The sequence below is a fragment of the Oryctolagus cuniculus genome, chromosome 11, assembly GCF_051225735.1.
Source record: "Oryctolagus cuniculus isolate XC-2025 breed Fujian yellow rabbit chromosome 11, ASM5122573v1, whole genome shotgun sequence".
Classification (NCBI taxonomy): domain Eukaryota; kingdom Metazoa; phylum Chordata; class Mammalia; order Lagomorpha; family Leporidae; genus Oryctolagus; species Oryctolagus cuniculus.
In genome coordinates, this window is record NC_142877.1 from 50,047,464 (window position 1) to 50,119,552 (window position 72,089).

At 41.0% G+C, this 72,089-nt stretch overlaps 2 protein-coding genes across 7 annotated transcripts; both read left to right on the forward strand.

Annotated features, from left to right (window-relative positions):
• Positions 1 to 2,612: 2,612 nt before the first annotated feature.
• On the forward strand, positions 2,613 to 43,891 carry ORYCUNV1R1606 (vomeronasal 1 receptor oryCunV1R1606). 6 transcript variants are annotated; one of them, XM_089306804.1, is made up of 5 exons: positions 2,613 to 2,946; positions 9,601 to 9,788; positions 12,292 to 12,392; positions 14,817 to 15,261; positions 43,730 to 43,891. In XM_089306804.1, exons 1-5 carry the CDS (start codon positions 2,889 to 2,891, stop codon positions 43,754 to 43,756), a joined length of 819 nt encoding a protein of 272 aa, XP_089162930.1. In that variant the 5' UTR covers positions 2,613 to 2,888; the 3' UTR covers positions 43,757 to 43,891. The 6 variants fall into 6 exon arrangements, with proteins under 6 accessions (XP_089162930.1, XP_089162932.1, XP_089162931.1 ...); XM_089306806.1 differs by lacking the exon at positions 43,730 to 43,891 and having other exon boundaries at positions 14,817 to 14,927; positions 15,109 to 15,220; XM_089306805.1 differs by lacking the exon at positions 43,730 to 43,891 and having other exon boundaries at positions 14,817 to 14,927; positions 15,125 to 15,220.
• Positions 43,892 to 49,464: 5,573 nt separating this feature from the next.
• ORYCUNV1R1534 (vomeronasal 1 receptor oryCunV1R1534) lies at positions 49,465 to 50,379 on the forward strand. The gene has a single exon (NM_001167223.1). It carries the CDS (start codon positions 49,465 to 49,467, stop codon positions 50,377 to 50,379), a length of 915 nt encoding a protein of 304 aa, NP_001160695.1.
• Positions 50,380 to 72,089: the final 21,710 nt, after the last annotated feature.

Genomic DNA, 72,089 nt, shown 5'->3' on the forward strand with positions numbered 1-72,089 from the left:
TCTCTCTCCGGTATTTTCCCACTTCTTCCCGTTTCTTCCCTCCTAGGTTTCCTATCCGAGTCATGGCACCATTTGCTGCTCCTCCGCACGCGGAGGAGCCGCACCAGACCGGACACTTGTTGTTCCCCTTTTTTACAAGTCTTTTCTATAGTAAAGTAAGAATAAGCAAACAGCGAACTCCCAAAGCAAGAATGAGTAGAGAGAAATGAGAAAGAACAAAGCAACGAACTTCCCCGCGAACTCTCCAACGCACCCTCTAACCAACCCACACCACCATGCCGTCTCTCTCCTCCTATATAGTCCTCTCCACCAATCCGTGCTCTGCTACCCACACGCTGAGCACGCTGCTCTCCTCCATTCAGGAGCAGGATCAGCTCCCGCAGTTTGTCAAGTTGGTGAGAGGCAGCTGTGTAGAAGTTTACTCCTCCCCAGCGCTATATCGTGGGAGAGCAGATGCATAGAATAAATCTTAATTCCAGTAACTTAGCCTAGTCTCAGTTGCTCCCCACATAACCCCACTGTCTGTGTGAGTGTGTGTGTGTGTATGTGTGTGCGCGTGCGCGTGGCCCAGTGCAAGCGAACCTCTGGGTCTTCTCGCACGTGGAGTCAAAGAGCCAGCCTGCTAGCTTTTGCTACGTGGCACAAGGCAATGATGGGATCAAGAGGCCAGTGGAGCGGACCAGCCAAGATGCCGTCTCATCGCCTTGCCTGGAGTCCTTATCAGCCTGCTGCCAGACCTGACCCTGAAGCCAGACCAGGCCTCTCAGCAGGGGACCTCTCCAACTTCTCGCCTGGCCATCCGCCTGGGAACTTTGAGCCTACTGCCCAGAGTGACAGCCTTCCCACAACTTCCTGCCTGTAAGTGACTGATCTGAGATCCGTCTCTGCTGAGACATGGAGCTCTGAACCTTGAACACTGACACTCTTTTTCGTGACTGTGATACGAGCCTTGAAAACGCAGCTTTTACAAATAGTGTTAGTCATGTGTAATATAATATAACTATGCTTTGACCCTATGCAAGGTATATGTAAATAATGCTGGAGACCTTGATGTACATATACTATTATGATTAGATTGCCCTTAAAATTACTTTAACACTGTATACTGTGATCTATGGATTAATGAATAAGTTCAAGTAGTATAATTGATATTCAGTCCTCTAGTCATTAAGGAAATAGTGTTACTCTGATAGTTAAGTATTATAGTAAGTTAAGTAGATGATAAGTAGCTATGTTAAGCTAAGTGATTCAGTAAGTGTTAAGTTAGCTATAAGTTATGATAAGTGATATTATTGACATTGATAGTGATATTGATGTGTGTTAAGTAATTATGTTAAGTTAGGTGATTAAGCTAAGTAGTTATGTTAAGCTAAATAGCTAAGTAGTTAAGTCATGATTAAGTAGTAATGTTAAGTTTATTGATAAGTGTATTTAATAGTATAGATTGATAAGTATATTGATACTGATAAGTGTATTGACCCCAATGAGCATGCTGATGAGTAGTGTGATATAAAACCCCTGGTGTGTCCCTGGTGTGTGAATAATAAAATTGGAAAAGACAGTCTTGTGTCCTGGTGTTCCTTTCTTCCCTGTGACTGACAAGTCATACGTCGCACTTGCTACTGTCGAGCTGCGTGACAGTAGGCATTCATGACATGTTTTCATAAGCCATTTGTTTTAGCAGAAACTGAGCAACTTTCTTATTATCAACTTGACATTCAATAACTTTTTGTTACTTAACTATAAAGGACATACAACTTTTCATGGGTGTAGAGGATACTGCCTAAGTGTTCTCAGAGGGACCACAGTCCCCTAGTTAGAGCATTACTGCAGTTCTGTCTCTGCCTATGCAGGCTGGGTAAGGGCACAGCCTCCCAACAGAATGCAGTGGCAGAAGGCAGCAGGGTGGGTAATCTGTAACTAATGGTGAGTATTGGTTTCAGGAACTCAAGATTGTAAATAAGATTCTGGATCCTTGTATTGCATGATAGGGATCAGCTTGCTATTCCTAGTCCTGGAACAGGGTTTGGTCTTTCCTGTTCATTGGTGGGCTTTGGTTAATGTATTGCTGTGCCTTCGTGCTTGCCAGCTTGTAGAATTGTACCCTCTAATAAAAAGTTCTGGCTGAGAGTGGTATGCTTTTCTGATGGAGGCCCCATGTTTTGTCTCTTCATTTGAAAAATAAAGTGGTGTTAGGTAGGAAGTCAGATATGAGCTTATGTGTGTGTGTGACAAAGGCCTAAAGACATCTATGTCCAGCATCTGCATCTGCATCTCAAAGTCATCCTGATAACGTTTCAAGGGCAGCCCAGTATTTGCATCCTGCCCTGCCCCCTTCTACCTGATAACCTGCCAGGTGGGGGTCCCTCCCCTTCTGCCTGACAATCTTCCACAGTCTCCCAGATGCAGCCCAGTATTTTCATTTCAAATACCCTGCTCTCGATCCTGGGTTAGGACAGCAGCAGCTAGACTTCCTCCTGTCTGAAACCTTCAGGGGAAAACTCAGATAGGAACTTCTTAATATTACATCCATAAAATCCTTTGTTTCAGGAGATGTGTGAAGACAAAGACCCATCTCCTTAAACCCCCTCCCCGCCCCCCCCCCCCAACCGGACTGTGCGCTCAGCCCTCTGCTCTGCTGAGCTGCCCACCTGGCCTGCCCAGGTGTAATCTCTCTACTCAACCATGTAACCCCGCTCTCTCCCAGTCTGAACGACTGGGCTCTGTCTGGAGAGGAGCCCATCCGTTCTTGCCCTAATAAACCTTGCTATTTTACTTTCCACTACTCTGTCTCACACCTGAATTCTTTCTTGCGCGAAGACAAGAACCCTGCCATTCTCTGGTAACAGTGGCACCTGAACAAGGACCCTTGGCACAGTGAGCAAGGGATGGCTCACCACACCCAGCAAAGGTTACAGACATGTCATTCATCTCTTCAAGATCCCGGTGAGTCACTGGGATGGGGGAATTGCCTATTCCAGGAGCAACAAAAGCATAGAGCAGAATTGTATTATTTGTTAAAACAGGAGGGATACTCCACCCTCAAAAAGATCATTAGGAAATTACTTCAGGAAATAGATAGATGTTGCCCTGCATATCTTGATGTAGGTAACTTGAAAGTGACAGATTGGGAGAAAATAGTCCAAAAAAATTTCATCAGGAGCCACAGGCTCCCATTCCTGTGTTTCATGGATGGTTTTGTTGTAGTGATGATATCAGTCATATTTTAAGCCCAGTGATACCTCTTCCTGGCCGGGAGACTGTTATGCCCGGTTCAGTCATCCCCAAAGACCACCAAGGAGCCGATACCGCTGTAAAGCATATGAGAGCTTTATTGCAGGTCCGGGCCTGGTCTCTCAATCAACACCAACACAGCGGGTCTGAATTGAGAGCCCCGACCCTTCAGTTAACAGGGTTTTTATAGGGTTTTCAGAGATATTTTATACATCATGGTACCATTTAGCAAATTATCTCATCCCGTGGGAAATTCAAAGGACATCTCCTAGAATTGATTAGTGCATCCACTGGCGGGAATGGACCTACTAAAGGTGGTTGGATGGCTTTGGGGTTGATGCCTTTTGAATTGATTGGCCGAAGCATAGGGTCCGAGCTGCTGGGGTGTACGTGCTGAACTGCAGAGTCTCAGGTAGCTATCAATCACCTTATCTGCCCTGGGAAGACACCAGTAACTCTAGGTATTTCTCTGTTATCTGTTAATCGGCTGTTGCTAGGAGAGTTTATCACAAGGGGAGTTTATTTATTTACTTTTAGGAGCTTCTGGCTCAGGGTTCAGGGCCTGGTCAGGCCCAAGTTACAAGATGGAAGCCTAAAATAGTTGCACCTTGATCCAGGCTCAGGTTTCACAAGACTTGTCCATCAGCTCCAATGGTTGCTGGTGAAGAAAAAACTAAATCCTTGGAACTAATCTAACTAAAAAACTGATCCTTTCCATGGAAGAGCCCCTTGCCTGATCTACCCTTCTGGGCATGTTAAAAGAGCAAGGAGACTTGCTGTTGGCAGCCTTTCCTCTCCATTGCCCCCAAAATAATGAGGCCCCTCATCATGAATCTGCCATATAATACGTTTAAAGAATTTAAAAAAAGAGCCTTAATGAGTATGGCATGCAAAGTTCTTATACTGTAGGATTGTTGGAGACTATTGGAGGAAGTCTTCAGATGATGTCCTGGGAATGGCAAACTTTAATAAAGGTGCTTGTAACTCCAACACCGTATACAGTGTGGACAGAAGAGTACTGAGATCTTGCTCATGCCCAAGCCATGGGAAATTTGACTCAAAATATACTCAATAGAGCTAATCAACTATTAGGAGAAGGAGCTTTCGCTGATCCAAATTAACAAGTTAATTACCCCCAAGGGAAGCACACAAATTTCTTATATGGTTCTAAAAGCCTAGAAAAAGATACCTGATGCCTGTGATCCACCCACCTCTTTCTCTGCAATAAAACAAGGGCCTACTGGAAAATATTTCCTTTATTGATAAATTACAAAAAGCTATTGGGTAACAAGTAGAGCATCAAGAAGCTGCTCAGGTATTGTTGCGACAATTGGCTTTTTTTTATTTTTATGTATTTTTTATTTTTTTATTTTTATTATTTAAAAAATTTTTTTTTGACAGGCAGAGTGGACAGTGAGAGAGAGAGACAGAGAGAAAGGTCTTCCTTTGCCATTGGTTCACCCTCCAATGGCCGCCGTGGCCAGCGCGCTGCGGCTGGCGCACCGCGCTGATCCGATAGCAGGAGCCAGGAGCCAGGTGCTTTTCCTGGTCTCCCATGGGGTGCAGGGCCCAAGCACCTGGGCCATCCTCCACTGCACTCCCTGGCCACAGCAGAGAGCTGGCCTGGAAGAGGGGCAACCGGGACAGAATCCGGCGCCCTGACTGGGACTAGAACCTGGTGTGCCGGCGCCGTTAGGTGGAGGATTAGCCTAGTGAGCTGCGGTGCCGGCCGACAATTGGCTTTTGAAAATGCTAATCAGGATTGTAAGGATGTGTTAAAGGCTGTTGGTAATAAACCTGAAACTTATAAAACCAATCTGCTGGCTGTGGCTCTTAAAGGTCCTGTTAAAAATGTTTTTGTTGTTATGATCCTCGAGGCCAATGCCTCATTGCTCACATTTGCCATTATAGTCTTCTTATTCCCATTCCTATTTGGGGTCAAGATTTACTACAACAAATTCAAGCTACTATTCATATAATAGGTTCCTACACCAAATCAACCCATGCCTGCACACAGCTGCCTTTAACCTGGTTGCCTGGGGAGCCAATAGGGGTTAAACAATGGCCCCTTCCTAAAGAAAGGTTACTGGAGGTGGAGACCCTAGTTCAAGAACAAGTGCAAATAGGTCATATGTTACTTACTACCAAATCTTGCCCTACACTTGCCCAATTGCTTTTGCCTCAGCCTTTAACCTTGGTACAATTACAACAGTATTAGGTCACCTTACTTGGGCTCATCCTTATTTAGGTTAACTATCCAACATTTATAACCACTTTTTGTAACCTTGAAGGGAAAAACACATTCAGCAGATACCACTAAGATTTCTCCTAAAATTCAACAACCTCTAGTACATATTAATCAGACCTTGTGGCAGAATTTTGTTAATCACATTCCTCATAATGCCCCTTTACAACTAGCTGTTTTTCCCACTCCTATTAACCCTACTCAAGTATTGCTTGCAAAGTTTTCTGAAAATATTTACATTGTTGAAGGGCTTTATTTACTTCCCACCCCTTCCTGTGACTTCTATACTTACCCACAGGCTGTTGCAGATTTAATTGCCAAAGGATGTCACCAATCTCTTACCTTGATTGGGCTTGATTTGGTTACTGTTTACCTGCCTTTTTCTAAACAGGAACATGAAAATCTGTTACAACAATTTCAACTTATTTATCAAGTTGAATGCATTGATTATGTAAGATATCTTTCTTATAATCTTCCTAGGGATCCTCAATTAACTTTTTACGGTGTTGACATCTTCCTTTGTTGCATGATTACTAAAGTATCCATAGTACAAGCTCTTACTATTTTTTCAGATGGATCTTCTACAAGAGGAGTGATTACTTATCAACAAAATTCTGATTAAATAAAAAAGCGCACCTGGCCACAAAAAAACAGTTCAACACAGTGGGCTGGCACCAGTTATTTTGGTCTTACAATTGTTTAAAGATCAACCCTTCAGGCCGGCGCCGTGGCTCACTAGGCTAATCCTCCACCTTGTGGCGCCGGGACACTGGGTTCTAGTCCCGGTCAGGGCGCTGGATTCTGTCCCGGTTGCCCCTCTTCCAGGCCAGCTCTCTGCTGTGGCCAGGGAGTGCAGTGGAGGATGGCCCAAGTGCTTGGGCCCTGCACCCACATGGGAGACCAGGAGAAGCACCTGGCTCCTGCCTTCGGATCAGTGTGGTGCGCTGGCCGCAGCGTGCCAGCTGTGGCGGCCATTGGAGGGTGAACCAACGGCAAAAGGAGGACCTTTCTCTCTTTCTCTCTCACTGTCCACTCTGCTGTCAAAAAAAGAAAAAAAAAAAGATCAACCTTTTAATCATGTTGCTGATTCTCAATGTTGCTAATTTATTGTTTCATTTACAACATGCTCAAGTTAGTCCTGCCATTGATCTTAATTTACTTATTTACTTAACCTTTTTTTTTAACCTTACAGACTCTGCTATGCCAGTGCCACCTTTCTTTATATGTTGTTCATATTTGCAGTCACTCCTGTTTACCTGGTTTTCTTTCAGAAGGGAAGAGACATGTGATGGCCAGTGCCGTGACTTGCTTGGCTAATCCTCCGTCTACGTTGCCAGCACCCCAGGTTCTAGTCCCAGTTGGAGCGCCGAATTCTGTCCTGGTTGGAGCACCGGATTCTGTCCCGGTTGCTCCTCTTCCAGTCAAGCTCTCTGCTGTGGCCCGGGAGTGTGGTGGAGGATGGCCCAAGTGCTTGGGCCCTGCCCCCACATGGAAGACCAGGAGGAAGCACCTGGCTCCTGGTTTTGGATTGGAACAGCGGCCATTTGGGAGGTGAACCAATGGGAGGAAGAAGACCTCTCTGTTTCTCTCTCTCACTTTCTAACTCTGTCCAAAAAAAAAAAAAAAAAAAAGAGAGAGAGAGAGAGAGAGAGAGAGACATGTGATGAAGCTTTACATGCATGTTGGTTCCCTGTTTACCAATTCTCTTCAGAGTCAAGAATCTTTTCATCACTCAGCTAAATCTCTCCATAAACAGTTTAAAATTCCTCTTTCTGATGCTCATGTCATTATCTCTAGTTCTTTCCAAAGTGCTCAAACCCCTCATTATTTTCCTTTTGCTGCTGTCAACCCTCTAGGCCATCATGCCAACCAGCTTTGGCAAATGGATATAACTCACTGTCCTTTATTAAAACTCTTCTCTTATTTACATGTTGTTATTGATATCCACTCAGGTTACATTAGGGCAACACCAATTAAAGGAGAATCCATTCGCTATATCATTAAACATCCATTAATGACTATGGCTATGATGGGCAAACCTATTTAACTAAAGACTGGTAATGGGTTTGCTTATACCTTTTCTGCTTTCAATCATTTTTGTTGATTAGGGGATATTAAACTTACTCATGGCATTCCCTATAATCCTACAGGTGAAGCCATTGTTTAATAGGCCCATCATACACTAGAAACCCTTCTTCAAAAACAAATAAAAAGGGGGAAATATGCCTGGGGAGATTAATCAGACAATGGCCATTCTTTTAATCATTTAACTTATTTTTCAAAATTTAATTCTACCTTTATAGATTGTGAAACCCCAGCACAAAAGCATTTCCATCCAGCTTGTGAAGAACCATGGGCGTTGCTTTATTACAAGGAATCCCCCAGTCCTAACTGGAAGGACCCCAACAACTCATCAGAGGGTTTGCTTCTACATGTCGTATATGGATTCCAGCTCTCTGACCTGCACAACAGCATGAGTTAACACAGTACATACAATACAGGATCCAATTCCTGCTTTTCCTGGCTCCAGAACTCATCACAGAGACTCCTGAGATTTTACTTACTGCTATTTTTGCTCAACTTATGTACAATTCTACTTTGATCTTATTAGTCATTATGTTATGTTTTCCCCTCACTGTTGGCTCTTATTGTTTAATGACTTACTCTTGAGGTCAAGATACCAATAGGAAACCCTGTGTTGCTCTTCTGATTTTGGAATTGTTCTCACCCATCATCCTGGGGAGCTTGCCTATGTTTTAGAAAAAACTGCCAATGCCACCACTCCTGCCTTATTTTATACTAATTCAGATTTAAGTCAAATTCATGAAGATGTTTACAAAATCATGGTGCTATTGATTATTTGTTACTTAAGCATCATATTGGATGTAAATAATTTCCTGGACAATGTTGTTTCAATATTTCAGATGATTCTAAGCTTATAGAAAAAGAAATCAGCAAAATTAAAGAGAGGTCTCATTTACATGCTCAACCTGAAGGGTGGCAATTTGGATCCTGGTTAAAGTGGCTATTGCCTCCTTTTGCAGTACCATTGCTGTTGATATTACTCCTATGTCTTTTTGGAATCTGCATTATTTCTTGTGTCTCTTACACTAGTATCCTGAAACCTATGATCTTTGATTAAAACAAAGAAAAAGAGGACGTAGAGGATACTGCCTAAATGTCCTGATGGCAGCAGGTTCCTCTGGAATAGGACATAGCTGCAATTCTGTCTCTGCCTATGCAGGTGCGTGAGGGCATACACATCCAGTGGAATGCAGTGGCAAAAGACAGCAGGGTGGGTAATCTGTAACTAATGGTGAATACTGGTTTTGCAAGCTCAAGATTGTAAATAAGATTCTGAATTTTCATGCTGCCTGATAGGGATCAGCTTGCTGTTTCTCTTCCTGGAACATAGGTTTTGGTCTTTCCTGTTCATATGGTGAGCTTTTGTTAATGTATTGCTGTGCCTACGTGCTTGTTAGCTCGTAGAATTGCTTGTATCCTCTAATAAAAATTGCTGGCTGAGAGCTATCCAGTGGCACGCTCTTCTGATGGAAGCTCCCATGCCCATCTCTTCATTCAAAAAGACCCACACCTCTACTTCTATGCGGGTGAAATAAAAAGCCCTGTGAGTGAAGTTGGTAGAGGAAACTAAGGGACAGGTGGCAGAACACACCAACACAAGAGACTTTGGGTCTGCTTCTAAATTTGTTTTGAGAAGGACAATGCAGACGATGAGCCTCTGTGCTGCTGAAACACACTTTCTCTGGAGCAGAGGGAAGTAGAGGAAATGCAGCCTGCATTCTGCTATCAGTGCAGAAGCCCTGGCACATGGATTTCCAGAAGGGGCAATTTCCTGATTTGCAGATTCTGAATTGTTTCACTGACACTGACACCACAGGGGAAAAACCAGGGTTGCCACGGGGAGTCTCTTGGAGGGCTGGGGTTAGCTTGAAAAATTAGATGTACTTGTGCTTGTTCTGAATCAGAAGTCTCTATTTTTCTTGCCTCTGTTGACAAGGACTGAGAGCAGGCAACCTGCCCAGTCATGCCTGCCTTGGAGAAATGAGCCCACAGTTGAGAAGAGAGGGGCTCAGCTGCTCTGCTCTGCTGTCTTCCAGAAACCAGGAAAGTTCACTGTTCCCTGAGGTGGCTCCTATTTCCAGTGATGCCAAGACCAGGATGTCCTACTTCTAAAGTGGAAATGACAGTTATGGGCCTGCAGGGAGATGAGCTGATGCCATCCCTTCCCTATAACCACATCTCGAGTATTCATCCCATAATGGATTCACATCAGAGGCCTGGCTGGGTGAGTGTCTTTCTGTTTCATGCACAGAGTGAGCTCCAAGAGCTTGTGGATCCTGGGGTAGAGCAGGTTGTTTTCAGTGAACTGTTAGGGGAATTTTCTGCTCATGGCATCAGTCTTCAATATTAATCCATCATTAACAAAATGGGTGTTCCTGACATGAAATGATGAACTGCATGAGTTATGGAGACCTTAGATGAATAGGTTTGCAAAAGTATACTTGTGGTTTTTGATGGACCTGTATTGAAATTGTATTGTTTCCCTCTTTCTAGTTTATTTCTCATTTAATATATTTTTTCCAAGTAAATTTGTTGTCACAAGACACACCAAATCTGAACTAATTCAGTATGCCTTAGTGGTATTTGTTTTGTTCTCTCAAGTTTGGAAATATTTTAAGCTATTTCAGAAAATTTTAGGACTGTTTCACCTCATGGCTCCAAAAGCCATGCAGTATTTTTAATATTAAACAATAATGAGTTTAGCAGGTGGCCATGAAAATGTTTTCTCATTGCAGTGATTGCTGATAACATACTATTCTGCTTATCAGAAATTTATTTAGAAATACGTTACATTCTGTATGAAATATTTTTAAAAGTTATTAATTTAGATGAATAGTACATAAAATAAGCAGCATAATTTCAAAGTCTTTCTTAAAAATAATTTTGGTTTTAGCATTTAGGTATTTAAAATAAAGTGAAAACTTTAACATTGATAAGAAAATTGAAACTTTTACAGAAATTAGAGAAAAACATTTTATAATACATAAATGGAATATTGTAAATGTTAGAAAATTAATCACCACTGTCACTATTTCTGATTTTTTCAAAAGTTTCAATCTGCATTTGTTTTTAAATTTTTATGTATAAAAAGTACTTCTTCAGTTTTAATTTAGTTGCTGAATCATCACAACTTTCCCATTAAAATTATCTAACTTGAATAAGAATACTACTCTCTAGTACTATTGAGTACTTAAAATGCAGGAAAGTGAGGGTGCAAATGTGACACTGTTGTGAATGAAGTGAAAAAAAATGACAAGGGTTGTCCATTTGTGGCCACACAGACATTAACCATTTAAGAAATCTGATCAACAGGAAACTTCTATTGATATGTTGAAATATTATAGAATGCTAGGTCTTAAAGTCTTCATTTTAAAACTTTGCATTAGGGAGCATGATATTCAGGTACCCTGTGTCCACATGGGCCTGATCAGAGAACTTGGTGCACAGGACACATTTTTCATTGCTTTCTAAATTAGGCATTTGACAGAGTTGCTATGGCTATCAGAGTGATGCACAGGGAGGCAAGTTATTAGCTTTTAAATACACAGTTTTTTCCCTTCCTGGTTTGTACTTGATTCTGGTTGTTTTTTTAAAAAAATGCAATCTCATGGAGGACTTTTGCATGTCCCCCAAACCACAGCATATGATTCATTTAATTAATTAATTAATTAATTTGTAAGACAGAGTCACAGAAAGAAAGAGGGAGAGAGGGAGAGGGGAAGTGGGGAGAGAGACAGAGAGAGAGAGAGAGAGAGAGCGAGCGAGCTTCCATCCAGTGGTTCACTTGCAAATGGCTGCAGTGGCTGGAGTTGGGCCAATCCAAAGCCCAACTCATACCAGAAGCTTATTCTTGGTCTCCCACCTAGGTAGCAGGGGCCCAAGCATTTGGGCCATTTTCTGCTCATTTCCCAAGTACATTAATAGGGAGATCAGAATTGGGGCTGCCAGAACACTACTGGCACTCCCATTGGATGCTGATGCCTCAGGCAGTGGCTTTGCATGCTTCACCACAGCACCTGCCGCAGCATATGTTTTATTATTGCTTGTCCTGCTACAGCTTTTGTCTCCTAAATCTGCAGTGACACTTATGTTACCTATGCTTTTTCTCAGGGAACTGAAAATTCAATGTGTGAGATTATTAATATCCTCATCATTAACTCTGTGCTTTTAGCTACATCTACATTAATTTCAGTTTCCAAGGAGCAATTGACACATTGCAGTCAATCAATGCTATTGGATGTTTGCCCTATTTATTCTTTTGGAATTTGTTCTTTTATAAAAAAGTCCTTTTTTTGGAGCTAATCATGGTGGGAGAGATAGTTGAATCTGTGAGCTGACTCATTTCCATCAATGAACACTATTCATCTAATCCCCCACATCTGTTCATCTGAAAGTCTCATCATCATTTTAATGTTATCAATGATGTCAAATGTCTTAAAATGCTACTCAGTAAATATTGTAGAACTTATGATGTAAATAACACTGCTGATTAACAGAATAAAAAATAAGCTATTTTCAGTTAGCTTTAAATTCATAAGACTAATCCTACACAAAGTAAAGAGTTCAATAAATAGTATGAAGGAAAAAAATTGTTCCTCAACAGTCAAGACATGGACTATAAACAATTATTCAATCTTAAGGGGTTAATTTCACTCCTAGATTACCTTTTAGGTACTCTATTAGTTGTCAAAGATCAGAGTCAACATGGTGTTTTCTTTTTGGTACAGGTTTATTTCACTAAGTATAATGGCTTCCAGTTGCATCTTTTTCATTCTGACCAAGTTATAGGTGACCATGCTCAAGTTCCCCTCTATTCCAGTTCTCACAGGTCAGTACACATTATTTCAAATTCAGTGATCTTTCCATGATTGGACTGCCAGATTACTCACATAAAAATATGATACAAAATTAACTTTAAATGTCAAATAAATGATCAATGATATTCTAGGTTCTTATATAGATGTAGACCACGTAATTTGGGGAATTTAGAAAAGTTTTCCAATGAAATTATGTAAATGATTATACATCATCTATTAATGATCACTCAAAATAACCACATTTTTTCCTCAGTTTTCATGTTACCAAGAGCCTCATTAGAAACAGAACAATAGTGTTAAGTCTGTTTCAGTATATGGGGGCATTTACGGAATGAGGGATATGAGTTGGAGAGAATCAGCCAAATATCAATGTGGTGGGAGAAGAAAATACTGAATTTTTATCTACTTTCTTCCATGTATCATTTAATCTCTTTTACTGAATGGTTTATAATGTATGGAGTAGAACAACATATTATATAGCTAAAATAATTGCATAGATTTTATTCTATGCTTAAATATATATATATATATATTTTTTTTGACAGGCAGAGTGGACAGTGAGAGAGAGAGAGAGAGACAGAGAGAAAGGTCTTCCTTTTGCCGTTGGTTCAGCCTCCAATGGCCGCTGCAGCCGGCATATCACGCTGATCCGAAGCCAGGAGCCAGGTGTTTCCTCCTGGTCTCCCATGCGGGTGCAGGGCCCAAGGACTTGGGCCATCCTCCACTGCACTCCTGGGCCACAGCAGAGAGCTGGCCTGGAAGAGGGGCAACCGGGACAGAATCTGGTGCCCCAACCGGGACTAGAACTCCGTGTGCTGGCGCCGCAGGCGGAGGATTAGCCTATTGAGCCGCGGTGCTGGCCAAATATATTCTTGAAATTGAATTAATTACAATCCTTCAAATGTGGAGATAATTAATCCTTTAGTAAACATGATCTTGGTGCTTTTTTTGGTTCCAAATTGTGCTGAGGGTATAGATACGTGATAATGGAACAATCAGTTAGCCATTTCTGATACAGAAATGTTTCAACAACCATTTAATCTACTATGGAATATGTCCTTTAATTCATGCATGCCATGTAGTTGTAGAGGAATTTTCTACTTAGCCATTCATTTCTCAGTATGAGTTTTGTTTGCACCGTGTGTGTGTGTGCATATATGTGTGTCTGTGTGTGTGTGTGTGAGAGAGAGAGAGAGAGAGAGACAGAGACAGAGAGAGAGAGAGAGGGAGAGAGAGAGAGAGAGAAAGACAGAGAGATTATTTTAAAAGGAGTGCTTCAAAAACTTTACAGAAAATGAAATTAAAAATAATTCTACATGAAACATCTCTGTGAGTATAAAGAAGGGCTAATCAAAGAAAGATGTACTTTTCTCTGAAGGGAGGAGAAAACTTCTACTTTGCTTATGGTCTTTTCTAAATACTGACAGTTTGTGGTCACAAAAGACTTCCACAGCCTTGGTAGCTCATGGCAAAAGCCTCGGGTGATCACTGACATCATAAATAAGAGTGTTAATTCTTAAATTAACAACAGAAGTCACTGTGCACTTACTCCCCATATAGGACCAACCTCTGTCAATGAGTTGTACTATGAGAATTAACTGCAAAACTTGTTCTCAAGCAGTAATTTATATGTTGTATGTGTGTGTGTGTATACAAACTGTTGAAATCTTTACTTAGTATAGAGTTGGTCTTCTGTATATAAAGTTAATTAAAAAGTAATCTTAATGATGAAGGGAATGGGAGGGAGTTGGAGATGGGATGGGAGTGGGGGTGAGAGGGTGGGTATGGGGGGAAAAACCACTATATTCCTAAAGTTGTACCTGTGAAATTTGAATTCATTAAGTAAAAGCTTTAAAAAATAAAATGCAAATAACATAAAATAATAATTTTATGTGCTGCAAAAGTTTTTGAAAACTGCGAATAGAGGAATCTTCGAAGGGTTCAGAAAATGGATATAATGAAAAAAAATTCATTTGTTGTTGAGAGTACTGAAGGAGCTTTACTACCAGGAATTTCTTTATAATATTCTGAGCTTGTTAAAAATAAGTGGGTAAAATAAAAATGATGATTTGTGATGACATTCATTACAGGAAGAGCACTGGTGACAGGAGGTCTGCTTTTTGTTTTTCAGGCTTCTAAAATATTTCTTGTTTGCTCTTAAGATGAACATAATTTCCACTTATGCTATCATTAAAACATGTGTATTTTTTGCAAGCTGGCATGGGAATCTCAGCCAATGCCTTCCTCTTTCTCTTCCACATCTTCACCATCCACCAGGATCATAGGCCCAAGCCCACCGATGTGACCACTTGCCACTTGGCTTTTGTCCACATAGTGATGCTACTGACTGCACTGGACATTTTATCTATGAACATGTTCAAGTCACTGAATTTTCCCAATGACTTAAAATGTAAGTCTTCCTTCTATTTGAGCAGGGTGATGAGGGGTCTCTCCATCTGTACCACCTGCCTCCTGAGCATCATCCAGGCCATCACCATCAGCCCCAGCACCTTCTGCATATCAAGATTTAAACAGAAACTTCCAAGGTATATTAGCCATGCTTTCTTTTGTTTTTGGTCTCTCAACTTGTGTTCCTGTAGCAACATCATCATCTACACTGTAGCTTATTCCAACATGACCAATCCACCAAATATCATTAAGTTCTGCTCATTTTCCTCAATGAACCCCATCATCATGGAACTGTTTTTCACATTTTCATTGTCCCAGAACGTCTTCTTTGTAGGACTCATGCTGCTCTCCAGTGCCTACATGGTGATTTTCTTATCTAGCCATCAGAGGAGGTCTGATTACCTTCACAGCAGGAGGGTGTTCCCAAGAACCTCCCCAGCAAAAAGGGCCACCCAGACTGTCCTGTTGCTGGTGAGTTTCTTTGTGATCGTGTACTGTTTGGACATCATAATGTCATCTGTCTCAACCATATTGGGGAAATATGATCCAGTTGTCCTTGATGTCCAGAGACTTGTGGGAAATGTCTATGCCACTGTCAGTCCTTTGGTGCTTATTAGTTCTGATAAAAGAATCGTTGGTATTCTGCAAAGCATGCTTGATATGGCATCAATTTTAACAAGTCGATGAAATAAATCTGAAAACATAAATTCTAACATCTGTTAAATATTTTAAAAATCCAAGATTTTAAAATCTAATTTAAATTTTACTTATATTTTCAACTTTTATCTGAATATTTTCTTTACTTTGACACAGCCGAAGATAATATGCCTCTCTTGGTTCAGTGGTCTTCATGTATTGAAGTTTCTTTCTCTCATACTTTCCTAACTTAATATAGGACAACTTATTTTTTTGGAGTGTGAACCTTATGAAGCTCCTTTTAGTACCTAATCTTGAATCTTCTATTATTTTAGGAATTCAACAAATGTTATTCTTGTTGCAGAAAGGAATCTAAATTTACCTTTGTTTATTGAAAGCATATTAACTGCATATCCAATTCTAACTGACAGTTTCTCTATGATCTGTTAATATTTGTTTCTGTTTGACACTAGATAAACTGTGGGCATTTTGCTCTTGTCTTTGTAGATTATTATCCTTCTTTGCTCACTTATGTAAGTCTTTTCTTCCTCTTTGATGTTACAAAGTATAAATAGTTTAAATATTTTTATTAAACTTTGCTTTTGACACAATAAACTTCTGAGTTCATGGATTTGTGTCTTGTGATAAATTTTGTAAACTGATGTGATCAAAATAATTAGAATATTATCTTTTTTTCTTTTGTACAGTTCAGAGAAACAACTAGATTATTTAATTCCTTCTCATTCTAACCTTTGTATCTGTATATTTATATTCTAATTTCTATCGATTTCCTCTTTTTATTGGAGTTGACTGCACTAACTGTGCTCAGTATGACAGTTCAGTAGCTCTTTCTTCCACTCAGTCTATTGTTTACCATGTTTTGTAATAAGCAGATACCCTATATTTTATATTAGCTAATTAATGTTTCCAAATATGCCTGTTATGCCTATGGTTTCTTGCTATTTCCATTTTTAGTGATTCCTCCATCTCCATTATATAGACTTATAGTTTAAAAATGCAATCCAATTGTCTGAAACTTATGTGATGTGGAATTTATTTTTTATGTGAAAAATAATATAAAGATTGACTCTCATATGTGTGAGACAAAATGTTGGAATGTTTGCAGTTGGTTAGTTTTAATTTCTTTTGTCCCCTCTAATATGAACAACCCAAATAGATTTGTCATTTTTGTGATAAATCTACTATGAATGTAGAACTTGCTTCTTAGTTTTGTTTTTTCCCCAGACAATTTTCTTGGTTTAATTTTGTAGTTTTGGAGTCCTAAAATTTTCCTTGTTAGGTATTTTAATAAAGCTAATAGCATTAGAGGATTTTAACTTTCTGCATTATAAGTTGTTAGACTATGTTACACTTTTCTCCAAAAGCACAATTACCAACAGTTTACAAAATAATATTTCGTATAGATGTTCTGTAGTAGACAACCATATTTCATGAGAAATACCTTTATCTTTTGATTTGGAACACACTCCTCTCCTAATGTGCTATGGGGTAATGACAATTTGTGGAATATGCTAATTTTAACATTTTAAACCTCATTTCATGTTTCCACAAACTTATGAAATATTACTTATATTCCAAGAACAGTACCTATACACAAGTTCAAAATTACTGTTTTGCTATAAATTAAGCTAGCATTCATAGGATAATTTTTCTGAATTCAGGATTTTCTCTTCAATTATAATTTTTCCTCATTAGCACTCCTGTGAAGTTCTTGTATACATACAATTTTATGTGTTGTAGATCATGTAATATATAATATGCCTACTCTTTGGATTGCAGAATAGAGTTTGAAACTGTTCAAGGATGTTTCATAATAATGCCTTTTAAAAGTAGCTTGTTTGTATTTTGCTAATTTTTCCAAAAATGTTTAGTCTATTTCCTACAATTTGATGTTACACTGTTTTAATCAATTGTTGAAATACTCTCACATCTCACCAGTTATGCTTTCTGAAGCTTCAGAACTTTCATTTGTAAACAAAGAGCTGTGTTTTATATTATCTTATGTAATAAAAAGAGTGGATTATGTATAATTTTCATTTAATTTGGTACCACTATTATGAACAAAACAGTAATTAAACATAATGTGGGAAAACAACAAAAAATCCTGTCAGGGAAGGTTTGAAAAACAATTGAGCAACTTAATTACAGAATGAAAAGAAAAATTAATTTTTACCCAAGATTCTACATGGAGGTGCTACCCACATCCTTCAAGAACAGGTTTTTTGTCTCTGTTGGGCCTGCACCACTGTCCATCTCTCAGCGGCTTGTAGAAACCAGATCTTCACTTGTTGGGGCACCATCTGTCCTCAAGGAGAAAGATCTCCTCCCTCAGCTAAAGGGAGGCCCCAAAGGCTTAGAAGGTAAAATGTGGCATTCTGGAAGGGGATCCAGCCCCGGGCAGGATTCCCATTCATGATCAAGAGTCAACCCTAGCCTCCACAGCCCTGCCTTGGAGCCCCACCCTGCCACACCCACAAAGGCATAGAAATCAACATCACCCGTGAATAGTCCAGCACTCCCTCTTTCCCTGGTGACACCGCAGCCCCCACAGATGGGGGAGTTCTGGGACTCTATATCAACACACAGCACCACTCCCTAGGGGTCCCCACAGCCACAGGGAGGGATCCTGACCATTTGCAGTCCCTGACTCTAGCAGAATGCCTTAGGGGTCCCTGGGCCTAGGCCCCTACCTCAAAGTTCCCGAGTTCCTGATCCCAGCGACTCACCCCATTTCCACACTCTGGATCCACAGTCTGGCTGGGAAATCCTCTTGTGTCCCTTCAACCACAGCCTGAAATTTCATCCTCCTGCAGTTCAGCGCCCAACACTCTGCCCTGCATGCCTCACTTTTTCATTTGTTAAACCCAGGACTGAGGTGCACCGGCAATGGGAAAGATCCTGTCCACAATAAGCCAGACTTGTACTGTACACCCCACCCCAGCCCCCACCCGGCCAGAAGAGAGTGGTCAGGTAAGGAGAGCCCAGGATGACATCACTTCCTCAGTGGTAGAACACAACAGAACTTACAAACCTGGTGACCAGGACCTACAATTCAAGAGAGAGTCACCACTCAGCTAAAAGCCAGAGGCAACTGGGACAAGATATTCTCATGTTGAATTCCCACTTCCAGAGATTATGGCTTCAGGAGGCCATGGGGTCAGAGCCTTTTCCAACACTTACTTCAGATGTTACTTTACACTACCACCCCATATGCCCTAAAAATAATCCAGAATAAAGAATGGTGCAAGACAAATCCCTCAGGAATTTGTGAGCCCACTTAGTGTCACTCTCTCCTATTGTGTGTGTGGTGAATGGGCACATAAGGAGAGGAATTATGGGACAGTACAGGTTGTAACTTGGCACCTGTCATGTTCACACCCCATGTCATGGCTGAACATCTAAGGCAGTCACATGGGCTAGATGTTAATCCAGATCTGTTAGGTTACCCTGAAATTTGCTTCAGAGTTGCCGTCTGATACAAGGTTCTCAACTGCTGCCCTTTCTAGGAGAAGGCTGCGATCTATGTATTCATAAAGCAGAAGAGAGACTACAATTTCAATTGCTTTTGCTGTGCTCATTTTTCATTGGCTATTTTACCATGTTTTCACTGCTGTGCCCTGCCATCCATGAACAGGGTTCCTTACATATCAATCCTTACATATCTTCTCAAATTTCACACACCCTCCTGAGTAGTAGGGTTATGTTTCCTCAAAAAAGACAGGGGCATCATCATGTTATATCTCGTTCCCTGAATCTTGCCTGCTACAGAAATACATCTCAGGGTCATCTTTTGGTATGAAGCTAGGGCCATATTTGGTTGTAGAAATTCCAGAAGAGAAGCAGCTATCAGTGACTCAGAATTTATCTACCATGAGGGCTTCATGTAATTCAGCAGTGCTGTGGGGATCCCATGTGTCCTAATACACTGGTCCTTCAAGTCCATATTTAAAACTCGTTTTTTTTTTTTTTTAACATCTAGGATGAGATGTTTTTGAAGACTGACTGGAACAACTACCATGATGCAAGGAAGCACTGCCAACACTCAGTTGACAAATTGCTATTACAGTATTCATATGATCCAATATTCCCTTCTGAAGTCTACTTGGATCTCTGGGCATTATTTCTGATAAGGCAGTTGTCTTCCCTCTGGACTGTAGTCATGTGCATGTTTTAAAAGTAACTGTTTTCGGGGCCGGCACCATGGCTCACTTGGTTAATCCTCTGCCTGCAGCACCAGCATCCCATATGGATACCCAGTTCTAGTCCCGGATGCTCCTCTTCCAGTCCAGCTCTCTGCTGTGGCCTGGAAGGGCAGTGGAGAACGGCCCAAGTGCTTGGGTCCCTGCACCCGCATGGGAGACCAGGAAGAGGCACCTGGCTCCTGGCTTCGGATTGGTGCAGCCTCAGCCATAGTGGCCATTTTGGGAGTGAACCAATGGAAAGAAGACCTCTCTCTCTCTCTCTCTCTCTCTCACTGTCTATAACTCTACCTGTCAAATAAATTTAAAAAATTTAGAAAAAGCAACTGTTTTCAATCACATGTATTTATTGAATGCCCTATATGTACATGATACCATGAAAGGTACTGGATATTACATCAGTGAACAGGAAAGACAGGTCCCTCTATGTCCTTACACAACATAGAAGCCAGATATTAAAGTCATTAAGAAGATAACCAAATTTTCCTCCCTTCCTCACACTTCCTTCCATCCACCTCTTCCCTTCCTTTCTTTTTTTTTTAATTTGTGGGAAAAAACCCATGTAATTTTAGCCTACTCTATAATAGGCTTAAGGCACCACTAACTATAATGTTCAAAAGTTAAAAATAGAAATACCTCAATTCCATATAAACAAGATCTAAAAACTACAATTGAATGGGACTGGCACTGTGGCACTGTGAGTGAAGCCACCACCTTCAGTGCTGGTATACATATGGATACCAGTTCAAATCTCAGATTCTCCACTTGTGATCCAGAGCCCTACTAATGCTCCTGGGAAATGAAGGGGAGGTAGTCCCAAGTCCTTGGACCCCCAACAATTACATGAGTAGCCCTGAAGAAGCTACTGGTTTCTGGCTTTTTCCTGGCCCAGCCTGACCATTGTGATCATCTAAGGAGTGATCTAGTGGACAGAAGATCTCTCTCTGTCTCTCTTTCTCTCCTTCTGTAACTTTTTCAAATACTTAAAAAATACTGAAAACATTAATGTGTCAGTTATGAACAAAAACTTAATTTAATGTTCCTATCAAATGGAAAATAATTTACCACTTGCAGACTCGTCATCGTCCTGTGAGGCTGCATCATTGGAGAGAGCGGGGTGACAGTGTTCTTCCACAAGAAGCACCTGGGACAGGCTTTGCTGAGCGTGTCCACTTTATTAACAACTTTTATGCACATCTTTTAAAAGGCAGGCAGAAGGGGCGTAACTAATTCAGGGCAACACTAACTATAGGACTGAACTGACACTGGTGCCAATATAACTCTTCAATCACCTTGAAGGCCATGTAGCTAGCTAGGGGAGCTTTCCAGGTGGTCCTGAGCCACACCTGGGAGCAGTTTACCTGATTGGCAGAAGGTGGGGTGGAGGGAAATGTGCTTGGGGATCTGCTGCTTGCCAGCAGTCAGGCTAACTGCCTGGGCTAGGCAGGCAGTCTCATGGGATCACCCAAATTGCCCCCCTTTTGTTTTAGGGCAAGCTATCTGTATGGCCAAAATTTCAGCTAGTAAAGTAGCTTTTCACTCGATAGATGTGACCCTACTTAGCAGGGCACAGCAACAAGCTGCAACCCACAATAAACTTTGGGTTAAATTGAAGAGTACCTAGCTCAGGGACCAAGGGCAGGGAGGAAAAAGAAGGGCAAAGAGAAAAAATGCTGGGGCCACCGTGTTTCAGGTCTTTGATTGGCAGGTGGATGCACAGATGTGGTCAGGCAGGGTGTGGTGCAGGCATGGTGAATGCATGGTCTTCCAGCTCACAAACATAATCCTATATGCCTGCCTACATCATTCCCCCCTCAAAGACTCCATTCCCTAATCCTAAGAGATGTTGAAGGGTGCAGAATCATCACATCTTCTATAGCTGCTTCCTGCTTATGAGAGGCATAGTGCAGGCCTTGCCTGTCCTGGGTCTGAAAGCCTTTGCCTATCTCATCTAACAAATTTGCTTTGTGAGCTGGAGTAGTCTCGGTCACCGCCAATGTCTGTGTCCCCTGCATAGTCAGTTATTCCCAGAAGTTGAGTTCTGAAACATGTAAGTTTGTTAATTAGTATGGAACAAGACCAACTGTAAGTGGAGTGCCCCTTTAAGATGAAAAGAACATATCTTATAGACTCCCAGATAGGGCAACACTAACTATAGGACTGAACTGACACTGGTGCCAGTATAACTCCAATCACCTTGAAGGCCATGTATCTAGCTAGGGTAGCTTTCCAGGTGGTCCTGAGCCACACCTGGGAGCAGTTTACCTGCCTTTTAAAAGTGGTGATAGACTGTAAGTCCACTTAGCTTGAGTATAGAGAATTATAATAGAAGAACTCATTAGGAGTTTTATTGTCAATAACAGTTCACAGAGAGAGTCAAAAGTGGCAGGTACAGCATGTCTGCCTTCAGGTGCAACGGTTTTGATGTGACAAAGGCAAAAGCTTTACTTATCTTTTTGCTTAACCTCTCTGGCTTACAGGAATAAACAGGTGTGTCTTTTGAGTTCACCTGTTAAGACTTAAGAGGTAGACGTTTAATCCTAATTTCACTGAGGTAGTCAAGCTCAGTAGCACCTGGTAAGATCCCTTCCATGTAAGCTGAAACCCATCTGAAGGGGATCTTTCTACGAATGTCCTGTCCGTGGGAGGGCACTGAAGTTGGCTTTTAGGACGGTCAGATTTTGGAGACTGGGGTCCAGGGTTTGACATTTCAGGCCGGTATCCACACAGGCTGTGGAACGATCTCTGGAAAGACACAAATGAAGCCTCTCCCCATTGTCATCAGGAGATCAGGCCCCTTCCATTGTTGTGTGGTTGGGTCCCTCCAATGAACCAGAGGCAACTGGGTTGGACCTGGGAGAGGTCTCCAGTGTCTCCCTGCTGGCGGCTCTCCAGGGGGTGAGACTTGTAAGGAATGTAAGGTGAAGGGAGCATTGTCACAGCGCAGTCAACAGGAAGGCATCCAAATGCAATTCTACAGCTTTGCCTGAGCTCTACTTTTTCTTCGCATCTGTTCCTGGGTTTTAATTTGAGAGGTCATTTGCTCTGTAACTGAGAGGGAACAGAAGGCTACTGCTTCCTTTTGCAACAGGACAATCAGGTCAATGAAAAGCGTCCTAGGATTTTGTTTTTTGGGCCCAGAAAACAGCCATGTGGGTCCTTTCTGTGCACTATGAGCACTTCTCTGCCAGGACCATACAAACTGTTGTGTAGTCTACCTTTATTGTTTGTTAACAAAACTGGTTTTTTAAAGATGATTGCTTGTCTTAAATTTAGGTAACTCTGCTGAGCTAAAGATCATCTTTATCATGAAAGGGGCAAGGTTAACATGCTCATGGAGAGGTAGCAAGTCCTCCCCCCTCCCGTTTTTTAAGCATAGTATTAAGGTTCTGCATGGGGAGGTAGTGCACAGTCACTCCCGTTGTTAATTTAACAATTGACACTATGTGGGACATCAGTGATCTTGACATGAGCTGCCTAGGCTATGGAAGCCTTCTGAGTCTGTGGAGACTCTGTCAGTATTCAGATAAGGCCATGAGCAAAGTGAAAGTTCTCTCCTCCCTTCAGGAAAAAGTACATCCTTCTTTGATGACCACTTCTTTCCACTGGGGTCTCACCCAGGGAAGTTCTCCGTGTAGGGACACCTTTTCGCATGAGTGTCCCAGCTTTCCATGCCTGAAATACTCTTACGGGCTTTTTAGTCAGACCAGAAGGTCTTTAGGGCTGACTCTGAGGTCCCTGAGCGTTACTTGAAGCAATTGCCATTCTATGGGTCTGCTGTATGGACTGCTTCTCATGTTGGAGCATTTAATCCTCTTTAATTCTATTGATATGATCACTTTAACAATTAGTCCCATCTATACTACTGCTTTAAGACTTAATCCAATCTATGTAATTATGTTAAAACTTAAGATGTTACTTTAACCATCTAGCCCAAGGTGATTTGGGATCCCATGGTGAAGTAAGTTCCACTGTGACCTTATGATTTAAGCTCTTGTTTGGCTATGCTATTATACAAAAGATGTCAGGGAGAGTGAGGCAATGGTGTTCTTCCACAAGAAGCACCAGGGACAGGCTTTGGTGAACATGTCCCTGCTAATGGTCTGGGGAAAAGAGCATAATAAGGCCAAAGTGTTTGTGCCCCTGCCACCTACATGGGAGACCCAGATGAAGCTCCTTGCTCCTGGATTCAGCCTGGCTCTGTCTTGGTCATTGCAACCATCTGGGGAGTGAACCAGTGGATGGAAGATCTCTCTATGTCATCCCTCTCTATTTCTGTAACTCTGACTTTCAAATAAACATATCATTTTATAAAAATGTACAGTAGGAGTGGTGCACACACTAGGGAAAATTACTTTTTTCCCAAATTACCTAAAGCCCTCCAGCGCCCCAAGTTTGCACTGGCCTCTCTGGTGGTTACACATACATTCATCCACCCATCTGCCAGTTCACATGTGCCCAGTGTTGGGGTGTTCTTGCAACCCTCCTAAATAATAGGGCCACCCACAACTCCTGGGTACTTTTTTGAAAGTTCATGATGAGGGGGAAATGATACTTCATATAATCTCAGGCAATGGACAAAGATCCTCAGAAAGTCCCCTGAGTAATTCATATAAATACAGTACCAAGAGGTCTGTGCTGTGGTGTAGCTGAATAAGATACCTGAAATGCTGGCATCCCACATGGGCACTTGCTCCTGTCCTGGCTGCTCCACTTCCTATCCAGCTCCTGCTGGTGCCTGGAAAAGCAGCTAAATATGATCCAAGTTCTTGAGCCTCTGCACCCACATGGGAGACCCAGATGAAGCTTTTGGCTCTTGGCTTTGGTCTGGCCCAGCCCTGGACAGTGTGACCAATTTGGGAATGAACCAGCAGATGGAAGATAGCTCTCTCTTTCTCTCTTTAAACCCTGCCTTTCAAATAATAAATGAGTGTTCAAAATAAAAAAACAGAAAAAGGAAGTGTTTTGAGTGGCCCAATGGAATATCTTCAACAGAGTCATGCATTTGCTTGGAGTGCAGTATTTGCGGCCACAGAGTAATGGCCCCTCAAAACCCGACGGGAGGGATTTCCTTCTCAGTGTATCACAGGCCCTCTTCTGTGCCATGGAATTCTGCTGCACACTCTGGTCTGACAGCTGCCTGGCCCAGGGCCTTCTCTGAACATGCAAGTACAACTGAGTCTCATAATCAGCTGTGTCTGCATTGTGTCTCCCCATGCGGTTACCACAATGATGGACATCTCCTGGAAAGCAAGCTTTACTTGGGAGTTAAAATAAACAGTCTCCAAAGCCACAACTTATATAAGATCTTGACAAATGGTATTGTCATCTGTTAGGAATTGTGAACTCTGCAAAAATCAGCTTGTATTTTCAGGATAAAATTGTTTTTATTTAAAAAGTACAAATAAACAAAAAGTCTATTTGGAAAAAGCAGTCCTAGATAAGAGTCTAAGACTGGTCTTACGTCTGCATTAATCTTTCATTGCTGAATTTTCTGTCAAAGGCATTATTTGCAGGGGAACATGACCAGGTTTTAGAGAATGCCCCTCTCTGCCAGACCTGGTCTCTTGCCAGTTGTAGTCTTTTCTCTGTGATCTCTGTGGTCCAGGTTGCCATAGATACTGAACTAAGTTTTAGGGCCTCAGAGCTTTAGGGCCTTAGACCTTCTAGGGATAGATGTAGCCTCAAGCAATAAAGGGAAAAGGGTGAGAAGAAGCATTAGGAATTAGCTTCCACACATGTCTGTGCCCTCCACATGTGTGCATGCACTCTATAGTTTGGGAAGCACTTCCAGATCCACTCCTAGTTGTTTGAAGAAGAAAGTCTGGGAGTCTGGCTATGGGGATTTGTGCAAAGGACTGTGGATTCTTGGTTTGTTCTTTGAATCTCAATTTCCTGAAAGGCCAGGCTTCATACTCCAAGTGTGCCCTGGGTCTGGCCTGCAGAACTGGAGGTGTCTTGTCTTTAACTAATGACAACTTTACCCCAGAGTCCAAGGTGTTGGACTACTGGCTGCTTCCCTGCACTTGGCTGCCTGTGTGCCTTAGGGCTTGTGCAGCAGCTTCCAGGCCGCTGAACAGGCAGAGGAGCTTGGAATCTCACAGAATACATGCAGGCCAAGTAGACAGGCACGCCTTGGTGGGATGCAAGAATCCACAAAAGGCACCCCTAGGCTCCAGCACCTAGGCCTTGAGTATCAATGTATGGGTGGGCTGGAGACAGCCAAATTCCTACAAATGTCTCTGGTGGCTGTCGCTGCCAGACTTGAGGGCTGGGGGCCAGGTCTGCCCAGATGCTTCATTGGCCATCTGCATGCTACTCCCCAAAGTTTCCAGCTTGAGCTCCATAGGGGAGAAAGGTTGAGACTGCTTGGATACCTGACCCTGGCAAAGAGCTGGGCGCCCTCCTGCAGGGCCGGAGTCGCAGAGTCTCACAGCCTTCATTCCGGCTTCCAGGTAGGCATCAGGTGCCAGGTGCTGGGTTGGTGGTGGAGAGGAGTGGCTGATGAGGTCTGCCTTGGGCTTGTGGCTACAGAGCTCCTCTGGTTCTGCCTGAGCACTGAGGTCGGCGCCTGGCTCAGCACCGGGTTTTAGCAGTCCTTGCTCACCGCTGAGCTCAAGTCGAAGTCCTGGCGCCGACCCCGGCAGACAACAGGGTGCGGACTCCCCAAGGCTTCCCTCATCCCCAGTAGCAGCGTCTGTGGCGGTGAGTCCTGGCTATGCTTCTGCAACCCAGAACACCTGGGGTCCCTGTTTGAACAGTTGCCTGGCGGCAGCGCCACATCGCACACAACCCTCCCAATCACGAGGGGATGGTGCAGGGGCTCAGGGACAGCGGAGCAGGAGGTGGCTCGGTGAAGGCTGGAGACTGGCGAGGCACGCACTGCACAGGCTCACATAGTCCAGCCATTCTGCACAACAGCCTGGGGAAACGGAATCCGACGCCCCTGGGCGAATAGCCCCAGGGCTTTTCTATGATTTGTGGCAGCTAAGATATAGAATATCAGAAAAAAAAAAACAATGTATATGAATGAAAGTGACATCTTATGATTTGACTGTTCTTCATAGTGCTTGTCTATATTCCTGTGGGACGGTTGACTTGCTTTTTATTTCTTGAATTTTCTATTTTGTGAGGAATTAAGTCCGTGATTATGAAGTAAATTGAAAGTATTTTATCACAAAAATTAAAAGAAAGAAAGGATGAGGGAGAGGTAGGGAAGGAGAGAAGTATCATTATATTCTTAGAATTGAATCTATGAAATACATATTCTCTTTATGTTAGTAATTTTAAAATGTTAAAAAAAGAAGCTAGGGAAGTTTCCAGGGTAATATTTGCATCATGGTTTGTGATTACTGAACAGGGCTCTTGCTGGTTTCTTTTACCCCAGACTACATAACTAGGTCCTTATTCTTTTCAGTTTTTTTTAAAAGATTTTTTATTTATTTATTTCACAGGTAACGTTACAGACAGTGAGAGAGAGAGATAGACAGAAAGGTCTTCCATCTGATGGTTCACCCCCAAAATGGCCGCCACGGCCGGGAAGTCAGGAGCCAGGTGCCTCCCGCTGGTCTCCCACGTGGATGCATGGCTCAAGCTCTTGGGCCATCCTCCACTGCTTTTCCCGGGCCACAGCAGAGAGCTGGACTGAAAGAGGAGCAACCAGGACTAGAACCTGGTGCCCACCTAGGATGCCAGTGTGGCAGGTGGAGGATTAGCCTAATGGGCCACAGCTCTGACCCCTCTTTTCAGTCTTGAATCCTGAGTTTCTGTGAAAATGTGACTATTGAAAATGAGAGTAGATGTCATTCAGAATCTTCCCTGCTGGCCGAACAAATGACTTGAATGGGGAAGAATTCACTACTGCTAGAACTAAGGAAAGTATTGGCATTGCCTAGAAATTTTCTCAGCTGAACCTGGCCCTGTGATGACAGTATCTGCTGTTGAATAGGCTGAAAATTATTCAGAAGTTGGATCAGAATTCAAGGTAAGGGACAGCCTAGTGGGGCAGTGGACTAAGCTGCTGCCTGCTATGCTGGCATTTCACATCAAGTCCTAGATGCTCTAATCCGGCTCCCTGCTAATGTGACTGGGAAAGCAACAGAGGATGACTGAGTACTTGAATCCACTGACTGCTTTTGAAAGATGGATGGAGTTCTGAGATCTTGACTTTGCCTTGACCATTGTGGCCATTTGGGGCATGAACCAGTCAAAGAAAGATCTCTCTCTCTCTTTTTTAAAAATTTTATTTATTTATTTGAGAGGTAGAATTACAGACAGTGAGAGAGAGACAGAAAGAAAGGTCTTCTTTCTGTTGGTTCACTCCCCAAATGACAGCAAAAGACAGAGCTGCGCCAATCCAAAGCCAGGAGCCAGGTGTTTCCTCCTGGTCTCCCATGTGGGTGCAGGGGCCCAAGAACCTGGGCCATCCTCCACTGCCTCCCCGGGCCACAGAAGAAAGCTGGACTGGAACAGGAGCAGCTGGGACTAGAACCCTGCACCCACATGGGATGCTGGCATCGCAGGCGGAGAATTAGCTTAGTGCGGCACGGCGCCGGCCCCATGTGTGTCTTTCTGTATCTCTCTTTCTCTGTCACTCTGCCTTTAAAATAAATAAATAAATTCATAATAAATAAATAAATAAATGGGGGTGGATCCAATTCCTCGCAATCTGATGTAATCCATCACAAGAGGTAGCTAAACCTGCTGCACCACAATGTCCACCCAGGATTATGATTCTCTACCAAAGCATTTGTTACACTCACATTTTCACCATCTGTGAAAATATGTATCCTCCTATATTTCAACCATTATTCCCTCTTTCTCATTTCTTATTCTTCCAAAATATGAACATATAAAAGTTGACCCATTTTGTTGAACAAATTTCCATTTATCAATATAAGGAAGAGTATATTTTCAGGGTGCTCCAAACATAGGTATTTGATGAACATTGGATAGTTTTAAAGGATATTTAGCTATTCATTATATGCAGACACCTTCTAGAAAGATGCCCAATAACATGAGGAAATTTTCTTTTCAAGGCAGACATATTCTATTTTTTAAAAGAATGAAGATTATATGGATGTATTAATTTGTTACCTTCATATAGTTAAATTTTCTGTGCATTTTAAACCCCATAAGAAAGAAAACCAGGGCTTTCACTGTAGCATATTTGGTTAATCACTACATGTGTGGTTGGCATCCCATTTGGGCACTGGTTCGAGTTCAACTGCTCCACTTCTGATCTAGCTTCCTGCGAATGCACCAGGGAAAGCAGTGGAGGATAATGAAAATATCTGGACCCTTTCTGCCAATGTGGGAGACCTACTTAAAGCTCCTGGCTTCACCCTGGCGCAGCCCCAGCAACTGTAGCCATTTGAGGAGTGAACCAGTGGATGTATTTCTCTCTGTCTCTGTCTTTTCTTCTTTTTCTATAACTATGAACTTCTAATCAAGAAACTTCTAAAAAAAAGAAAACCAAAAATGTTTAAGTAGTAGGAGTAGTGGATTTAGGTATCATTAGAACAAAAATGGCACATGGTTAATAATAGCTGAAACTGATGACAAGTCTCATACCTTTTTTCAGTATAAGTTTTTCTTTAAATATCTTCCTGTTAAAAAATGAAAAAAAAGATGATCTACAAAATTAACTTTCTCTCTCTCTCTCTCTCTCTCTCTCTATATATATATATATATATATAGACTATCTCTGAGAATGAGAGAGGGACAAAATTGGCTTTTAGGAACATGAACAAGTTCCATTCTATTTCTTGGTTGCACAAGGGACTTCACTAGATAGTAATTCATGGAACTTTGTCCATGTATTTCTTTGCCCATGTGTTTCTCTAGGGAGGTAATACATCTATAATAATTTAAACATTACATATTTGCACAAAAATTCCAACTCCTTGTCTCAGAGTAATAGCAGCATTCATTTTGTTAAACTGAAAGTCGGGCAGAACTCTTTAGGGAAAGTTTGCCACTTCATCGCGCATAATATTTTGAAGGTTAGAAAGGACCTAAAATGTTCAGCATTTAAAAATTGTATTTTTCAGATGTTCACTCTAAGGTCAAAGTGTTCACCAGATGCAAGATTGACCTGGAGAGAGAGTCTTTGTGATTGTGCTTCAGAATTGACCTTTTTCTAAAGATAATATTACTTCCATATTACCATTATATTTATTTTGTGTTAAATTGGCCAGTGAGTAATCTGACATTGTATGTTTCTGAAAATTAATAGAGAAAGCATCTTTGAAAAAATTTTCTAAATTCTTTAATAGCTTTCTGAAGGAATTTGACACAAAGCAGTTGATGCCACGGTGATTTCTCATGGTGTATAATTGTAATAGGAGAAACTGGTATTCAGGTAAGTTGTTAGGTTTTAGCTCCTTTGTGTCATTTTCATCTTCTTGATCTATAGTAATGACCTCTGCTCAGGGGAAGATTAAAGAAAATCTGCTGAAGAATAATAGCCCTTTGACTTGCTCAGATATATCCACATAGTCATGCTTTTGTAGTATTATCAAAAGCATTCGGTTAAGGTCACTTGTGTGAAGTGGTGTTGGAGTGGCCAGCGGCACTTAGGCGATCTAGACAAGGGGAAAAATTTAAGGACATATGTTCTTGAGTTTAGTAATGTGTGCTTGGTGATCTCCAGTCACTTGGGGTGTGTGTATCTAAGGCACATTTATGTTTTGGGGTCGCATTGAAATGACTTCCTGGAATCTTCTGTGACCCACTGTGTCTACTCAACTAGCATGGAAGGAAGGTGAAAGACCAGCATGCGCGATGTTAAAAGGACCATAAGGCACCATGGCAAGAAGCTTCCACAGTGCAAAGGACAATAGATCCTGATTGGCACACACTGTGTAATCTCCTCCTCTAAGTATGAATGGAACGTGGGGCTCCCTATTACTGAATAGCGATGTGATAGTTACAAGACATAGAATTTCTCAGACCCCGTTGTTAAAATAAAAATATTCAGGAAAACAACTTTAAGAGTTCATGTATTTAAGCATTAGCAGATTCATGAATCAGACAGCATTCAATAATAGAAGACATTCTGAGAACTCCATTTAGCCAGCTGAATATGGAACAAAAAAGACATTATTTGATTTGACAAAGTTGTGTTTTTGGCCTTCGTGGATGTGATCCATTGGAAAGACTCTATTTAGATGCTAATAGTTAAGCTTAAATTTTGCTTCATTGCTCAAGTTAGACTTTGGTTTGCTTATGGAGGAATGAAAGGTGCTATAACTTTCTCACACTAAGAACCACTATTACTTGTGGAACTTTTTTATTTATTTTATGATAATAAAGTAAATTGAAAGCATGTCATTATAAAAATCAAAATAAAAATGAGAAAGAAAGGAGGGATGGTGGGAGGAGAGAGGGATGAGGGGATTACAGAATAGGATGTATCATTATGCTCTTGCAACTGAATATGTCAGATACAGGAAATATTTCCACTTTAAATAAATTTAAGAAATAGGAAAAATAGGAGTATTGTGTTAGTAACCACATACCTCAGAAAACAGTTTTTTTTTTTTTAAATTTTTAAATAAGGAGAACTTAGTAAGTCTTTCCAAATCTTCCTACAAATTTGCTAGGTAACATGTATTATAAAGAAGTTTCAGGAAATTATTTAAAAGTGAGTTTTTTTCTCTTTTTGTGGTAAATTTCAGCATTTTAAAATTTGTGCTTTTATTTATGTTTGTTTTCTTTTTTTTTTTTTTTTTTTTGTGACAGGCAGAGTGGACAGTGAGAGAGAGACAGAGAGAAAGGTTCACCCTCCAATGCCGCCGAGGCCGGCGCGCTGCGGCCGGCGCACCGCGCTGATCCGAAGGCAGGAGCCAGGTGCTTCTCCTGGTCTCCCATGGGGTGCAGGGCCCAAGGACTTGGGCCATCCTCCACTGCACTCCCTGGCCACAGCAGAGAGCTGGCCTGGAAGAGGGGCAACCGGGACAGAATCCGGCACCCTGACCGGGACTAGAACCCGGTGTGCCGGCGCCGCAAGGCGGAGGATTAGCCTAGTGAGCCGCAGCGCCGGCTTATGTTTGTTTTCTAAGTTAAAATTCATTTTCTTGCCTAATTTTGTAGTTGTATATGTGTATTTTTAAAGAAACATCCCTTTACATTTTGTACATTTAAGAACACATATACTTGTGTAGGCCTCCCCTGTCACATTTTTTTAATGGTCTTTTTTTTTAAGATTTATTTATTTATTCAAAAGTCAGAGTTACACAGAGAGAGGAGAGGCAGAGAGAGAGAGAGAGAGAGAGAGAGAGAAAGAGAAAGAGAGAGAGTTCTTCCATCCGATGGTTCATTTCCCAGATGGCTGCAACAGCCGAAGCTGCACCAATCCGAAGCCAGGAGCCAGGAGCTTCTTCTGGGTCTCCCACCCAGGTGCAGGGGCCCAAAGACTTGGGTTATCTTCTACTGCTTTCTCAGGCCACAGCACAGAGCTGGATCAGAAGAGGAGCAGCCGGGACTCGAACCAGCATCCATATGGGATGCCGGTGCTTCAGGCCAGGGCATTAACCCACTGCGTCACAGCGCCAGCCCCTTTACTGGTCTTGCTTTCATACAAAACAACTTTAAAACATGAATTAAAATGATATTTGTCTTGATTATTGACTGTTTTAGCTCCTACATATCAGTAGAATTCACAGTATATTTCTCTCTTTGTTTGGCTCATTTAGATTGCTATGTTTCCTAGTTGTTTCCATGTAATAAATGACAGAAGTTCCTATTGTTTAAAAGTGGAATAACAGCCTGTTTTATTGAAATGCCATATTTTATTATTCATTGAAATGTTGACACACACGCCTCTGAGTTCATCTTGTGATTTTGTGAATAATGCTACAATAAACGTAAGCATACTGATTTCAATATCCTAGGATATATACTCAGAGATGGGGTTGCTATACCATGTGGTGCTATGGTTTGAGAATGTACCTGACAGTGCATATAGTAGATGCTTTGTCCTAGGGGATGGTGGTACTGTAGGGGAATCTTTTAGAGGTGGATCCTACTGTTGGATGATTAGGTTACTAGAGAGCAGCTCCTTTGGAAAAGATTATTGTCCATCTCCTAGAGTGAGTTCTTAGAAGAGCATACTATTATAAAGTGAGATGACCCCATATGATTGGCCTCTTCACACATAGTCACTTCCTTTTCCAGTTTTCTGCCAAGTTGCAACACAGCTAGGGGAGCCATCGTAAGGGTGGTGCTATGAAAACTAAGAAATAAAAAAATATAAAAATTACTTAGACATAAACTAGAAAACATACAAGTTGCTTAGGATGGGACTAGAATGCATTCATTCACAGTAACGGTTGTCATTACTGATTACCACAGTACTTACATACATTGGCGCATATTACTGCTTTCCTATTATGTGCCAGATACTATTCTAGGTGCTTGTCTCATATCAATAAAAAAAAGACACAAATCTATGCTTTCATGGGGCTCTATGCTTTCATGGGGACAAATTATATACAAATAAATATATAAAATATATGGCATGTTTAATAATATGTGCTATTGAAAATGTAAACATACATTTAGTAAGCACTAATTAGTCATTGTTGGTTGAGCAGTGTTCTTTGCTCTTATTATTTCTCTAACTTTCTGTCTATTCCAGGGCCCCTTCTAATGTGATTGACAAAGTGTACATAGTTGGCCGGCGCCGCGGCTCACTAGGCTAATCCTCCGCCTAGCGGCGCCGGCACACCGGGTTCTAGTCTCGGTCGGGGCGCCGGATTCTGTCCCAGTTGCCCCTCTTCCAGGCCAGCCCTCTGCTGTGGCCAGGGAGTGCAGTGGAGGATGGCTCAGGTGCTTGGGCCCTGCACCCCATGGGAGTCCAGGAAAAGCACCTGGCTCCTGGCTCCTGCCATCGGATCAGCGCGGTGCGCCGGCTGCAGCGCACCGGCCATGGCAGCCATTGGAGGGTGAACCAACGGCAAAGGAAGACCTTTCTCTCTGTCTCTCTCTCTCACTGTCCACTCTGCCTGTCAAAAAAACAAAAACAAAACAAAACAAAACAAAACAAAAAAAAACAAAAAAACAAAGTGTGCATAGTTAAATCACTTGAGGTGATTTCATTTGCTACCTTGATCTCTGGAATTATATCATCTGGGAGGCAGATCTATTTGGGCATCCAGTGCTACTGGAGAATATTTCGTGCAGTAAAATTCTTGCTTGCAATGATTGTATGAAATAAAAAAAAAACTGTGAAGATCCTGCAGGCAGTCTGGTAAGGGTATATTATGTCCCTGCAGCAGTGGAGATAATAATATAAGAGAATATAAAGTTGATTACCAAGCTTGTCAAGGGGCATGGGGAGGAATAGGAGAGGGGAAATGTTGAAGGACAAAAAAAAAATTCCAGTGAAGAGAAAAGAATCAGTGAATGATTGTACTGCATGGGGATTGCAGTTAATAGTCTATGTGTATTTCCAAATTGCTAAAAGAGCAGGTTTTTAGTGGTGGACTTTTAGCCTAGTGGAAAGATCGTGGTTGGAACACCCACATCCCTTATCACAGTACCTGGATTCGAGCTCTGTATCTGGTCCTGATCTCTGCACCCCACTAATATAAACCCTGAAATATAGCAGCTGAGGGATCAGTTAGTTTGGTCCTTCCCATCCAGACAGGATACCCGGATTAAATTCCTGGATCACAGTTTCATCCAAACAGCTTCAGACATGATGGAGTTTTGGGGAGTGAGTACGCAGATAAAAGCTCTGCATCTTTCTCTGTCTGCCTCTCAAATGCAACTTGCATTTCTAGATACATACAAACATACATGTGTACACATTTTTAGTGTTCTCACCAAGATACTAAATTGTAAAATTAGGGATATGGTAATCAGCTTAGCTGAATCATTCTGTCATGTACATATGAATCAAAACATCACATCACACTCTATGAATATACATAATTATTCTCAGCTAAATGAATTTTAAAATAAAATGGAAATAGTGCTAAGTCCTTTGTATAGCCGTATATATCAAAATAATTTTGAAACATATATCCTGTCATCCTGAAAAATCAATTCCAGAAAGAATATAACATTTAAAAGGAATATTTAAAAATGGTCTTTTAGAGGGCGGAGCCAAGATGGTGGAATAGTGAGGGCGCGCACCGATAGTCCGGGAAAATTTAGTTTAATAAAAGGGGAGTTACGGTAGCCTCAGAAAAAAGAACCAGGAAAATATTGCAGACGAAACTCTTCTGGATCCAGTGGGCGTGAATCGGAGGACCTACTGGGAGAACAAGGTCGCCCACCGCGCGCGAAAGCCGAGCGGCAGGACCTAGCCATGGGACCGAGCCGCGGAAGCCGAGCCGCGGGACTGAGCTGCGCAAGCTGCAGGGTCTGCGCGCAAGTGCTTGAAGGGGAGTGCAACAGCGGGGAGACTTGGGACGTCCAGGGCTCCGAGTCCACACATCGGCGCTGGAAGGGGAGCAGACCTGCGTGGAGAGCGTGGGAGCCCACAGTTCGGGACACCAGCGGCAGACTCAACACACCAGCGCTGGAACGCGAGGTGAGCCGAACCTCAATAACCCGAGACACTGGCAGGCAAGTGGAGAGAGGAGACTAGAGGGAACGACCCCCGGGGGGGGTGACTTCACCAAGCTAACTGGAAGAGAGAGGGAAAAAAAAAAAGGTGACTGGTACGGACACGGGTTTCTCTCTCTCCGCTCACCTCTCAAGGGCGAGCAAGACAAAGAGCAGGCGCCATCTTGGACATACGTCATAAGCAGAGCGACCTCAGGTCTGCACCGGCCCTGAGCCTAGCAGAAAAACCTGACTCTGGGCGGGGCGAATTAACAGGCGATTAGGACCTAGTAAATTTGTGGTGCTACTGAACTGAGACTGTGAAAAAAGAGACGGTGGGGGAGAGAACTCACGGAATTCACGTGAGTACTCTCCAGAGACGCTACAATTCCATAACTTTGGCAACCCAGTGGGAGACTGAAGGAGAATTTGAGCCCACTCTGAGGGCCGAACAGATTCCCTGTGTGGTCCTTGGGAAAGAGCTTCCGATCTCTGGCTCCTGTGGGTATATCATTTGCCTGCTAACTACCTCCAACTTCGTTCAGCCGTGCAGAATAACTTCCCTTTTGAATCAAAAAAAAAAAAAGAGAGAGAGAGAGAGAGAGAGAGAGAGAGAGAGAGAGGTTTACCACGCCTAACCTGGGAGTGTCACCTTTGGCACACCAAACAGAGCTCTCAGGCCACACCCATCTCAAGCCCTAAGGCTCCATCAAAAACAGATAGTCCACTTAATCTAGAGTCATAGTATAACAAGAAAAAGCACCACAGTGAAGAAACCAAATATCTCCAATATGACAAATAACAAACGCAAAAACCAAGGTAATAAAAACAAGGAAGTCACCATGAAGCCCTCAAATGAAAAAGACACCCCAATTCAAGATTATGAGGATGATGATATAGAAGAAATGCAAGAAGCAGATCTCAAAAAATTGATAAGAACATTAAGAAGTTCTCAAAAACAAATTCTTGAACTACAGAAATCCTTAATGGACAATATAGAAAATCTCTCTCGTGAAAATGAAATATTAAGGAGGAATCAAAATGAAACAAAACAACTAGTACAACAGGAAACTGGGATAGTGACTGAAGTGAAGAATTCAATAGATCAAATGAAAAACACAATAGAGAGCCTTACAAACAGAATGGGTGAAGCAGAAGAGAGAATATCGGACTTAGAAGACAGAGAACAGGAAAGGATACAGTCAGACCAAAGAAAAGACGAGGAAATTAGAAATCTAAAACATATTGTCGGGAATCTTCAGGATACTATTAAAAAACCCAACATTCGGGTTCTAGGAGTTCCTGAAGGCATGGAGAGGGAGAAAGGATTAGAAGGCCTTTTTAGTGAGATATTAGCAGAAAATTTCCCAGGTTTGGAGAAGGACAGAGACATCCTAGTACAGGAAGCTCACAGAACCCCTAATAAACACGACCAAAAGAGATCCTCACCACGACACGTTGTAATTAAACTCTCCACAGTGAAACATAAAGAAAAGATCCTAAAATGTGCAAGAGAGAAACGTCAGATTACTCTCAGAGGATCTCCAATCAGACTCACAGCTGACTTCTCATCAGAAACTCTACAAGCTAGGAGGGAATGGCGAGATATAGCCCAGGTACTAAGAGAGAACAACTGCCAGCCCAGAATATTATATCCTGCAAAGCTATCATTTGTGAATGAAGGTGAAATAAAGACTTTTCATAACAAACAGAAATTGAAAGAATTTGTTGCCACTCGTCCAGCCCTGCAAAAGATGCTTAAAGATGTGTTACACACAGAAACAAAGAAACACGGTCATCAGTATGAAAGAAGGTAAAGGAAGGAAACCAAGGAAGGAAAGCTCACAGCAAAAGATCACAGGGAATTCAAAGCATATATTAGAACTTATCTTTGGCAAATGGCAGGGCAAAGTTACCACTTATCATTAGTCACATTGAACGTGAATGGCCTGAACTGTCCAGTTAAAAGACACCAGTTGGCTGATTGGGTTAAGGAACAAAACCCATCTATTTGCTGCTTACAAGAAACACATCTTTCCAACAAAGATCCATACAGACTGAAAGTGAAAGGCTGGAAAAAGAGGGACACTACATAATGATTAAGGGATCAATTCAACAGGAAGATATAACAATTATCAATGTATATGCACCTAACTACAGGGCACTGGTTTATCTAAAAGATTTGTTAACGGACTTAAAGGGAGACTTAGACCCCAATACAATAGTACTGGGGGACTTCAATACTCCACTCTCAGAAATAGACAGATCAATAGGACAGAAGATCAACAAGGATACAGTAGATTTAAACGACACTATAGCCCAAATGGATCTAACAGATATATACAGAACTTTCAATCCTACAGCTAAAGATTTTACATTCTTCTCAGCAGTACATGGAAGCTTCTCTAGGATTGACCACATACTAGGCCATAAAGCAAGTCTCAGCAAATTCAAAAGAATTAGAATCATACCATGCAGCTTCTCAGACCATAAAGGAATGAAGTTGGAAATGAACAACTCAGGAATCCCTAGAGCATATGCAAACACATGGAGATTGAACAACATGCTCCTGAATGAACAATGGGTCAAAGAAGAAATCAAAAGAGAAATCAAAAACTTTCTGGAAGTAAATGAGGATAACAGCACAACATACCAAAACTTATGGGACGCAGCAAAAGCAGTGTTAAGAGGAAAGTTTATATCAATAGGTGCCTACATCAAGAAATTGGAAAGGCACCAAATAGATGAGCTTTCTATTCACCTCAAGGATCTAGAAAACCTACAGCAAACCAGACCCAAATCTAGTAGGAGAAGAGAAATAATTAAAATCAGAGAAGAAATCAACAGGATTGAATCAAGAAAAACATTCCAAAAAATCAGCCAAACGAGGAGCTGGTTTTTTGAAAAAATAAACAAAATTGACACCCCATTGGCCCAACTAACTAAAAAAAGAAGAGAAAAGACCCAAATCAATAAAATCATAGATGAAAAAGGAAATGTAACAACAGACACCACAGAAATAAAAAGAATCATCAGAAATTACTACAAGGACTTGTATGCCAGCAAACAGGGAAACCTATCAGAAATGGATAGATTCCTGGACACATGCAACCTACCTAAATAGAACCAGGAAGACATCGAAAACCTAAACAGACCCATAACTGAGACAGAAATTGAAACAGTAATAAAGGCCCTCCCAACAAAGAAAAGCCCAGGACCAGATGGATTCACTGCTGAATTCTACCAGACATTTAAAGAAGAACTAACTCCAATTCTTCTCAAACTATTCAGAACAATCGAAGAAGAGGGAATCCTCCCAAATTCTTTCTATGAAGCCAGCATCACCTTAATTCCTAAGCCGGAAAAAGATGCAGCACTGAAAGAAAATTACAGACCAATATCCCTGATGAACATAGATGCAAAAATCCTCAATAAAATTCTCGCCAATAGAATGCAACAACACATCAGAAAGATCATCCACCCAGACCAAGTGGGATTTATCCCTGGTATGCAGGGATGGTTTAATGTTCGCATATCAATCAATGTGATACACCACATTAACAGACTGCAGAAGAAAAACCATATGATTCTCTCAATAGATGCCGAGAAAGCATTTGATAAAATACAACACCCGTTCATGATGAAAACTCTAAGCAAACTGGGTTTGGAAGGAACATTCCTCAATACAATCAAAGCAATCTATGAAAAACCCACAGCCAACATCCTATTGAATGGGGAAAAGTTGGAAGCATTTCCACTGAGATCTGGGACCAGACAGGGATGTCCACTCTCACCACTGCTATTCAATATAGTTCTGGAGGTTCTAGCCAGAGCTATTAGGCAAGAAAAAGAAATTAAAGGGATACAAATTGGGAAGGAAGAACTCAAAGTATCCCTCTTTGCAGATGACATGATTCTTTATTTAGGGGACCCAAAGAACTCTACTAAGAGACTATTGGAACTCATAGAAGAGTTTGGTAAAGTAGCAGGGTATAAAATCAATGCACAAAAATCAACAGCCTTTGTATACACAGACAATGCCATGGCTGAGGAAGAACTTCTAAGATCAATCCCATTCACAATAGCTACAAAAACAATCAAATACCTTGGAATAAACTTAACCAAGGACGTTAAAGATCTCTACGATGAAAATTACAAAACCTTAAAGAAAGAAATAGAAGAGGATACCAAGAAATGGAAAAATCTTCCATGCTCATGGATTGGAAGAATCAACATCATCAAAATGTCCATTCTCCCAAAAGCAATTTATAGATTCAATGCAATACCAATCAAGATACCGAAGACCTTCTTCTCACATCTGGAAAAAATGGTGCTGAAATTTATATGGAGGCACAAGAGACCTCGAATAGCTAAAGCAATCTTGTACAACAAAAACAAAGCCGGAGGCATCACAATACCAGATTTCAAGACATACTACAGGGCAGTTGTAATCAAAACAGCATGGTACTGGTACAGAAACAGATGGATAGACCAATGGAACAGAATTGAAACACCAGAAATCAACCCAAACATCTACAGCCAACTTATATTTGATCAAGGATCTAAAACTAATTCCTGGAGCAAGGACAGTCTATTCAATAAATGGTGCTGGGAAAACTGGATTTCCACGTGCAGAATCATGAAGCAAGACCCCTACCTTACACCTTACACAAAAATCCACTCAACATGGATTAAAGACCTAAATCTACGACCTGACACCATCAAGTTACTAGAGAACATTGGAGAAAGCTTTCAAGATATTGGCACAGGCAAAGAGTTTCTGGAAAAGACCCGGGAGGCTCAGGCAGTCAAAGCCAAAATTAACTATTGGGATTGCATCAAATTGAGAAGTTTCTGTACTGCAAAAGAAACAGTCAGGAGAGTGAAGAGACAACCGACAGAATGGGAAAAAATATTTGCAAACTATGCAACAGATAAAGGGTTAATAACCAGAATCTACAAGGAGATCAAGAAACTCCACAAAAACAAAACCAACAACCCACTTAAGAGATGGGCCAAGGACCTCAATAGACATTTTTCAAAAGAGGAAATCCAAATGGCCAACAGGCACATGAAAAAATGTTCAAGGTCATTAGCAATCAGGGAAATGGAAATCAAAACCACAATGAGGTTCCACCTCACCCCGGTTAGAATGGCTCACATTCAGAAATCTACCAACAACAGATGCTGGCGAGGATGTGGGGAAAAAGGGACACTAACCCACTGTTGGTGGGAATGCAAACTGGTCAAGCCACTATGGAAGTCAGTCTGGAGATCCCTCAGAAACCTGAAGATAACCCTACCGTTCGACCCAGCCATCCCACTCCTTGGAATTTACCCAAAGGAATTTAAATTGGCAAACAAAAAAGCGGTCTGCACCCTAATGTTTATTGCAGCTCAATTCACAATAGCTAAGACCTGGGACCAACCTAAATGCCCATCAACGGTAGACTGGATAAAGAAATTATGGGATATGTATTCTTTAGAATACTATACCGCAGTAAGAAACAACGAAATCCAGTCATTTGCAACAAAATGGAGGAATCTGGAACACATCATGCTGAGTGAAATAAGCCAGTCCCAAAGGGACAAATACCATATGTTCTCCCTGATCGGTGACAACTGACTGAACACCAAAAAGGAAACCTGTTGAAGTGGAAACGGTGACTTGATCAGCATAGCCCTGACTGTTAATGAACAACTTAATACATTATCCCTCTTAGTAGTTTTTTTGTCTGTTCTACTTAATATGACTGGTTTAATTCTGTAATTAATACACAGTTATTCTTAAGTGTTGAAATGTAACTGAAATGTGATCCCTGTTAAACATAAGAGTAGGAATAAGAGAGGGAAGAGATATATAAATTGGGACATCCTCAAGCTGACTTGCCCCAAATGGTAGAGTTAGAAACATACCAGGGGACTCCAATTTAATCCCATCAAGGTGGCATGTACCAATGCCATCTCACTAGTCCAAGTGATCAATTTCAGTTCACAATTGATCATAATGAAAGGACTAAGAGTCAAAGGGAGCACATAAACAAGTCTAGTACCTGCTAACACTAACCGATAGAATAAAGGGGAGAGTGATCCAACATGGGAAGTGAGATACTCAGCAGACTCATAGAATGGCGGATGTCCTAAATAGCACTCTGGCCTCAGAATCAGCCCTAAAGGCATTTGGATCTGGCTGAAAAGCCCATGAGAGTATTTCAGGCATGGAAAGCCAAGACACTCTGGCAAAAGATCTCTGTGAGTGAGATCTCAGTGGAAAAAATAGGTCTTCAAAGAAGGAGGTACCTTTCTCTGAAGGGAGGAGAGAACCTCCACTTTGACTATGACCTTGTCTAAACAAGATAAGAGTCGGAGAACTCAAGGGGCTTCCATAGCCTTGGAAACTCATGACTGGAGCATAGGGGGATTGCTGATGCCATAGACAGGAGTGTCAATTGGTAAAGTCAACAACAGGAGTCACTGTGCACTTACTCCTCATGTAGGATCTCTGTCCTTAATGTGCTGTGCATTGAGATTTAATGCTATAACGAGTACTCAAACAATATATTTCACTTTGTGTTTCTATGGGGGTGCAAACTGTTGAAATCTTTACGTAATGTTACTTAATGCATACTAAACTGATCCTCTGTAAAAAAAAAAAAAAAAAAAAAAAAAGAAACTATCAATTCCCAACTTGACTCTCACTGGGATTAAACATGACAATAGGTCTGATCTGATTTCATCATCATTTAAAAAAATCATCTATTATTTTTCACTTTATGTTTCTGTGTGGGAGCAAACTGTTGAAATCCTTACTTAAGGTATACTAAGCTGATCTTCTGTATATTAAGATAATCGAAAATGAATCTTGATGTGAATGGAAGGGGAGAGGGAGTGGGAAAGGGGAGGGTTGTGGGTGGGAGGGACGGTATGGGGGGGAAGCCATAGTAATCCATTATTCGTACTTTGGAAACTTATATTAATTAAATAAAAGTTTAAAAAAAAATGGTCTTTTAGAATGTTAATTTCATGATATTGGATAGGGGAAGTGTCTTTCAGCAGATAAAACAGTAACTATAAAGAAGAGATTAATCAGTTGGATTGCATTCAAATTAAGTTTTTCTTCTTGTTTCCCATTATATCATATCATATATGTTTTTTATTATATCATATCATATATTAGGTATATATATCATATATATTAGAGAAACATATTTTAGGGAAACATATAACATATATATGGGAACATATATTAGGGAAACATATACTAGGGAAACATAACATTTATATATAACCCTAATATATATCCCTAATATATATATCCATATAATATATATGGTTATATATAATATATGTTATATAAATATACAATGAAATACATTATATAATATAATATATAATATATTTTATATGTAAATATATTATAATATAATATATAAAAATATATAAATATAAAATATACAATATATTGTGTACATATAATTTATATATAATATATATGGATATATCTATATTGGGTTTCCTATGCTCAAGGACAACTACAGAAGGACTAGAGAGAATAGGAGCAAATGAAGGAGGAGAGCCAGCCACTCACTGAATCTCACTGTGAGGTACTAGCTGGTTGGTTCCACAGCATTCTCCATCTCTGATAAACAAGTACACCTTCCTGATTCAGATATAACTGGGAAGGGTCTAACACTCATCAGGTGGATAACTATCCCAGAGTGGATCAAAGAAGATACATGAGAGATCCACCAAAATGGACATAGGGTCTGAGAGTTTTGTCCAGGTGGGAATCCACATGTTGAGAAGATAAATGCTACCACTTCAAAATCAGAGGGTGTGGATTCACATAGGTGACCTTAGATTTTGCAGTTTTAATCAGGTTAAAAAGGTTCACCTGTGAGTGGGTATTAATGAAGGGGTGGCTACTAAGTATCAGAGAAATAGGAAATTTTTCAGTTGGTAAACTGTAGTTCTTCGACTACATTTGTGAAATACAAAGGCCTGTGAGTGAAATTGGTAGAGGAGACTGAGGAACAGGGGGCAGGACACACCAACGCAGGAGACTGGGGTCCACCTCTGAATAAATTATCTTGAGAAGGACACTGCAGACCCTGGACCTCGGTGCTGCTGAAATGCAGTTAGTCTGGAGTAGAGAGAAGTAGAGGAAATGCAACCTGTATTCTGCTGAGATGTGTGCAGTGGGGAAAAAGATCACTTTTCCTGAGTCAGATTGGTGTAGGGGGCAGTTTCCTGATTTATAGGTGTTGTTTTGTTTTACTGAGACCCTGACACTACAGAAGAAGAACCGGGGATACCACTGAGAGCCTCCTGGAGCAATGAGGATAGCTTGAAAAACCAGATGTGGCTTGTACTTGTTCTTAAGCAACAGTTATTGTGGACACTGTTTTACTGTGTCTGTTGACAAGGACTGAGAGCAGACAACCTGCCCAGACATGCCTGCCTTGGAGAAATGAGCCCACAGTTAAGAAGAGGGGACCCAGCTGCTCTGCTCTGCTGTCTTCCAGAAACCAGGAAAGTTCACTGTTCCCTGAGGTGGCTCCTATTTCCAGTGATGCCAAGACCAGGATGTCCTACTTCTAAAGTGGAAATGACAGTTATGGGACTGCAGGGAGATGAGCTGATGCCATCCCTTCCCTATAACCACATCTCGGGTACTCATCCCATAATGGATTCACATCAGAGGCCTGGCTGGGTGAGTGTCTTTCTGTTTCATGCACAGAGTGAGCTCCAAGAGCTTGTGGATCCTGGGGTGGAGCAGGTTGTTTTCAGTGAACTGTTAGGGGAATTTTCTGCTCATGACATCAGTCTTCAATATTAATCCATCATTAACAAAATGGGTGTTCCTAGACATGAAATGATGAACTGCATGAGTTATGGAGACCTTAGATGAATAGGTTTGCAAAAGTATACTTGTGATTTTTTTAAATATACTTGTTTGGAATTATATTTGATTTCCCTCATTCTGGTATATTTCCCGAATTTAACATGTGTATTTTTTTCAAGTAAATTTGATCTGGCAAGACAAACCAAATGTGAATTAATTCACTATGCTTTTGTGATATTTATTTTGTTCTCTGTTTCACCTCATGGCCCCATAGGCCATGCAATATTCTTAATGTTAAACAGTATTGAGTTTATCAGGTGACGGTAAATGTTTTTTTCTTTTATAATGATTACTGATAACATATTATTCTGCTTATCAGAAATTGTCTAGAAATACTTTCTATTGTATATGAAATATTTTTAAAAATTATTAGTTTACATAAAAATAAGCAGCATAACTTCAAATATGTTCTTAAAATAAATTTGTTTAACTACTCTGGTTTTTAAGATAAACTGAACACTTTAACACTGATAAGAAAATTGAAATTTTATAGAAATGAATGAAAAATAATTTGTTATGCATAAAGGGAATAGTTTACATGACATCTGACATGGTTGCTATGGCTATCACATCCTTATCAGACTTATGTATAAGGAGGCAAGTTACTAGCTTTTTTTTTTTTTTTTTTTTTTTTTTTTTTTTTTTTTGACAGGCAGAGTGGACAGTGAGAGAGAGAGACAGAGAGAAAGGTCTTCCTTTGCCGTTGGTTCACCCTCCAATGGCCGCCGCGGCCGGCGCGCTGCGGCCGGCGCACCGCGCTGATCCGATGGCAGGAGCCAGGAGCCAGGTACTTTTCCTGGTCTCCCATGGGGTGCAGGGCCCAAGCACCTGGGCCATCCTCCACTGCACTCCCGGGCCACAGCAGAGGGCTGGCCTGGAAGAGGGGCAACCGGGACAGAATCCGGCGCCCCGACCGGGACTAGAACCCGGTGTGCCGGCGCCGCTAGGCGGAGGATTAGCCTAGTGAGCCGCGGCGCCGGCTCAAGTTACTAGCTTTTAAATACATGGTTTTATCCTTTCCTAGTATGTGCTTGATTCTGCTGATTTAAAAAAAATGCACTCTCATGGAGCACCTTTGGGTGTCCCCAAAACCCAAAATCATAGCACATGATTTTTTTTTTTGCTATTTATTTACTTATAAGAAAAAATGTGTGTGTGTGTGTGTGTGTGTATGTGAGAGAGAGAGAGAAAGAGAGAGAGAGAGAGAGAGAGAGCGCACTTCCATCCACTGGCTTACTCCCCCAAATGGCCCCAGTGGCTGGAGCTGGGCTGATCCAAAGCCAGGAGCAAGAAGCTTATTCTAGGTCTCCCAAATAGGTAGCAGGGGCCCAAGCACTTGGGCCATTTTCTGCTTTCCCAGGCACATTACCTGGGAGAACAAAAGTAGAGTAGCTGAGACTCAAAATGTCACCAATATGGATGCTGACACTACAGGCAGTGGCTCTGCCACAACACCTGCCCTAGAATATGATTTCTTATTGTCTTGTACTACTACAGTGTCTGTTTCCTACCTCTGTGGTGACATTTTTGTTACCTATGCTTTTTCTGAGGGGACTGAAAATTCAGTGTATAGGATTTTTTTTTTTAGTGTATAGGATTATTAATACCCTCATTAACTCTGTGCTTTTAGCTACATCTGCATTAGGTTCAGTTTCCAAGGAATGGCTGACACATTGAAATCAGTCAATGCTATTGGATGCTTGCCCTATTTATTCTTCCAGAATTTGTCCATTTTATAAAAAATCCTTTTGTAGAGCTAATCATGGTGGAAAAGGTGTTTGAATCTGCCAACTGACTCATTTCCATCAGTGAACACTATCAATTTACTCCCCCACATCTGTTAATCTGAAAGTCTCATCATCATTTTAGTGCTGTCATTGATGTCAAAGGTCTTACAATGCTATTCAATACATATGGTAAAACTTATGATGAGGTAACACTGGTGTTTAACATAAACAGAAAATAAATAGCATATTTTATCATATATACTTATATTCTTATATCTATATAGATTACAAATATAATTATATAATTATTTATCAAATAACATTGAATCACCACTTACAATATAACCATACTTTAATAATTGATATTGTAATAAATATGAAAAAATATTTTATCAAAATTGTTTTTCTTGAGGAAACCATTGCTATGTAGTAGGTTAAGCTGACACTTGGGACATCTGGATACCATATCAGAGTGTTGGTTCAAGCCCTGGTTATAGCGTGCTTCTGATCCATCTTTCTCCTGCTGCTAATGCACCTACGAAGTAGCACATGGTGGCTAAAATACTTAGGTTCCTGACATACACATGAGAGATCCAAATGGAGTTCCTCAGTCCTATCTTTGGCCAGGTCCAGTCCCAGCATGTGTGGGCATCTGGGGGGAGTAAACCAGTGGATGCAAGAAAACACTCTCTCTCTAACTCTCTCTTTCTCTAGCTCTCTTTTTCTCTCTCTCTCTCTCACTCTCTCTCTCTCTCTCTCCATGTGTGTCAATCTTTCAGCCTTTTGAGTAAATAATTTTTTAAAACATACTGTATGTAAGCAGCAGCACTCGAATTTGTGCAGATGTCTTCTCTCTATCATTACAGTGCTCTGTTTTATGTGCATGTCTCATCTAAGACCAGAGATTTCATCAGTCTTTTGATTCCTGGTCCATTTAATTGTGATATTTTTCTTCACAGTGATCCATGATTACGCAAGTACTTTGGAATATAAGGTAGATGCCTGAATGTTGTCCACACTTTCTGTGTCCTGAGATTGCTCAAGGGATTCACTCTCAGCCCCAGTAACCGCAAGTTGTTACTTTTTACAGTGAAAACTGGGCTGTATAGTCAGATTTAAAAGTGTTTACTTTGTTCAAAAAAGACCCAATTATTCTTTTTTAAAAAAGTATATTGAAGGTATTCAAATTTCACGTGTTTCCTACATACAGATTCAGGAACACAGGGATGTTTTTAACCTTACTTACCCTCCCTCCTGCCCATATTCCCACTCTTTTTCCTCCTCCTTCTCCTATTCCCACTCTTGTTTTTTTTTTTTACAAAATATAATTTCAGTTAACTTTATACTCATAAGATTCATCCTATACTGAGTAAAGAGTTCAACACTTAGTATGGAAAATAACACTGTTCCTCAATATTCGAGACAAGGACTGTAACAATCATCAGAGTTTACAGTGCCAATTTTAATCCTACAGTTTATGTTTTAGGTACTCTATTAGTTGCTACATATCAGAGAAAACAGGGTATTTCTCTTTTTGGGACTGGCATATTTCACCAAATATAATGGTTTTCAGTTGCATCCATTTCACTCTGACCAAGTTATAGGTGACCATGCTCAAACTTCGCTCTATTCCATTTTCTCCAGGTCAGTAGCGTATTATTGCAAATTCAGTGATCCTCGTGATTGGACTGCCAGATTACTCACATAAAAATATTAACTTAAAGTTCAAATAAATAATCAGTGATATTTTAGGGTTCTTATGGATGATGTAGATCACTTAATGTTGGGGCTATAGGAAAGTTTTTAAAAATTCTGTAAAATATTGTACTTCATCTATCAATGACCATCCACAGTAATCACATTTTTTTCTCACTCAGTCTTCATGTTATCAGGAGCCTCATTGGAAACAGAGAACAGTTGACCATCTGTAAGATCAAGATTGTTTCAGTACATGATGGGCACTTACAGAAAGAGGGATATGAGTTAGGGAGAATCAGCCAAATACTGCTGTTTTGGGAAAGGAAAATATTTAAATCTTTTCCTATTCTCTTTCATGTAATTATTTTATCTCTTTTCCTGAATGATTCACAATGTATGGAGTAGAACAACACAATTACGTATAAACATATCTAAAACAATTGCATGTAACATTCCATATTACAATAAATTATTGAAATTGAATTGATTCTTATCCTACAAATGTAGAGACAGTTAATCCTAGGGCTTCTTGTGGTTCCATATTGAGCTGAGGGTGCAGACACATGTTTATGGAGTAATCAGTTACTCAGTTCTGATACACAAATGTTTCAACAACAATTCAATCAACTATGAAATATGTCCTTTGTTAACTAATGCATGTCATGTGGCTGTAGAGGAGTTTCTACTCAGACATTTAATTTCTGAGCATAAGTTATGTTTGCACTGTATGTGTGGGTATTTGTGTTTGTGTGTGTATAGAGTGTTTCAAAATTTTACATAAAATTAAATTAAAAATAATTTCAATTTTTTGTATGTGTATTGTATTGTATTGCATTGTATTGTATTGTATTATCCCCATGAGAGACCTTTTATTTAAGGAATACAAACTTCATTCATTTCATAAATACAACTTTAGGAATATAGTGATTCTTCCCACCATAACCACCCTCCCACCCACACTCTCACCCATCTTTCTCCTCCCTTTCCCATTCCCAGTCCCGTTCGCCACTAAAATCCATTTTCAACTAACTTTATACTCAGAAGACCATCTCTATACTATGTAAAGAGTATATTTGCATGAAAAAATTATTTCTCAATAGTCCAGACAAGGGCTGTTAAAAAGTGTTAAAAAGTCATTGCATCTTGAAATTAACTTGTTTTTTTTTTTTTTTTTTTTTTTAGAAACGTAATTAACTTTAAAGAAGCACCCAAGAATGATACATCCTTTGTGAACACATAGACAGGATTATAATACAACTCTTTGAGGGTAGAGGTCCTGCATGGGAAGTTAGTGCATAGTGACTCCTGTAGATAATTTAATAATTCACACTCTTATGTATGATGTCAGTGATCACTCAATGCCCTTGACATGAGCTGCCTAGGCTATGGAAACTTTTTGAATCCACAAACTCTGTCAATATTTAGACAAGATCATAAGCAAAGTGGAAGTTCTCTCCTCCTTTCAGAGAAAAGTACCTCCTTCTTTGATGACCATTTGCTTCCACTGGGATCTCACCCACATAAGTCCTTCATGTAGGACTTTTTTGCCACAGTGTCTAGGCTTTTCATGCCTGAAATGCTCTTGTGGGCTTTTCAGCCAGACAATAATGCCTGATTCTGAGGACAGCGTTTGTGTAAGTTTTTGTAATCTACAAATAAAAGAGTCTTCAAAGGGTCCACAAAATGGAAATGATGAAATATTCATTTTTTTGTGTAGGGTAGTACAGAGGCTAGCTATACTGTACAAATTTCTAAAAAATATTCTAGGTTTGTTAACAATAAGGGGGTAAGATAAAAATGATGATTTGTAATGATTTTAATGACAAAAGAAAGAGCAATGTTCACTGGAGGTCTATTTTTGGTTCTGTTTTGTTTTTCAGGTATCTCAAATGTTTCCTAAATGCTATTAAGATGAACAAAATTTCCAATTATGTTATCATTAAAAAACGTGTATATTTTCCAAGCCAGTATTGGAATCTTCACCAATGCCTTCCTCTTTCTCTTCCACATCTTCACCATCCACCAAGATCATAGGCCCAAGCCCACCGATGTGACCACCTGCCACTTAGCTTTTGTCCACATAGTGATGCTACTGACTGCACTGGATATTTTATCTGCAGACATATTCAAGTCACTGAATTTTCCAAATGACTTAAAATGTAAGGCTTGGCTGTATTTGAGCAGGGTGATGAGGGGTCTGTCCATCTGTACCACCTGCCTCCTTAGCGTCATCCAGGTCATCACTATTAGCCCCAGCACCTTCTTCTTGTCAAGATTTAAACATAAATTCACAAATTATATTAGCGACACATTCTTCTGTTTTTGGTCTCTCAACTTATCTTCCAATAGTTACATGATCATCTACACAGTAGCTAATTCCAACATGACTAATCTCTTCAATATCAATAAGTTCTGCTCGCTTTCCTCAATGAACCCCATCATCATGGAACTATTTTTAACAGTCGCATTATCCCAGAATGTCTTCTTTGTAGGACTCATGCTGCTCTCCAGTGCCTACATGGTGATTTTCTTATCTAGCCATCAGAGGAGGTCTGATTACCTTCACAGCAGGAGGGTGTTCCCAAGAACCTCCCCAGCAAAAAGGGCCACCCAGACTGTCCTGTTGCTGGTGAGTTTCTTTGTGATCATGTACTGTTTGGATATCATAATGTCATCTGTCTCAACCATATTGGGGAAATATGATCCAGTTGTCCTTGATGTCCAGAGACTTGTGGGAAATGTCTATGCCACTGTCAGTCCTTTGGTGCTTATTAGTTCTGATAAAAGAATCGTTGGTATTCTGCAAAGCATGCTTGATATGGCATCAATTTTAACAAGTCGATGAAACAAATCTGAAAACATAAATTCTAAGATCTGTTAAATATTATAAAATTCCAAGATTTTAAAATCTAATTTATATATGCAGAACTTTACTTGTATTTTCAATTTGTATCTAAATATTTTCTTTCCCTTGACACTGCCAAAGATGGCATGCCTCCCTTGGTTCAATGATCTCCATGTATTGAAATTTTTTTTCTCACATTTTCTAACTTAAAGCAGGAAACCTTTTTTGGAGTGTGAAACTAATGAAGCTCTTTTTGGTGTCTAACTTGAGATCTTTTTTTTTTTAAAGACTTCAACAAATGTTATTCTTGTTGCAGAAAGGAATTTAAATTTACCTTTGTTTATGAAGGAATATTAACTAGGTATCCAATACTAACTGTAATGACAGTCTCCCTGTTGAGCTGTTAATATTTATTTCTGTTTTACCACTATATAACAGTGGGAATTTTGCTGTTGCTGTCATAGAACATCATCTCACTTATATTAGAACATCATCACAGAACATTTTCTCACTTATATAAGCCTTTTCTTCTTTGGTGTTAAACATATAGATATTATTTAAGTATTTTTATTAAACTTTCACTTTTTGACATAATAAACTTCTGGATTAATGGATTTATGCCTTGTGTTTAATTTTGTAAACTGACATGGTAAAAATAATCACAATATTGTCTTTTGTTTCTTTTGTATAGTCCAAAAAAAAACCCACTAGATTATTTCTTCTCATTCTTACCTTTTCTATGTAGATTTATATTCTTCTTTTTAGTGTATTGATTTTCCCATTTTACTGTGTTTGACTGCAGTAACTGTACTCAGTATGACAGTCAATAGCCTTTTCTTTCTTTCTATTGTTTAACATACCTTGCATTAAATAGATTCATTTTATTTTCAGTTGTTACTATTTACAAATTTGCATTTTATGCATATAATTTCCTGTTACTTTCAGTTTTTGTGTGATTCCCCCATCTTCATTCTATAGACTAATATTTTAAAAATACAATCCCAATGTCTGAAGCTTATGTAATGTGAAATGTTATTGTGGTAGTTTATTTCTTGTGTGAAAAATAATATAAAGATTCTCATATGTGTGAGATATAGCCTTGGAATATTTGTAGATATTTTTAATTCCCTTTGTCCCCTCCAGTCTGAGTAACCCAAATAGATTTGTCATTTTTGTGATGAATTTTCTATGAATGGAGAACTTTTTTCTTAGCTTGTTTTCTTCCCTGGACCATTTTCTTGGTTTATTTTTGTAGTTTGGGAGGCTTCACATTTTCCTTCCAAATCTGTTAGGCATCCTAATGAATCTAATAGCATCGGAGCATTTTAATTTTCTGCACTATAATTTGTTAGGTTATATAACATATCCCCCCAAAAAGTGCAATTATCAACAGTATACACATACAATCATATTTCATGAGAAATCTTTTTCTTTTCACTTAGAATGCACTCCTCTTCCCCAATATACTATAGGCTAATGATAATTTGTGAAATATGGTAATTTTAATTTTTTAAACCTAATTTCATATTTTTTGCAAACTTATGAAATGTTACACTTTCTTGCCAAGAATAGTACCTATATACAAGTTTACAATTATGGTTTTGCTAAAACATGAAACTAGTATTGTTAGGATTATTTATCTGAATTCAGGATTTTATCTTCAATCATTTTTCATCATTAGCACTCCCAGGAATCTACAAAAATAATCCTTCTGGATTTCTTATTTAAATTATGAGTAAACTTAAATGATCTTAATGAATTGTACAGGTAGGTCCGTATCACTTGTTGTGATTATACTTAATATGATGGTGTCTATTGTCATTACAGGGTCCAGAAAAATTTGATCCTCTGGATTCCTGTTGTGAAGGATGTAGTGACAAATTTTGTACCTAGTGTATCTTTCTGTTTAAACACTTATATCTGGTTTCTAAAAAGGAAATTTACCTTTTGTTTTTGAATTATAATGTTGTTGATTTATTTCTATGCTTAATTACTCAAACTATTAAGTGAATTACTTAGCATGTAGCTCATTCTTTGTTATTTACATATGTACAGATTTTAATAATTAATAAAAGTGGTTTATTTCTGTGTTGATTTTTCTCTCATGATATAATTGAAAATCTATCATTTTTTTCTTTTTAAATCAATCTTTGTGATAATAATTTGGAAATTTTAACTACTAAGTTCATCAATTTAATGGCCTATGATAGTGCCTAATATTGTATATTCTAAGTATTAACCTCTCTGATTCACCAGATTATTTTATTCATATCATCTTCAAACATAACTTCATTTTGTATTCATTCTTATTAAATATATATATAGTCTACCTTAATTAAATATTGATAAAATCAGCCATAGAGTTAATCTGATGTGTTTCATAAATTTCAAAGTCAAAAGACAGCATCCCTAATTTTCTTTAGATTCAGTAAACCATCTTGTCACACAAGAAATGCAAGCATGCAATTCTACAGTTCTTGTCATCTTGTATTTTACATCCTACAAGAGAGGAAATTGAGGCATTCATTCATTGAGCTTTAGAAGGCTAAATCCTTCTATATGAAAATTCCAATTAGCTTCCATGCCAAGTTGTCAACTCCAGATAGTTTTTCTGATTTCTTTGTCTTGATTTTATGTTTTATAATATTTATATTAACTAATTTATTTTTTACATTTTAATTAATAAATAACACCTATACAGTTTTGTGGGCACAGTATAAAGTAGGTAATCAGCTTGTCCACTTTGTAATATTCTTCCTGTGTTTGGAGCCTACCAGCATCTCTCTTTCTAACTCAACCATCCCATTTCTGAGTTTATATGTAACGACATATAGAAGAGACGCCTGTAGTGTCACATTCACTTCAGTATTATTTTTGTTCACATTCCTTCTTAGTTCATACATCTTTCTCCTGCTTTCCTTAATGCTTTGTCCATGATTTCCATTAACCCACTGGACATTTGTGGAACACTTAATTAAATGTTTTAAAAAGTAATTAAAATTTATTGTATTTTTAAAGATTTATTTATTTTTAAAGATTTATTGTGTTTATCTGAAAGTGTTACAGAGAGAGATAGAGAGAGAGTAGTTTTCCATCCACTGATTCACTTCCCAAATGCTTGTGACAGCCAGAGATGAGCTGATCTGAAGCCAGGAGACAGGAGCTTCTTCCTTGTCTCCCACATGAGTGCAGGGGTCCAAGCAATTGGCACATCCTCTGCTGCTTTCCCAGGCACATTATCAGGGAGTTGGATAGGAAGAGGAACAGCTGTAACTCAAACAGGCACCCATATGGGATGCCAGCTCTGAAGGATGGGGCTTTAACCCACTGTACCACACTGCCAGCCCCTAAAGATTTATTGTACTTATTTGTAAGAAAGAGTTACAGAGAAAGTGATGAGAGTGAGAGTGAGAGTGAGAGTGAGAGTGAGAGTGAGAGAGAGAGAGAGAATCTGTCTTCCATCTGCTGGTTCACTCTACAACAGCCAGGGCTCGGCCAGACCAAACCCAGGAGACAGAAGATTCTTCCTTGTCTCCTAAGAAGGTGCAGGGGCCTAAGCACTTGCACCATCCTCTTCTGCTTTCCCTGGTGCATTAACAGGGAGCTGGGTCAGAAGTGGAATAGCTGGGACTTGAACAGGCACCATATGGGATGCCAGCTTTAAAGGAGGAAGGTTTACTTGCTATGTTACAACATTGGCCCCGATTTATTGACTTTCTTAAAGACAGCTTATGTCTTTTTTAACTGAGCCACAATTTCCTTTTTTTAAAGATTTATTTATTTATTTGAAAAGCAGAGTCACAGAGATGCAGAGGCAGATGGGGGGTGGGGGGAGGTCTTCCATCCACTGGTTCACTCCCCAAATGACTACAACCTAGTAGGAGCTAGGCTGATCTGAAGCCAGGATCCAGGAGCCTCCTCCAGGTCTCCCACATGAATGCAGAGGCCCAAGGACTAAGGTCATTTTCCATTGTTTCCCAGGCCACTGCGGACAGCTGAATCAGAAATTGAGCAGCCAGAACTTGAACAGGTTCCCATTTGTGATGCCAGCACTGCAGGCAGCAGATCTACCTGCTATGCCACAGCTCTGGCCCCCACAGTTTTCTTTTAAAAATTGTTTTACACACCAGTGTTCTGGTGTACCATGGTGCTGTCATCCCATTTAGGCTTCAGCTTCAGACCCAACTACTCTGCTTCCGCTCCAGCTCCCTGCTAATGCACGTGGAGGTGCAGCAGAACATGGCCCAAGTTCTTGGACTCCTGCACAGATGTGGGAGACTCACGTGAAGCTTCTGGCTCTGGACCCCAGTCTGGGCAACCCCTGACTATTGTGGCAATTTGTGGAGTGAGCCAGTGGATAGAAGATCTCTCTGTAACCCCCTCTCCTGTCCCATCTCCCTCTCTGTGACTCTGGCTTTCAAAAAATAAAAAGAAATAAAAAAATTTAAAAATCTTTAAAGATTTTTGCTAAGAACTTGACAGTTTGATTATTGTAATTGAGTATGACTTTGGAAATCAGAGTTCTTTGCATACCAGAGATTTTGGGGAGGCTACAGTCATCCACTACTACAGTTAGCCTACCAAAATATTTTACAAAATACACCTGACTTGCTGTGTGTGGCACTGAAATTTATGTCGCATTCTCTCTGTATCAGACTGTGACATAACAGAGATTGTCTTAATTATCAATGTTGTACAGATTCTACTCAAATATTTCATATGATTATTTTAGTCCATTTTATATACTATGAAACTAAGGTTGGGCACTGGTTCTAGTCCTGACTGCTCCTCTTCCAATCCAGCTCTCTGCTATGGTCTGGGAAAGCAGTAGAATAAGGCTCAGGCACTTGGGTCCCTGCACCCATGTGGGAGACCCAGAAGCTCCTGGCTCCAAGTTTCGGACAGGCATAGCTCCGGCTGTTGCAGACATTTGGGGAGGGAACCAATGGATGGATGACCTTTCTCTCTGTCTCTCCCTCTCACTATCTGTAACTCTATCTCTCAAATAAATAAATAAACCTTTAAAAAAAAGAAACTAAGCCCTAGGGAATAAATCATATAGGAAATATATAGAAATACATATGCAGAATATATAGAAATACATATAGAAAATACAGGATCATATAGGAAATCTGTACTATCTTACATATATTCTTGTAATTGAAAGCAGAGTGCAATGGGAAGAAACTGGAAAATTTTAACTAAGGATGTACATTGATATGTTTTAAGAATTTAAAGGACATTTATGTAGCAACATGGAAATAGTTATTCCAAAAATTATTTATTTTTAGTGAACTATTATATAAATACCAATTTGAGTCTATTGTTTTCCAGCAGTCTAGGAGATGGGACCATGTAAGAATAGAGTGAAAAATGCTGGTGGGGTGTCGCTCCCCCTTTTCGTGGAGGAACGACACAGGACCCTGTGCTGTTCTTTTGTCTGCTCGGCCCTCCCCGGGTTTGCTGCTGGTTCTTCCCGGGTTGGCTACCGTCCCTTCCACCTCCGTGGAAGGGCGGTTCCCCCTAGCCACTTTCCCCACTTCCGCGGGGGAACAGCACACCGCCGGCCGGCTCTCTCGGGGGCTGCACAGGTGTTCCTTCAGATAAATGTTCCCCTTAGATGTTCCTCGTGCATGTTGTCTCTCTCTTCCTTTATAGTCCTCTTCCACCAATCCCAACTCTGCTACCCACACGCCGAGTACGCTGCTCTCCTCCAATCAGGAGCAGGTCCTACAGTTTATTGGTTGAACTGGAGGCAGCTGTGTAGAAGCTGTTACTCCCTTCTCAGCGCCATATTGTGGGAGAGCAGATGCATAGAATAAGTCTTGATTCGAGTAACTTAGTCTAGTCCGAGTTGCTCCCCACAGTGGGGGAAATAGAGGAGGCAAGAAGTGGTGTTGGGTGCATCCCACATTGTATAAATCAAGCAAAACACTGCAAGTAAACAAAATACACAGACTAATCAGCTCTGCATCCCTGAACCTCAGAATATCCAATAATTGATTCCCCTCATGAAATCTGGAAAGTTAGTGATCTAAGAGCTGTCCAGGGAAGAAATATCATCATAAGTGAATGAGGGGACTGGAAGTGGGGAACACTGTTCTGCTCTATGTCCATGGAACAAGGCTTTGGACATATTACATATGTCCTTACATATCTTCTTTAAATTTCACATGCCATCCTGAGTGGTAGGGATACGTTCCACAAAAAGGACAAGGGCATCACATTCCCTGAATCTTGCTTTCTACAGGAACACATCCTGAGGGAATCTCTGCTTATGGAGCTGTGGCCATATTTGGTTGTACAAGTTGTAGGAGAGAAGCAATTATCATAGTGACTCAGGCTTTATCTACTTTGAGAGCTTCAAGGGCCCAACAGAGCTACAGGTATCTCATGTGTCATAATTCACTGGTCCTTTAAACCCCTGCTTAAAACTTTTTTTTTTAATATCTAGGATGAGATGCTTTTTAAGACTGACTAGAACAACTACCATAACACAAAAAAATACTCATTTGACAAATTGGTATTTGGGTATTCAAAGGATTCAATACTCCCTTCTGAAATCTACTTTTATCACTGAGCATATTATTTCTTATAGGGCAACTCATGTCTCCCCTCTGGTCAGTAGTCTTGTGCATTTTTTCATGTAACTTTTTTCAATGAACAAGTATGTATTGAATGCCCTCTTTGAACATGATACCATGAAAGGTACTGGGGGTTACAGCAGTGAACAGGAGAGTCATGTTTCTTTATGTTCTCATAGGACCATAGGATATAGAATCCAGATATTTAATAAGTCATTACAAAAATTTGCAAAGATATTATAAATTTTCTGATAAAATATTATTTTATAAATATTTTATTTATTTGACAGGTAGAGTTAAAGACAGTGAGAGAGAGAGAGACAGAGAGAAAGGTCTTCCTTCCGTTGGTTCACTCCCCAAATGGCCGCAACGGCTGGAGCTGCGCCGATCCGAAGCCAGGATCCAGGTGTTTCTTCCCAGACTCCCAAGTGGGTGCAGTACTTGGGCCATCCTCTACTGTTATCCCAGGCCAGAGTAGAGAGCTGGACTGGAAGAGGAGCAACTGGGACTAGAACCAGTGCCCATATGGGATGCTGTTGCCACAGGTGGAGGATTAACCTAGTGCACCATGGAGCCGGGCTGGATAAAATATATTTTAGAAATTTTATTAATATAAAGAGAACAGATTCTATGTATCTCATAGGAATTCTAAGAAGATAACTTTATTCATAATTCTAAGAAGATAACTATATTTCTTTCCCTCCCTTACTCCCTCCTTCAATCCAACTACTTCTTTCCTATTTTTTTAAATTTGTGCAAAAATCCCCATAATGCAGTCCTTGCTATAATCACAGGCTTAAAAATACCACTAACCATAATATTTAAAAAGTAAAAATATAAATATCTCAATTTCACAGGAGTATAAACAAGAGCTAAAAACTACAATTAAATGGGACTGGTACTGTGGCACCATGAGTGAAGCCACCACCTTCAGTGCTGGCATCCCATATGGATACCAGTTCAATTCTCAACTTTTTCACTTGTGATCCAGAGTCCTGCTAATGCTCCTGAGAAATGAGGGGAAGATGGTCCACGGTTTTGGACCCCTGACTCAACACAAAAGACTCAGTAAAAGTTACTGGCTCCTGGCTTTGGCCTGGGCTACCCTAGCCATCATAATTATTTGGGGAGTGAAATAGTGGACAGAAGATCTCTCTTTGTCTCTCCTCTCATTCTGTAACTCTTTCAAATGCATAAATAAATCTTTATAACATTAATTTATCAATAATGAACAAAGAACTTACAAAATATTCCAAATTTAGCTGCTAAAATTCATGTTTACTTTAATGTTACTATCAAATGAAAATAATTTACCACTGTCTAAAATAGAACAAACCATTAACCATAAAATTGAACTTTGTGGGGTCAGTGCTGTGACATTGTGGGCTAAGCCTCCACCTGCAGCTTCAGCATCCCACATGGGTACACATCTAAGTCCCAGCCTCTCCTCTTCTGATCCAGCTCTCTGCTTATGGTCTGGGAAAGCAGTGGAAGATGGCCCATATGCTTGGGCCTCTGCACCCACGTGGAAACCAGAAGAAGCTCCTCGCTCCTGGTTTTTAATAGGCTTAGCTCTTGTCATTGCAGCCATTTGGGGAGTGACCAGTGACAGAAGAACTTACTGTCTGTATCTCCCTCTCTCTGTAACTCTACCTCTCAACTAAATAAAAAATAAAAAATTAACTTTGTGATTGTTTAGACTAAAATTATGTCTGAAATTTGCTTGTAATGAAATAAGAGGTAATTGACATTATTAGAAGTTTCTTCAGTTTAAAGATTTCATCCCACTGTACCTTCAATGATACTCAGAGCATTTAAATACTCTTCCAAAGATTTGAGAATAGGCACATTTTAGATCATTAGGCTCCAAAATCAATTAATCCTAATCAAAGAAATGCAAATATTAAGTTTTAATTAACATTTTATATTACAAAATTTATATACATATCTATATTTTTCCCTATATGTAGTTCTAATATGTATTTTCTTACCCTAATAATGATGAATAAAACATTTGCTTTTACAGGTTTCCTGCTCAAAATGAAATGAGGTAGGAAATTATCTGAAATATGAAACTGCAAAATTTGAACCCTCAGAAATGATGGATTCTTTAACTTGAATTCATCACATTGGCTAATACATTTATATTTTACAAATTTTAACTGCTTATCAAATAATTCAATATTCAATATTACATTCTTGACCACGTAAGGAGGTTATCAAATAGGATGCTCGATTACTATTTGGAAACATTTAATTAATTTCAAGTATAAAATTTAGCAATAACTTTCTAGAGTGTCTAAAAATAGTTTAAGTTTTGTAAGTAGTTATTTTTTGTGTTGAAAACATTAAATTTATTTTGCCTTTCTTTCTTCCTCTACATATATATATATATAATTTCTGTAATAATTTAAGACAATAAATTACATAAATAGGTTATGCTGGAAGAAATGCACAAGTAAAATTATATTAATGTGACTTAAATGGGAAATTTCTTTTTTCTTTTTTTTTCTTCTTTTTTTTTTTTTGACAGTCAGAGTTAGACAGTGAGAGAGACAGAGAGAAAGGTCGTCCTTCCGTTGGTTCACTCCCCTAAATGGCTGCTATGGCGGGCACTCTGCGTCAATCCGAAGCCAGGAGCCAGGTGCTTCCTCCTGGTCTCCCATGCGGGTGCAGGGCCCAAGGACCTGGGCCATCCTCCACTGCCTTCCCAGGCCACAGTGGAGAGCTGGACTGGAAGAGGAACAACCAGGACAGAATCCAGCGCCCCAACTGGGACTAGAACCTGGGGTGCCAGTGCCTCAGGTGGAGGAGTAGCCAAGTGAGCCACAGTGCCGGCCATGGGAAATTAATTTAAAAGAAAGCATGCAGATCTTTGAAGTTGCCAGATATCTATCTCCAATTTCTCTGTCTCTCTATCTAGCTCTTTTCTTGACTATTGAGGAACAACTTTTTATTCTGTATTTTTGGTTATTTTTCCGTTATATTTTCCTTATCTTTTTCTTTTCCATATAAATCATTGAACTCCATACCAGCACCATGGCCTTGAGGCTCAATGTATGAAAGGGCTGAGCCCTACCTAGTTCCTTCAAATGTCTGGTGTGCTGTCCCTGTCAGGTTTGAGTATTTTCAAATTGCCTGTTTGCAATAAATGCACCCCACCAGCCAGATTTCCTTGAAAAGGGACATGGTGGGACCTCTCCTTGTTTTGGGCTAGGTTTGGGCCTAAATTAATTTTCCAGGTTGTTGCCTCTTAGAAAAGAATTCTAAATACAGGCCCAAATATGATATGCAATTTGATAAACTTTATTTACAAAGTGAGAAAAATACACAGGCTTTATCATGAGAAAGGGAGCCAAAGATAGGGAATTATCACACCCTGCTCTGCTCAACCTGAGTCCATGTGGAGGAGAGAGTGTGCTTCTTTTCTTCTTGGCTTTTTATGTACTTGGGAAAATGGAAGTGTTTATGAGGTACCACCCGCACGTCCCAGGTAAGAGGAGGTACTTCCTAGGGTGCAGATCCCTGATTGACAGGTAGGTGAACATGCAACATAAAGTGAAGGAGGTGTGGCTTCCATCTCATGAACTTAAAATCCTTTATCGAATCTTTACCACGTCATCCTCAGATCCCAGACTCAGGCCTAAGTGTGGCTCTGGGACATAGGGTGGGGGCAGCTTCATTTGCCATCTGCAAGCCACTCCCCAAAGTTTCCAGCCTGCACTGGCTAGGGGAGAAAGGTTGTCTCTTCTGCTTGGAGGCTGGATCCAGGCATAGAGCTGAGCACGCCCCCATGGAGAGGGAGCAGCAGAGTCTCACAGCCTTCATTCGGGCTTCCCAGGTAGGCACTGGGTCCAGGTGCTGGTATAGGGTGGAGAGGAATGACTGATGGGTTCGGGCTTTGGGGTTGCGATTCAGGACCTCTCCTGAGGTCAGACTGAGCAATGAGGGTGGTGGGTGGCTCAGCACTGGGTCTTAGCACTGTACTTATGTCACAACCATGGCTGCCACCCAGGCAGACCACTGGGCACAGACTCTCCAAGGCTTTCCCTATCCTCAGTGACAGCATTTCTAAAGGTGAGTCCTGGACACACTCCAGGAACCCAGCTTGTGTGGAGCCCCTGCTGGAACAGTTGCCTGGCTGTGGCACTGGAACTCACATTCCCCCTCCCTAGTACCCGGGAATAGTGCAGGGGCTCAGGGACAGAGGACCAGGGGCTAGCGCGGTGGTGCTGTGGAAGGCTCTAGACTGATGAGGCACACACTGCACGGGCGCACATAGTCCGGATGTCCCAAACAACAGCCTGGGGAAATGGAGTCAGGCACCCGTGGGCCGACCAGCCCCAGGGCCTGCAGACAAGGACTGGCAGACACAAACCGCTGTTTCCCTGGTGGGAGTGCATGTTGGGATACAGGGTTAGTGACAGGCATTCGCCACATCTGTGCTCGGCACCTCGGGCACTTCGAGGAAATTTCCAGGAGTGGACTGGAATGTAATGAGGGGGGCAACTGCTACACTGCCCCTGAGCCTGGGCTCCAGCCCTGTCACCACTCCAGAAAAGAAGGCTAGGGTCCTGGGCTCCTACTGCAGTGAGATCAGGTTCTGGGGGGAGGAGTGAGGGAGGCACGTGGAACAGGAGAGGCCAAGCCCTGAGCTGCCTGAACTTTTGCTCCCCGCCCTTCTGCTCACTCCACCCTGCCCCTGTCCTCTCCTTGCGCCCCGGGCATGGCTGCATCCCCAGGCAGCCTGAGGTGGTGGGGGATAGGAGTTTGAGTCATGTGAGGGATGGCAGCGGGAAGCCAGGCTGCAGGCAGAGGAGCCATGGGGGGCCATGGTGGTGCCCAGAGTGGAATGCAAGTCTGTTGGGCTGTGTGCGCCAGAGGAGAGGATGCTGAGGCAGGGGTGGTGAATGGCAGTCATGGCACAATTGCCTCCCACCTCCCTTTCCTCCTTCCTTGGAGTGACTGGTATCATTGGAGGGAGCTACCAGAACGAAGGGAACATGGTGCTGGGGGGGAATGAATGAAAGGTTAAATGACATTTTCTGATTACCAGGAGAACAAATTGGACATTGGGCATGCACCTGTGTGCATATGGAGGACTTACCACTGTTTCCTGGCTCTGGCAGTGCTGTGTGCCTACCTGACAAGGTTCTATTGCCCACATTGCTTGTGGGCCCTTCCCTCTAGGGCATCAGGCATGGTGGGCGCCACTGATATTGATGTGGAAGATTGGTCAACTTTGCCACTGCTGCAAACTGGAAGTTGGCAAAGGAGGCTTCAAGGCTGAAGGCTGGGACAAATTCCTGGGAGACCGCATGACCCGGTCACTGTGTGAGAGCCTTTTCAGTTGGGCTACTTTACTGGGTTCTCATTGAGTAAGTCAAGGACAAAGAGTTCTCAGGGAAGAACCAATGATTCTGCATGCATGTCAGTGAAGCTATGAAGAGGGTCCTAGTCTCCCTCCTATCTGCAGTTCCTAGGTGGTGCCTGATGTGGTGTGGTAGGATTTCTGTCTATCAGTAGTACGTATTACTATAAACCTAAAGTGAGACACAGCAGGTCATCTACCTGAGATCACTCAGCTCAAAGGTAGCAGAAGTAGGATTTGAAAGTATGTGATTTCTTTCCATGGTAATTGAGACCTCAGAGAGCACACACTAGGAGGAATTATTTGTCTTCCTGAATCATCTACAGTTTGCCCCCATATGTTGCTAATGTCATGTTGACACCGCCTCATTCATGGTTACACATCCATCCAACTATCCATCTGCCCATTTACATATATCCAGCATGGGGTGGTCTCTCAAGTCTCAGAATAACAGGCACATGTGGAATTCCTGGAAAATTTTTTGAAATAACATTGAGGGGGGGAAATGATTCTCCAGTTTATCTTAATCACGTCTAGAAATTCTCCAGAAAGTCTCTCATGGACTTTGTATCAAAGTGGCAACATGATTGACCTAAAAACAATTTGCTCCATGTCAGCCACAATTTCTGACACCCACATTGAAAGTGATCTGAGTGAGCCCAATGCCATCTCTATGGCAGGATCTCATTGTGTATACACAGAAATTAATGATGTCCCACATGTGCATAGAGGAGGGGATTTCCTTTCAGTGTGCCCACAGAACCTTCCCTGTGTTTGTGGAAACCCGCTGCACACTGCGGTCTGAATGCTGCCTGGCCCAGGGCCTTCCTCACAGACTCAAGCACAACCAGCCTCTTTCTCAGTTGTCCACAGTGTGTCTCTGCATGCAGTTACCCAGCAACAGAAATCTCATGGAAAGCAGGATTTAATTTTATTTTTAAAAAAGGTTTGTTTATTTGAAAGTCAGAGTTACACAGAGAGAAGAAGGGGCAGAGAGAGAGAGGTCTTCCTCTGCTGGTTCACTCCCCATTTGGCTGTAACAGCTGGAGCTACACTGATCTGAAGCCAGGAGCCAGGAGATTCCTCTGGGTCTCCCACGTGGGTGCAGAGGCTGAAGCCCATCTTCTACTGCTTTCCCAGGCCATAGCAGAGAGCTGGCTTGGAAGCCGGTGCCCATATGGGATGCTGGCACTGCAGGTGGTGGCTTTAACCACTGCAGGTGGTTACACCACAGTGCTGGCCCCAGGATTTACTTTTGAGCCAATACATGATCTCCTAAGCCACAATGTGTGTTAAGACCTTGAAAAATGACATCAATGCCTATTGGCAGTTGTGAACCCTATTCAGGGTTCTATTGTTCAATAGATTCTTGTATGTTTTTAAAAAGTGTTCTATTTAAAAAATAATGAAGAACAAAAACAAGAAAGTGAAGTCTCTATGGGAAAAGCGATCTGGTGTGAGAGTCTAAGGCTGGTGTCATTGCTGCCTCCGTCTTTCCTTGCAGATTTTCTGTCAGAGGTCCTCTTTGCGGGGAAACAGGACTGACCTTTAGAGAATGACCCTCTTGTGCTTGTTCCCATCTTGTGCCAATTGTAATCTTTCCCCTGATGGTGACCTTTGCTATAGCTGCCATGGATGCCGAGCTACAGTTGAGGCCCTGAGGGTGGCTTATATCTTTTGGGGGTAAAAGAAGCCTCAAGTGATGAAGGGGAAAATGGGAAAGGTATTGTGGGGAATCCACCTTCACACATGTGCGTGTGCACTGTATAGTTTAGGGAGCACATCCAGTTCCACTCCTGGTGTTTGGAGGAATCAGCTGCCAGACTCTGGCCTTGAGAGCATGTCCAAAGGGCTGCAGGTTCTTTGCTTGTCCTTTGACCTCAATTTCCTGAAATACTGTGTTTGACACTCCAAGTCTCCCCTGAGTGGGCCCTCCTGAACTGAAGGTGTCTTTTGTGAACTGATAACAATGTCAGCCCAGACTCCTCTGCTTTCCTGCACTCTGCTTCCATGGTGGTTTTCTGGAGCAGCAGCTTTCAGGTCCCCATGGCGGACAGAGACACTGGAGGTCTTGCAGGGCAAACATGCTGGGTAAACAGGCAACTTTGATGTGAAGCTGAATACCAAAATAAAGCACCCCATGCACTGAAAACATGGTCTTAAATATCAGTGTATGGGCTGGCTTCAGACCGCCATATTCCAAATGTCTTAACTGGACATCCCTGCCAGAATTGAGAGGTTTGGTGTTCTTGTTGGCAATCAAATCACCTCACCAGTTGGATTTCCTTGAAAGGGGAGTTGGTGGCAGGCATGTGGCCTGACACAGGCAGGAAGCCGGTTCTCAGAACCTTCATTTATCATTGCACTTCACTTCCCAACTTTTCAATCCTGAGTTCAGGGAGTAAGGTTGATGCACCTTGTATGCAGGGCTCCAGGTATGTTGGGCTCAGTCCGAAGGAGTCAGAGCTCAAACGCTTCCATGCTGGAGTCATGCTTCGCAGGTATTCATTGGGTGCCAGGTGCCTGTGTGTGAATATGAGGAGTGGCAGCGGGGCTGTGACTTCATGCTGCACACGGCCAAGCATGGCTACATCTCAATCCTCTGCTGTATGTCTTTGTTCTAGACATCAAGCTCTTCTTCATGTTCCAGAACTACAAAGTGGAACCCTGTAGCTCAGTGCAGCTGACTGGGAGGCTTACAAGGCATTGACACCATTGCTGTTGCTTGAATGCCAGGCTGCTTCTTGCCACTTCTAGCTTAAGATACCAGTTTAAATAATAATGGGAATGGAGAATGATGGGTCAATCATAGTCCACTTATAGCACCAGGGAAACAGCTTGTCGCCTGCAGTGGGGTGACATAGCTAACACATGGAGTTCTGCTAGAAGCCAGGATGAGCCAGCTCAGCCTCAGGAAGACAGAGTTGCATTCTCCTGCAGCTAAGTGATCAGAAGGGAATGGAAGAAGAGAATTTACAGCTGTGACATAGTGAAAATGCTTGTTTAAAATGTGAAACTAAAGCAATTTATGATCATTATTTTTGTTACTCTATAAGCATTCATTTTTTGATGCTTTCTTTTTTTAACTTTTATTTAGTAGATATAAATTCTAAAGTACAGTTTATGGATTACAATGGCTTTTCCCCCCCATAACTTCCCTCCCACCCGCAACCCGCCCATCTCCTGCTCCCTCTCCCATTCCATTCACATCAAGATTCATTTTCAATTATCTTTATATACAGAAGATTGATTCAGTATATATTAAGTAAAGATTTCAACAGTTTGCACAAAAACAGAAACAAAAAGTGCAAAATACTGTTTGAGCACTAGTCATATCATTAATTCACATTGGACTACAAATTAAGGACAGAGATCCTACATGAGGAGTAGGCGCACAGTAACTCCTGTTGTTTACTTAACAAATTGACACTCTTGTTTAAGGCGTCAGAAATCTCCCAGGCTCTAGTCATGAGTTGCCAAGGCCATGGAAGCCCCCTGAGCTCGCTGACTTTGATCTTATTTTAACAAGGCCATAGTCCAAGTGGAAGTTCTCTCTTCCCTTCAGAGAAAGGTACCTCCTTCTTTGATGGCCCCGTTCTTTCCACTGGGATCTCACTCGCAGAGATCTTTCATTTAGGTCCATTTTTTCCCCCAGAGTGTCTTGGCTTTCCATACCTAAAATACTCTCATGGGCTCTTCAGCTAGATCTGAATGCCTTAAGGGCTGATTCCGAGGCCAGAGTACTGTTTAGGACATCTGCCATTCTATGAGTCTGCTGTGTATCACGCTTCCCATGTTGGATTGTTCTCTCCCTTTTTTATTCTATCAGTTAGTATTAGCAGACACTAGTCTTGTTTATGTGATCCCTTTGACTCTCAGACCTATCAGTGTGATCAACTGTGAACTGAAATTAATCACTTGGACTAGTGAGATGGCATTGGTACATGCCACCTTGATGGGATTGTATTAGAATCCCCTGGCACATTCCTAACTCCACCACTTGGGGCAAGTCAGCTTGAGCATGTCCCAATTGTACATCTCCTCCCTCTCTTATTCCCACTCTTATATTTAACAGAGATCACTTTTCAGTTAACTTTAAACACCTAAGAATAATTGTGTGTTAACTACAGAGTCTAACCAATAGTGTTAAGTAGAACAAAAACATACTAAAAGGGATAAAGTATTAAATTGTACATCAACAGTGATGACAAGGGCAGATCAAGTCCTATTTCTCATAGTGTCCATTTATTTCACTTCACCAGGATTCCTTTTTGATGCTCAGTTAGTTGTCACTGATCAGGGAGAACATATGATATTCATCCCTCTGGGAGGGCCTTATTTCACTCAGCATGATGTTTTCCAGATTCCTCCATTTTATTGCAAATGACCAGATTTCATTGTTTTTGACTGCTATATAGTATTCTATAGAGTATATGTCCCATAATTTCTTTATCCAGTTTACTGTTGATGGGCATTTGGGTTGATTCCGTATCTTAGCTATTGTGAATTGAGCTGCAATAAACATTAAGGTGCAGACAGCTTTTGTGTTTGCCAATTTCATTTCCTTTGGGTAAATTCCAAGGAGTGGGATGGCTAGGTTGAATGGTAGGGTTACATTCAGGTTTCTGAGGAATCTCCAGACTGACTTCCATAGTGGCTTAGCCAGTTTGCATTCCCACCAACAGTGGGTTAGTGTCTTTTTTCCCCACATCCTCGCCAGCATCTGTTGTTGGTAGATTTCTTCATGTGCGCCATTCTAACCGGGGTGAGGTGAACCCCCATTGTGGTTTTGATTTGCATTTCCCTGATTGCTAGTGATCCTGAACATTTTTTCATGTGTCTGTTGGGCATTTGGATTTCCTCTTTTGAAAAATGTCTGTTGAGGTCCTTGGTCCCTCTCTTAAGTGGGTTGTTTGTTTTGATGTTGTGGAGTTTCTTGATCTCTTTGTAGATTTTGGTTATTAACCCTTTATCTGTTGCATAGTTTGCAAATATTTTTTCCCATTCTGTCGGTTGCCTCTTCACTGTCCTGACTGTTTCTTTTGCAGTACAGAAATTTCTCAATTTGATGCAATCCCAATAGTTGATTTTGGCTTTGACTGCCTGTGCTTCTGGGGTCTTTTTCAAGAAGTCTTTGCCTGTGCCAATATCTTGAAGGGTTTCTCCAATGTTCTTTAATAATTTGATGGTGTGGGTCATAGATTTAGGTCTTTAATCCATGTTGAGTGGATTTGTGTGTAAGGTGAAAGGTAGGGGTCTTGCTTCATGCTTCTGCATGTGGAAATCCAATTTTCCCAGCACCATTTATTGAATAGACTGTCCTTACTCCAGGGATTGGTTTTAGATCCTTGAGCAAATATAAGTTGGCTGTAGATATTGGGATTGATTTCTGGTGTTTCTATTCTGTTCCATTGGTCTATCCATCTGTTTCTGTACCTGTACCATGCTGTTTTGATAACAACTGCCCTGTAGTATGTCCTGAAATCTGGTATTGTGATACCTCTGGCTTTGTTTTTGTTGTACAAGATTGCTTTAGCTATTTGAGGTCTCCTGTGTCTCCATATGAATTTCAGCATCATTTTTTCCAGATCTGAGAAGAATGTCTTTGGTATTTTGATTGGTATTGCATTGAATCTATGAATTGCTTTTGGGAGAATGGACATTTTGATGATGTTGATTCTTCCAATCCATGAGCATGGAAGATTTTTCCATTTTTTGGTATCCTCTTCTATTTCTCTCTTTAAGGTTTTGTAATTCTCATTGTAGAGATCTTTAATGTCCTTGGTTAAGTTTATTCCAAGGTATTTGATTGGTTTTGTAGCTATTGTGAATGGGATTGATCTTAGCAGTTCTTTCTCAGCCGTGGTATTGCCTGTGTATACAAAGACTGCTGATTTTTGTGCATTGACTTTATATTCTGCTACTTTGCCAAACTCTTCTATCAGTTCCAATAGTCTCTTAGTAGAGTTCTGTGGGTCCCCTAAGTAAAGAATCATAACATCTGCAAAGAGGAATACTTTGAGTTCTTCCTTCCCAATTTGTATCCCTTTAATTTCTTTTTCTTGCCTAATAGCTCTGGCTAGAACTTCCAGAACTATATTGAATAGCAGTGGTGAGAGTGGGCATCCCTGTCTGGTACCAAATGTCAGTGGAAATGCTTCCAACTTTTCCCCATTCAATAGGATGTTGGCTGTGGGTTTTTCATAAATTGCTTTGACTGTATTGAGGAATCTTCCTTCTATACCCAGTTTGGTTAGGGTTTTCATTGAAAGGGTGTTGTATTTTATCAAATGCTTTCTCGGCATCTATTGAGAGAATCATATGGTTTTTCTTCTGCAGTCTGTTAATGTGGTGTATCACATTGATTGATATGCGAACATTTAAACATCCCTGCATACCAGGGATAAATCCCACTTGGTCTGGGTGGATGATCTTTCTGATGTGTTGTTGCATTCTTTGGCCAGAATTTTATTGAGGATTTTTGTGTCTATGTTCATCAGGGATATTGGTCTGTAATTTTCTTTAAATGTTGCATCTTTCTCCTGCTTAGGAATTAAGGTGATGGTGGCTTCATAGAAAGAATTTTGGAGGATTCCCTCTTTTTTTGATTGTTCTGAATTGTTTGAGATGACTTGGAGTTAGTTCTTCTTTGAATGTCTGATAGAATTCAGCAGTGAATCCATCTGTTCTATCCAGAGCTGATAATGTTATTATTAAACATATAATTGTGTTGTGTGAAATTAAGAATAATATCAATTTTAAAAGTCCTTGCTCAGGGCCAGTGCTGTGGCACAATAGGTTAAGCCTCTGCCAGTGGCACTGGCATCCCATATGGGATCTGGTTCTAGTCCCAGCTCTTCCTCTTCTGATCCAGCTCTCTGCTATGGCCTGTAAAAGCAGTGGAAGACGGCCCAGGTTCTTGGGCCCCTGCACCTGTGTGAGAAACCCAGAAGATCCTGGCTCCTGGATTCAGATGGATTTAGCTCTTGCCATCGGGGCTATTTGGGGAGTGAACCAGCAGATGGAAGACCTTTCTTTCTGTGCCTCTTCTCACTGTCTGTAACTCTACTTCTCAAATAAATAAAATCTGTTTTTTTAAATTTTATTTAATGAATATAAATTTCCAAAGTACGATTTATGGATTACAATGGCTTCCCCCACATACCGTCCCTCCCACCCACTACCCTCCCCTTTCCCACTCCCTCTCCCCTTCCATTCACATCAAGATTCATTTTCGATTCTCTTAATATACAGAAGATCAGCTTAGTATACATTAAGTAAGGATTTCAACAGTTTGCTCTCACACAGAAACATAAAGTGAGAAATAATAGATGATTTTTTTTTAAATGATGATGAAATCAGATCAGACCTATTGTCATGTTTAATCCCAGTAAGAGTCAAGTTGGGAATTGATAATTTCTTTCTTTCTTTTTTTTTTACAGAGGATCAGTTTAGTATGCATTAAGTAAAGATTTCAACAGTTTGCACCCCCAGAAAAACACAAAGTGAAATATATTGTTTGAGTACTCGTTATAGCATTAAATCTCAATACACAGCACATCAAGGACAGAGATCCTACATGAGGAGTAAGTGCACAGTGACTCCTGTTAAGAAAAGTCTTTACTGAAGATGAAATTGACTCCTAATACACTTCAGACTGTTTAATCAGAATCTTATATAATGTTTCAATAAAGGCAGGCTTAAGTACCCTGTGCTTTCATAGTCAGAAAATGCTAATATCATGAAAACACAATTTCAGTGCAGCTGTTAATTCCCCAGGAAACTGGCTAGGACTCGGATGGACATGGACCCTAGTGATAAACAATTATTTAGAATTTAGAGAAGCTAACTCTGGACAAGGCCTTCATCCTCCTGAAGTTCCACGTAGGAATCTGTCTTCCCTAAAACCTCCCCAACCGTCACCAGGGCCCAGCCGCCTTTGAAAGCAAGGCCATTGCTCAGAGGGGCGGACCTGCCATAGCCGCTGATTTTCCGCCGCGGTGTGTCCCTGCGCATGCGCAGAGACGCGCCTTCCGGGTGCGCGCGAGTGCGCTTGCGTTTAACGGATTGACTTGGCGCCATCTCTTTGAGCTGAGGTGGAGAAACGCCAAGCCTTTCTGTTGGGATGTGGAAGCGAGAGGTTTTTTTCTTCTCCAGGGCTTGCCGTAAGTTTCCCATGCTGGGAAAGGTCACCACAAGTCTTGGCCCTGAAGATGGCTTTACCTCCCCATTTAAGAAGGGCGATTGTCTCTTCATCTCCATGTCTGGAAAGTCAAATGGGATAAAATCGCAGTCCAGGTACCGCTTTCCACCCAAGGATCTCGGGAAGCTGCACACAGGTGCCCACGAGGGTGAGGAGTCCGCGGGCAGCAGCTCAGGGAAGTGGCGGGAACCTTGGCGACCAGAACAGGTGCCGGGGACTGGAAGCCAGGAGCAGGTGCCGGGGACTGGAAGCCAGGAGCGAGGGCCGGGGGCCCTGGCAGATGGGGAGAAAGGCGGCCTTCGCGGACTCGGCGGTGGCAGCGTCCCCACCCTCCTGTAACCGGGAACGCTGGGCTCCCAGCCACCCGCACAGGCTCCTCCACACCTGAGTGAGAAACTGCCCAGGCCACCTTTCAGAGCAGCGGAAGCAAAGCGAGATTTCAGTCATTTTCCGAGTCTACTGCAATCCCCCTTAGAGAGCACTTTCCCGACATGAACAGTAATTCAAACACTTATTCTGTACAGTTTAATATATTTTATTGTGTATGCTGTATACATTATGGATAATTCATACAGAGAGAAATAACATGGCTCAGACTTAGTGTCCTCAGGTAATGGTCCAAGACTTAAGTTTCCAGCTAAAGTTTCAGGGAACAAGAACCTAAAATTAAAATGAGTAAATAACATTTAAAAATGGAAAAATAAAATTAGAAATGGGTATAGTTAAAAATTAAATTGAGTAAATAAAAATACTATCTCTTTACATAGAATGTCTGCATATGTAATGCAATTTAATTTTTTCTTATTGATAAAATTTACAGGTAATTTAAGTACAATAATACAGTGGGGATTGAACTAGAAACAATGAGAGTCATTAAGGTCAAAGAAAATTACACCACTCATATTAACTCAAAATATAATTAAATTTTCTTAAAGATTTTATTTATTTATTTGACAGAGTTATAGACAGTGAGAGAGAGAGAGAGAGAGAGAAAGGTCTTCCTTCTGTTGCTTCACTCCCCAAATGGCCGTAATGGCCAGAGGGCCAGAGCTGCGCTGATCCGAAGCCAGGAGCCAGGAGCTTCTTCCGGGTCTCTCACAGGGTGCAGGGGCACAAGCACTTGGGCCATCTTCTACTGCTTTCCCAGCCCCAGCAGAGAGCTGGATTGGAAGAGGAGCAACTGGGACTAGAACCGGTGCCCATATGGGATGCTGTTGCTGCAGGTGGAGGATTAACCTAGTGCACCTTGGCGCCAGCCCCAATATAATTGAATTTATATCAAGCTTTCTGATTGTCAAAGCAAAAGGAAATACTAAGTTATTGGTAGTGTTTGATAGAAAGAAATGAACCATATTTTATTTTTTAGTTTTTTTTTGAAAGGTAGAGAGAGAGAGAGAGACATATACAATTCAGAGAGAAAGAGAGAGAGAGAGAGAGAGAGAGAGAGAGAGAGAGAGACATATACAATTCACCCACTGGTGCAATCCAGGGATGAATTAGGTGGAAGCCAGAAACTTAATCTGGGTCCCCCCACGTAAGTTGCAAGGATTCA

What these genes read in the sequence shown, in the direction of transcription:
- ORYCUNV1R1606 (XM_089306802.1), top strand. Translation starts at nt 2,889, where the DNA reads ATGGCTCACCACACCCAGCAAAGGTTACAGACATGTCATTCATCTCTT. An exon ending in TTCATCTCTTCAAGATCCCG is followed by an intron (nt 2,947 to 9,600) that starts GTGAGTCACTGG and finishes GCTGTCTTCCAG; the next exon opens with AAACCAGGAAAGTTCACTGT. An exon ending in CACATCAGAGGCCTGGCTGG is followed by an intron (nt 9,789 to 12,291) that starts GTGAGTGTCTTT and finishes TTTTTGGTACAG; the next exon opens with GTTTATTTCACTAAGTATAA.
- ORYCUNV1R1534 (NM_001167223.1), top strand. Translation starts at nt 49,465, where the DNA reads ATGTTATCATTAAAAAACGTGTATATTTTCCAAGCCAGTATTGGAATC.